General features: G+C 42.5%; 1 protein-coding gene across 1 annotated transcript; it reads right to left on the bottom strand.

Moving 5' to 3' along the window:
• Window positions 1-24868: 24868 nt before the first annotated feature.
• ESRP1 (epithelial splicing regulatory protein 1) lies at window positions 24869-56034 on the bottom strand (the record flags this gene model as incomplete). Its single annotated transcript, XM_009704789.1, has 14 exons — window positions 24869-24943; window positions 28101-28184; window positions 33872-33926; window positions 35183-35351; window positions 36908-37094; window positions 39039-39261; window positions 41379-41676; window positions 43152-43194; window positions 43275-43407; window positions 43498-43608; window positions 45424-45478; window positions 45580-45678; window positions 53250-53364; window positions 55921-56034. Coding segments are annotated over 14 exons (1761 nt in total), but the record flags the coding sequence as incomplete, so codon positions are not given.
• Between the last annotated feature and the right edge of the window lie 764 nt (window positions 56035-56798).

Below are 56798 nucleotides of genomic sequence, written 5' to 3'. Positions count from 1 at the left end.
TGCTTTGGGTTTTTTGTTTCTGTTTTTTTTTTTTATTATTATTATTATTACTTTAACGTTTATTAAATTTTTTCCCGTTGTGACTGTATGAAGCAGTTTAAAAAAATGTGAATATCAAAGCTGGAAGGCAGCTGGACTTGCAATTGTAAAGCCTGATGAGTGAATGGAGCCTGAGATGCATTGTTCACATAAGGTAGCCGAAACAAGTTTTTTTTCTACCAAAAAGAAAAAAAAAAAAACTGAATCCACCCTTCCCCGGCAAACTCAATGGCTCGAATACAAGATGCAGCTGTTGATTTTAAATATATGCACTTCGTACCGGAGTGTTTGAAATGCGTTCCTGATTTGCAGGACTTACTGTCTTAATTAACCTGTCTGTATTGAATAAACGTGGTCTTGTTTTTATTTTGGGGTCTGTGTCTCATTGTTAAAGAGAATTGAATTTCGGTTCATGAGAACAAAACTATGTGGATGATGCTCCAGTAGGCACGTTCCACTTGATCTTTCAGTTGCGAGATCTCCATTTTGCAGACACACACACAAAAAAAAATAATCCCCACAACAATCCGCATAGTCTGATGCAGTGGGACACCAGTTATTAATGCACGGAGATGCAACTGAGCCCCTTTGTTTGCCAGCAGCGTTCATTCGTAAGCTGTGAGACGCCCCTTCGAGCAGCCGAGAATGTGGCTGTTGGAATTTATACGTCAAATCATACTGAAACCAAAATTAGGTATCTCGTATTGGGGAAGGAACAGAGCTTGTGTTGGTTACTTGTTTGGGTTTTTTTCTTTCTCCAGCGAGAGGGGATAATAAAAGACTCTAGAAAGGAGGGGAGAGAGGTCCAGGCAGCAGGGTTTTTTTTAAAAAAAAACCTTTAAAACACAAAATTTGATGCTGCTGCTATTTGAGTTCCCATACCAATTCTGAATAGCTCTTGGTAAAATCCTTCATTGGGTTTTTAGGAGTCAGAGAATGAGCTTCAAGATCAGAGCTGAACATATCAGCCAGACTGGAGCATTACAGTCTCCCAACCCCCACTCAATTTGAGGTAAAAGCTTCTGCTTTGAAGAAGGTAGCAATCCCACATGAAAGAAAATGGAAGATGTTTGCCTTTGTCCAAGAGAGCAATTTGAGCAGCTATGTTTGCTTCTGTGATTAGTTCCTTCAAGAATACATTAAATCCACAAAATATTTTAGATTTCTTTCTCTGCTACCAGCTACTGATATAAGTGGATGCTGAAGGTTTTTTATAATGTTTCACTGCGTTCCTCATGCACGAGGAACAGTATGTGATGTTATTATTAGCTTTATCTTGATTAATTTATAAGTAGAATGAGATTTTTCCATATCAAAGCATGTAAAATGCAAAGGAAGAAGTTCAATGCATTTTAGAACCTCCTTAATTACTAACATCTGAACTCCCTTTTTCTCATAACTTATGCTGCTTTTGTGGCATTTTGCGCAACTTGGAAAGGATTCGGATATGCCATTAGTTCTTATCCTCTAATACAATAATGTAATGTGTAGGTTGCCCTCACTTCACAGGATTTTTTATTTGAAATTTTCTAGTTTCTTAATGCAGGAAAAAAAGTTCAATAGAATGTAAAAAGAAACCTTAGCTTCAAATATAACCACTAGCCAACAACTGAAGAACTAGTTGTTCTTGTATTTGTCCTTTAGATGCTCGGGTAGATAGGTATTTGCTGTGCTGATGCTGAATTTGAACCCTAGGATGAGTAGTTTAATTATCTTTACTAAAAGAGCTGGAGGAAATAAGCTAAAACCCAAGCATAGCCGGTGGAGCCCGAGTCGGTACACAACTACGGTTAAAAGTATATGTGTGGCTGTCAGCTGAAATTCCGAAAGCTGGCATGGTTGACTTGAATTTTTTTGCCACTGATAATTATGCATCGATTCAGCATCCCCCTTCCTCCCCCCCTTCCTTCCCCTCTCCCCAAATCCTAGCCTCTGTATACTAATGAGAACAGCTAACTTTACAAGTGTCCTTTGTAGTCATTGAAAGCCTCGAGACATTCCTTTTGAGGATTTTACTAGAATAACACTTTTCAATAAACTGGCGGTTGAAGTGAGGCTTAGAAAAGATGCTAATAAATTTCACAGTGACTGGCTGGTTTTTAAGCTTCCTAAATTACTTCTAAAATAGCTTTTACTTTCTCCTTTGTGCGAGGCTGGGAGATGTGTATGTGAAAAGGGTTATAGTAAGCTAAGTGTTACGTAGTGTGTGTGATGATTTGGTAAAAGAAATTTTGGCACTTGTTTCAGATAACTTGCATAACTCACCGATGCGTCTTCATCACTCGTAATGTGAATGTCCTAAGCTCATGCCAGCAGCCTTTATCATCACATCTTCCTTAGAAGTCTTTAAAATTACCGTCTTCAAAATCGAGCACGTCACTTCTTCATAAGGGAATGGATCGAACGTGGCTTATTTTGGTTTTGGAAGCAAAGTTTTACAAGATGTTGGACCAACTGAAATATTGCCAGGTTTCCACTGATTGGTTGCAAATTCTCTTTTTCAAATATGCCTTGTGCTGTGCTGTGCGGGCATACAAACAGAAAGGAACTTTGATATAAATAGTCACCATCTACTTTGTTTCCCAAATGGGATAAAAAATGCTGAACAGTGAAGTAAATGTTTTTGTAAGATTTACATATCTCTGTTTTAGAGGTAGGGTTTCTTTAATACATTTAGCCGGTGCTGGTCCTCGGATACAAGTTGTTGGTTTCTAGAGAAGCAAAAAGCAAATTTGGGTACATGCTACATTCACGGAATGCTTAGATTATCTTCATTTGTAAGTGAAAATATAGTTTACTTCAACTTTAAATTTGGAATAAAATTGTATTTTCATAATAGGCAATTAGCTATTTTGTCTTTCTTTTTCCATCTTGTGAAGAAAAAAAATGAAATTTGGGTACATGCTACATTCACGGAATGCTTAGATTATCTTCATTTGTAAGTGAAAATATAGTTTACTTCAACTTTAAATTTGGAATAAAATTGTATTTTCATAATAGGCATTTAGCTATTTTGTCTTTTTCCATCTTGTGAGGGAAAAAAATGTTCAAAACACAAGATTTGGCAGTGGGTCACATAAGCTGTAGGATCAAAAATAAGCCATTTAGATATTTGTAACAAGTGATATAGCAGTGCATTGGGGAAGAAGTTTATTTTCATTGTGTTTATGGGGGGCTATATTTTGGGGGTAAATTGATTTTAAATAATTTTGTCAAGAAATGCAGGAAAGCCTGGCAATCTCATCTTTCAATGCGTTTCTCTGTGGTGTTGCATTAGCATGGCACAAGGCTGCCACAGCTTTTTCATTTGTAGCCTACATTGCAGCTTAACTCCTCCTGAGTTTTCTCTGTATGACTGAAGAAGTGTTTTCCTGACCCCATGCCCAAAACTCAGCTTCGCACCCTTGTTATATCTTGCTCTTTATACTTTCACGTTCCCTGAGCTCCTTAAAGTAACTCAGTTTAGCCAGAGGTCTGGCAGGTAGAATGATTTTTGTCAGCAATTCCCCTCCTGTCTCCCCTTGAGCTTACTATTGTATATTGCACCAGCACTTAGAGACTCCTGTAAAAATGATGTTGGTATAGTACTCGGCATAATAAAAATGGTAGGAAAGTAGGGACTTTGCCCTAAGTCCTTAAAATTAGGTTTTAAAGAAAGTTTTAAAGGAAATAGCAAGTGCATCTCATGGAAGGTGTGAGGGAGAAGAAGGACGTAGGCTGGTTAACGCACAACTTAAGTACTGGCCAGCCAGGGCCAGTCCCAGTGTCGGCAGCTTCTCCATCTCCATCTAAAGAGCATCCGTCATTCCCTCCTAGTCCCTGGCCCCACAATTTTCCTCTTCTCACCCACCGTTCCCCCCTTACCCAGGCCATTATTTTCAGCTTGTGGTTATAAACTTCCACTTTTATGTGTCTTTTGTCCACATTGTATTGCTCTTCCCAAATATTAAGTAGCTTTATTCTCCTCAGTTGCTTTTTGGTAGGTACTTTTGACTTGCTTGTTCATTTGGCTTCCAATATTGTAGCTCAGTCATTTCTTGGTAGCCAAGATCTGGTTTACGTCTTATCAGCCTTGCAGTGTATGAGCTGGAGGGCAAGTTACAACTGTCTCATCTTCAGTTTGTACAGCATAGGGCAGAAATCAGAGGTGAAATTCTAGCCGCAATGAAATGAACAGATGAAGTTAACAGAAAAATTCCTCTCAACTTCTATGGGAATTCCCTCCTGTAGTGTTTCTTCCAGAAGTAGCTGGGAAAAAACCACTTAAAGTGTAACTTTAAGTAACTTTAAGTAGCTACATAAATGCCTTTGCAGCCAGACAAACATGACATCAGCACACGCATTTCCTGAATCAATGAGGTTGGGTTGCTTTTTCTCTTCCAAAAAGGATGCTTTAGCTGTGTGACTAACCTCGGCCACCTTTGTCAAAGAACTGCCATTCTGCAATTTCCACGGCCAAAGGCAGCCGCTGGAGGAGAAGGAGTTGGTGCCCTCAGAGAGCGGAAGGCTGCCGTGTGCCCGCGCTGCACCCGTGGACGTTGTACACTCCACAACAGAGGAAGCTACAGGAAATCAGGCACCGAAAATTCAGAGGCCCGCAGCGTTAGCTGTTGCTTATGCAATATCCTGTATCTAAATTGTATTATTTTTGCTTCCCATGATCTACTCTGGTGGTGTCTGGTAGAGTAATACACCCAGCTAAGGGTGCTCTTCATCGCTGTAGGCACTAGCACACCAGCAATCAAAAGAAATTGTAAAAACACCTTGTCTCTGTGTCCTCCTGGTAATCACTGACTTGGCAGGACTTGCATAAAAAGGTGCTAAAGAAAGGTTGTAAGCTCCTGAGCTGTACGAAAAAGTTTAATACATTCAGTTCCAACTCCCAAGTACAGGTTTTATAGCAGCAACAATTGTAAAGCTAGGGAAAAAAAAATCCTGCTGGAGCTTTTACACTTGGAAGCCGAGTGGTAAGTTGGAGAATAAATAGAGCTGCTTTCATTTTCCTCCCATGTCGGTATTGTCGGTCCTCACCTGAGGAGCTTCGGCACGCTGTGGGGCTTGTGCCCCTCAGAAGGTGGTCTCCAGTTGATTTTACAGTCCAGAGAGGTTGTAGTCTTCCAGCTCAATGGGATCACTTTTAGGAGCAGCACTGAATTAAAGAAATACATTTTTCACCTGGTGCTATGTGATGAAACGGCACCAGGATGAAAATGTTTTAATTAGAGGAAATGGATCCTGGCTGGCTTCATACTAAATATTTGCTGCTCTAAGCATTTTACTACAAGAGGTTGGGGCTTACTCTACCTGTATCACAACAATTGCCCTAGTTTCAAGGCTTAAATCTACAGAAGCACGGGCTCTAAGTTCAGGTGAAAATTTGAATTATTAGTGTTCTTAAATCCACGTTGCGATGCCTTTTCATTTTCACAAGACTAGCAGTTTTCCACAGGAAACCAAGCGGTGCTGAAGCAGGTGACTGAATGTGTGTACGTGCATGCCCAACTTCTCCTGAAAGACGGAAAATGAGGGGGATATCTAATCCTCTCCTGTTGTTCGCAGGCAGCATCGGCAGGTGCTATTCTGGCAATACCTAGCTGTCAGTCAGTGCACAGGTATGCCCCACCAGTGCGGTATCTCATCTGGACATTGTTTTGGAAGGTAAAAAAGCAGACATTTGTATTTTTCATCTTGCCGCTCTTCTCTTCTGTTAGTTTTCACCAGGCTGCTTTGACAGCTGCTTTCCTCCAAGGTCTCCGACGCAAACTTCCTTGGCTGCTTTCAGCTCTCTCCTGAACAGGCTGGATCCTGGGTCACAGGACACGGAAATCTTATTCCCACAAAAAAAGGAGTATGTCAGCTGGGAGTGTGCCGGACTGGTAACAGACTGGAAACAGAAATTCCCACCTCTGAACCTGTATAGATCTCTTCTTCTCCCCCTTTTTTCCCCTTTTAAGAGAGGCTACGGATGTCAAACGCCTCTGAAAGTCAAATTGCCTACCTGGGTAAGGATTTGGAAGTGATCCACAGCCCGATTTTTCATTTTTCCCATTATTTTGCAGGAGGCCCTTTCACAGCGCATTTGGTTTGTGTTGGTCCTGTTCTCCAGCCTGCGGTAAGACAGAGATGCTCTGGGGCTAAAGAGCAAACATGCAGAGCGTGGGTGCTGTGTATGGGCACACACAGGCTTGGGGTCAAATGCCAGTTGCTGAAACAGTACTTGTGCACAGGGTCAAATATGCAAATATTTTGTTGACACTAAGAATAAAAGATAGTCCTACACAAAGGACATGTGCTATTAATTAGCTTAAAATTTTTAGGAAAAGTTTTAGTATGCAGCAAAAATTATGGAAGAATACCATTGTGCTTTTTGTCTCATCAAAGTTAAGGCAAATGTATTTTTAGTGCAATACTGCATATGTCCTGTGCGTGCATTGCCTTGATAGCTGCTCCTGAACAGGTCTTATCTTAGGAAAAGCAGATCAGACCCTATCAGAACTAGCAAATTATTGTAAGAAATAGAATTTCAAATGGGTTTTGGTTCACCTGCTTCTTCCTAAACAGAACAAAAATCCTTATTGTCAGGTGTATATTGATGCTGAGTAACTCTTTCAAGGATGTCTTCATGCAGGGGTGACTTGAAGTTTGCAGCCAGCACGATACAGATCTGCCTTATGATTGCAATGGCTTTAACTTATCTATTATTAAAAGTCTCAGCTCTTTTGGCTTCAGTATTTTAAAATGTGGTCGCAATGTTTTTTCTCATTCACAGGAGTGGAGATTTTTCTCATATTTTCTGGAGGCAGAAAAGCTTTCCTTCGGCGGGGGGGGGGGGAAGAAAAGAAAAATTCAGTTCAAAATCTAATTGTGAAAAACATTTCATGGTTTCAGATTGTGTCTGCTTGGGGAAATTATATTACAGACTGATCTTCACCTTTAAGTACAACAAGCACAGACACCTGGAAGTTGAAATTGTGTTATCCGTGAGGCACTACTTTTAAGTCCATAAACTTTGGAAAGTTTTAAAATGGGGAGGGGAAGTTAACTTGAATATTAAAACTAAATAGAAAGAGCAAAAATTTTCAGTAGGTGACGTCAACTTTGCAAGTAATCCACTCCAATTTACTTGAACTCCTGTGATTCAGCAGAGGAGATTAATGGATTGACACCAAAGGTGATCTTTCATAAGTGAGAGTCCCACATAATTAAATCTTTAACACTCTAGGGATTGTCATATTGGGTAAGACCTGGGCTCTAGGTAGCTCAATATCTTGGATGCTGGTCAGCTGCTTCGTACCAGGTGCTACACAGTGGAAGAGCCCCAGCAGTTCTCGTCCTCATGTCTGGGCAGTCTGGCTCCCTCTTGGTTATGTAGCTTACTATCCCTTCCATCCTGTTGGGTTTTGGAGATTTAGTCATGGTTACAGTTGATTTTCTTGATAGCTGTGCATGATGGTATGGGTGGTCCAGTGCTTTCAGCACCAGGAGACCTGACGTGATGTGGTCAGTTGGCCCCTGTATGCTTGGATGCAAAGCTGGCTTCTGTGGAGGGTGGTAGTCGGGGTGGTCAGGGGAGCAAGGTTGCCTCTGTGAGAAACAGAGAATCTGGCCAGCCCGTCAGACATGCCTGGCTTCTGGGTGTAACGCTGAGGGCTGATGATGAAACAGCAGGCATGGATGTTGCCTGTGGAAGCTGCCTCTGGAAAGGGATATGGGACTGGAAGTCAGGCTCCATAAGAAGAGACTCTTCAGGAAACGTTGGAGCTAACCAGGAAGAGAAACAGAAGATGAGCAAGAGAAAATACTCCCCAAAGGGGTGAGATTTGAACTAATAGAAGGACATGAGGAACTCTGGGGAAAAAGTGGTTTCAGACACTCTAGACCAAAGGACCTAGACTGAAACCCAGAAGTGTGCATAAGCCCCAGTTCCCCTTACTAACTCCTAGGGAAGGCGATTACTAAAGCTTTGACACCAGATTGTGGAGCCCCATCATGAGAGGGAAGACTGTTAGAAGCCCATCTGGAGAACTGTGGGTAGAACCAAGCTTCCTGATGAGGAGAAACAGTAGCATGGCAGAGGAAACTAAGACAGGCTCCAGCAGTTTCCCCTGTCTACCAAAGAGTGCTGGCGTACGGACACGGAGCCAGCTCTTCCTTCTGTTCTGGTGCGCTCTTGGCTTCGGCACCTCCCTGGGTCTCGCTGGGATTTTTCCCTTTTCCTGTCACCGACTGCCTCCAGGACTGTGGGTCTGCACTGGCAGGACAGACACAATTTGGGGCCTTGACTGTATTTATTTCTGCATCGGTAGTCCTTGACACTCCAGCACTTGAGATCTGAATCTTTTGTCTAATGCTGCACCCAGAAGCCTCAGCCTCCTCCATCTGCCCTAGAGAGAAGCAGAAACACAGCACTGCCCAAGTCTGATTTCCATAGTTGTGGCTATAAAACAGAACCTGCCTGGTTATTGACTCCTTGGTTATTGAAAAGCTCATGATTTTGAAAGCAGTGAAGTTGTAGCAGATGCACCTTCCTCTTCAAGTAACGTTTTTTGTTTGTTTGTTTCAGTAAGTTAGTTGCTGCTGCGCTTTGGCACATATCACAGTGAGCAAAATGCGGTACAAATGGTATCTACTGTTGTCTTGCCCTTCTTCTGACTGTATCTTCAGCAATGATGACAAAACTTTTGGTCAATACCAAAGACCTCAGCGCTTATGTTGTCAGCATGGACTACCTTCACAGTCCTACATGTGGTACTGAGAGTCTCTCAGCTGAGATTCATGGCCCTGGGGGATCCTGGAATCAACAGCTTCCCGTGAATAGCTGCTGTTACGCAGTTGTTAACACTCTCGCCGTGTTTGATGATGTTGCTGAAGCACAGAGAAGCTGATTAAATAATTAACCACGTCCTGGATATAAGGACAAATCTCTTCCCCATGAGGACAGTCAGGCATTGGAACAGGTTCCCCAGAGGTTGCAGTCTCCGTCCTTGGTGGTTTTTAAGATCAGATTGGATAAAATGCTGAGCAACATGGTCTGACCACAGGGCTGTCCCTGCTTTGGGCAGGCAGTTGGACCAGAGACCTCTTGAGATCCTTCTGACCTGAATCCTACACAGTCGGCATATCCACTTGCAACAAATTCCACTTGCAACTATGCCATTCTAATGCAGTGCATGGAATTCACACAGTATTTCCCTAAATCTTAGCTAGCAATAAGGAATCCAGGGTTCATGAATGTAGCCGCTTAGCAAGCATGTAATTTCAAGACTTTTTCCTGCTGTAGCTTCATTCACCCTGATTCACCTTGAGTACTACTCTCATTTAGGGTCCTATGGCTGACAAGATCGTTCTCCTTGGTTTCTTCTACATCTGGATTCTGCCCTTTCTCACTGAGACCTGTGAGGGCTCAAAAGCAGTAACAACAGCCTTTCCTCAGCCACCAATTCCTCATCTACAACCAGGTGGATGTCCGCTGCTCAGCTGGTACCGCTCAGGTGGGCACGTGCACCTTTTCCACCAGCACTGGAAAAGGCAGACAGAAAGGACCAGATGTCATCCTGGTGGTTCAGGCTTTCTTGCTTTCCCCCCACGGCTCACATCTGGGTCATCTGTTGTTACCGTTGGAACAAACCAGCGCGATGTATATGTGTGCACAAGGGTATGGGTTATTCCTAAGAGAGCAAGAAAAAAGCCCTTTCCCAGATTTGAAGGACCCCATCCCTTGTGCTCTTAGGATTGTGTTCATAATGGCAGCTCTTGTCTCGGTAAACCTCATGCCTTGGAGCTCGACAAGAGCTGCCAACACCCTCCGTATCAGGAAGCAGTTTGCTGGGAACCAGTGACTTCTCAGAAAATGTTCTTGTCCAGTGCCTATGTTGGAGGTTTCAGGTCACTGTGCCCGGACGACAAAAAACCTCCAATTTTGATTGTTCAAACTGAAAATTGAATGTGAGGTCAAGTTTCTGTTTGCTACAGAATTAAATTCACATCCTTTGCTTCAGAGAAGCCACAAGCCTGAGACCCCCTCTCAGCCCTGTCTGTGTGCTCTGTGTGCCTCTGGGCTACAGTGCATACCCTCCTATTCCTCTTGTAACAAGAGCATTAGGAAATTGAGGTGAGAACCCACATGTATGATCTTAACAGGGCAGGGCCAGCCCAGGCAGTTCAGCTCTCCAGACCTCCTGCAGATCTTGGTTCAGTCTTCAGTAGCGCGGCCAAGTTGGTCAGACAGTCTTTCTGAACGAGAGCATCTCTAAACCTCACCCGGAATATCGGTTGGCTGGCTTCCACAGGGACCTCTTCTTCAAAGTCAAACAAAAGTCCCACAAGCCCCAAATTATACAAGATCAATTATTTAAAAAGAAAAGGGGGAGTGTTTTCTACAGTGGCAGAACACTACGGTATTTCTTAGCCGAGTCAGACATCTGTAACAGAGGCACGTACGCTCTGAGAGCAGAGCATATATGGCCAACACATCTCAAAGAGCCAACTCTGAGGAACTAACCGTTGTTTCCTAATTAAATATCAAAAATGGGAAACGATGGCTGATTTAATCAGGCTCCTTTACATAATTTACCCTGCGATAGAAGATCATTCACAGTTCTTTTTCAAATGTGCCTCTGCAGAAGGGCTTTTCTTGATCCTTAATTCCCTCTCTTATCTGAAATGCCATTATTTTCCCCTTGCTCTCCGTGGGCAGCAGGACCGGTGCCTGGCGCGGCAGTGCAGGCGGGGAGCACTACTGCCTGCTATGAACCGCTGCAGGCCTCCCTGCTGTCTCCATCCCTGCCCTTTGGAAACTTGAAGAGCTTGTTTGGTTTTTGAACAAAACTGCTGAACTGTCTCCTGTAATGCCCTATTATCCTACCCAGCTGTAATGTACTGCTTTTGATTTTTGCTTGGCTGGTTTGCTAGGAAACTCCGTTTGCATGTATATGTACTGCTCTGGCATGCCAAGAGGTGAGCAGAGATACGTCTATCCGGCTACGTGTTTGGCAAAACCAAACCAATCCTTTTATCACCAAATGAGATGTCATTACAGCCACCCTCTGGCCTCTCCCTCAGCATAAATAGGCTATAAAAAAAGGCAGGTCTCCAGCCTGTCCTATTAGAGTTAATGAGAAAAACCCAGTCAAAGTCAGCGGTGCCGGGGCCTTAACCTTTCTTAAATTGGCGGCACAATTTGCATTGCTGACGGTGTGATGAGTCAGCATGGATGGGATGAGTTGGTCGGTGGTTAGCAAGCATCCACGACTTGGCACCGTTATGTCATTGCTGGGGATGTATTAACACCTTGCCTAATCTGTGTGCTTTCTTGAGGGGGGTTATCCTTGCACCTCCCTCAAGTGTGAAACAGAGGGAGAGCGCTGACAAACTCAAGTCTTTGAGTGCAGAGATTCAGGGTCTGTGCCAGCAGCTCGCGTCAGCTTTGAGCCTCTGTTTTCCCGTGTCGTGGGGCTGTGACAGCGCAGACGGGCGCTTCCCATTAGATACTCACAGACACCGAAAATAGGCACTCCATTACTGTAGCACATTAGCTGACGGTAATGATAGGGCTCTGCTTACTAGTTCAGTTACAGACTGGCAATCTGGCCACTTTGCATGCTTTATTTATCAGGTATTAATTGCAACTTCCACTTATCACCTCCAGCCTGAATCGCTGCATTGTCCGTTGCAGCGATCAGACATTCACTTATTTCTGCTTTTGTTATTAGCATCAGAAAACTCAATTACAGGCGAGCAGGCATGCATACACAAACACACAGTAGTAGGTTTGTGCTGATGTTTTTAAAGATACACATCTGCTGATACTAAAAATAGGTCCTTGTCAGCAGCTTGGTAATTTTAGGCTCAATGAGAATTCATCCCCATGGTAACTGTACAGTTGTTGAATCATTTATTATTTGAGCTTCAAAATCACAACAGTGCTGGCAATTTTCATCCTCTGAACATTTTTAAGGACCTTTTGCAGTGTTGCAGTACTCCTTGCTCCGCACCATCAATATTTATCAAGCAAATGGAACTAGCCCTTGAACTGACTACCTGCTTCTCCTCGGCCGTGTCGGGACTGGGACACTCGATAGCGGGATGGCAGTTTAAGTAGGTTTCACTTTTGTGATAAAGGCAGTCCCGCTGCCGTGGCTGTTTGGCTGGGGATGGTAGGCACCAAGCCCTGCAAACTCCTGATTGGCAAAATGAAACTTTAAAGTGCAGACCTAAGCCTCGGTCTTTGTCTTGAGAGCCAGAAAACAAGATATCTCAGGTCTCTCTGTTGCAAGAGGTTTTGCAGATAAGAGGCTGGTAGTTTTTAACCACGTAGATAGATGCGGTTCACTCCAAGCCGGTGGGGAGGACACACTGCCTGGCTTCGTGGAGATAAAAGCTGTTTGTACTTTCCCTCGCATTCCCAGATAATGCTTATTAGCCATCTTGTGCTAAACCCAAGAGAAGTCAGGCGACTTGGCTGGCAAAGCAGAAGGTGAACCTCGGGTCCCCTGAGCCCAGGGGTTGCTCAGACTCCGCTCTCATGGAGCCTCCAGAGAGTGGGACCGGGGGAGGCTCTGCAGGATGGGGCGGGGGGGGCTGTGACCATGGGGGTGCTGTGACCACCGTCAGGCTTGAAACAACAGAAATAGCTCAGCAGCAGAAACCCTTCCATAGCACACAAATTGCATTGAAATGGGGTGCCTGAGACTGATTTCGGGATGGATTAAATTACAGGCATCAACTCCCTCACCAGCTGCTCGCATGATTTTTGTTGCACCATTGCTGGCCGTTAGATTTACTAGAGTGTGCAATACGGAGGGCTGTTATGTTTTAGATAGATGGAAGAGGTTCAGTCCATTTTAGTCTGACAAACTGGGATCTGAGAGACTGACCCAGAAACACAGACGCTATTCCTGGTGCCAGCAGTTGTAAAGTGATACGCTTAACAGAGCTGACTCCTCCGAGGTTAAACATTATCGCTATTATATACTGTCACGACTGATGCTGTATTTTTAGCTCAAATGCACTTTCATTGTGTGAGCTTTTAAGAAGCTCTTGGACAAGGTAATCTGCAAGGAGCTTTTAAATTGCCTTTCGTCTTATTAGTTCAGTTGAGTTGAACACAGCAAAATAAAGATGTGCAAGTGCCTCGTACAGCGGCCGTGCAGCTGCCTTCCACCTTAAGCAGCTTTCTGTAAATCTGTCAGTACCCAAAGCGTGTTGTGCATCACCCGTACAGGATTTGTCAGGTGATCCTGGTGTGCACTGTGGGGAGAGCCAGCATCTGCTGTCAAGGGGAGCTCGGTTTCCCCTCCCGCGCAAGTGTATGATCACCACTGATGTCAGTCCAAGTCACCTGCGTGCCGAGGGACAATACAGTGCTTTCCCCAAGGGCAGGAGTAGGAGAAAGTGGTCCATCCACAAACCAGCCCCCAGCACCGAAGTTCTCTCCCGGACAAGCGGCAGCTCTTCTTTATTCAAGCATCTGGTTGCTCAGTCTGTTCATTTAATTAAACCAGAAATTTCCTTCCAATCAGTTGGTTCAGCTGCTATAGGTTTATCCCAGAGCACATACAGAGACAGATTTGGAAGGCCCTGCCTTTTTTTATTTCCACCTATCAGCCTCCATCTTCCCAAGCTGGAAAGCGTGCTCTGTGGCTGCGGCCTCAGCTGGCGGAGGCAATGCCAGGTTTTGCCACGCTGCCGCCAGAACATTTTAATAGGAGAATTACTTGCCTGTAGCAGCCAAAACGCTGGTCACAGCTCACAGGTTTTATAACGAGTTGGGAGGGGGACAAAAATCACCTGCACAATAGACCAGAAGTGGTATTTATTTCCAAACCAGTTGTGGCCAAGAGCTTGTTTCCAAGTAGTTTTTTCCACTTGCCAAGCAGTGCTGGGCGGGTGGCTTGGCTCTGCCCCGCAGGCTGCTGCCCATGGAGATGGGGTGGCCGTGCCAGAGCCCCCCAGCTCTTCCCAAACAATGTTCTTCCCTTGTCACAAAGAACAAAAATCTGAGTAATGACCTCAAATACGCTGTTACTGCTCTGCAGCGTACAGCTAACCACAGCACCCAGTTTTACGTCGTCATTATTGATTCATTTTTACCTTGTTATACTTTTTTGATCCTGCTTGGGGCAGGAGGGGACAAGAATGATACAAAAAACACAGAGCGACATCGTGTGAGGCCACAGCAGTATTGCTGACCACGGGCCCCTGCAGCCAACAAGTTCCCGGGGCAGCCAAAACCCAGGTACCCACACAGCCATATCCCAGGTACCCACACAGCCATATCCCAGGTACCCACAAAGCCATATCCCAGGGAACCCACACAGCTATAAACAGGGTACCCACACAGCCGTAACTCAGCTACCCACAGAGCCGTGACCCAGGTACCCACGCAACCGTAACCCAGTGTACACACAAATCTGTAACCCAGGTACCTACACATCCGTAACCCAGGTACCCACGCAACCGTAACCCAGTGTACACACAAATCTGTAACCCAGGTACCTACACATCCGTAACCCAGGGTACCCGCACAACCGTAACCCAGGTAGCCACACACCCGTAACCGAGGTAGCCAAACGCCTAACCCAGGTATCCGCACAGCCGTGACTCAGGTACCCAAACAGCCGTAACCCAGGGTACCACACATACATAACCCAGGTATGCACACAGCCATAACCCAGGGTACCCACGGAGGCGTAACCCAGGTACCCACACATACGTACCCCACGTACACACACAGCCATAACCTAGGTTACTGACACAGCCGTAACCAGGTACCCACAGAGCTGTAACCCAGGGTACCCACACAGCCATAACTCAGGTCCCCACACAGTCGGAAGCCTTCACCAGTCACTGGCGTGGGCGTTACTGAACCTGCAGAGCAGCCACAATTGGTGACCAGGCATGGAAAGATGACCCACCCTGCCTGAGATTTGGAGACCAGGCTGGGTTTGAAACTTTGGATGCAGTCTCCTCCAACACAGGATGCTTTTTAATCTGAAGTCAGAAATAAATAATGAACATGTGATTCCATCATACTATTTTTGCAGCTGCTGAAAGAAAAAGAACCAAGTCTTAAAGCCCATCTATCAGCTCTATCTTACTAGCTTTTTCTATCTGATTGTAACCATATTTTCCATCTGAGATGTTAGTTGGTAAAAATAGCTCATTTATGATTTGTATTAGAGTAGTGACAAGGGTCTTTTAACCAGGAATGGCTCTTGAGCAGCGGGGTGCTCTAGAAATGTTGTCACTCCATAACTTTCTGCTTACATATGATCTCTTATGAGACATTTATTCCATCTAACATCCCTTCCCTCTCCTCCCTGCAGGCAGATTTGCACAGGCTGGAACTTTTTAATAAATGGGCTGCTTTGTTCTTCATTTGGTGTGTATTTGCACCCCGAGTTACACACCAGTCTCCTAAGAAATGCAGGCAAAGTGCTGCTGTGCCATTTCAGGCAGCGTGCATGGGCCAGCCGCTGCTGCTGCCTGCCGAAAGCTGGGACTGCTGGGGAGCTCGCATCGCAGGCACCTTGTTCTATAACCTCACACTAGCTTTGATGTAGGGGCTGAGGCTGGGAGCAAAGCAGGGCCAGGGGTGATCCCTTGGTTCCTGGCAGCCAGAGGAGCAGGAGGAAGGACACACAGATGGCATGGATGGAGCCAGCAGCCCCCAGAATGCAGCAGCCCGTGCAACTGCCTGCCTGCATGGATGGACACGGGACATGGGGTTTGATGTTAGACATCTCAGAGCAAACACTCACAAAATCCCATTTTTGCTGCTGATGCTTCATTATACGATGATGGATAGATTCTCTCTACAGGCACAAATGTGTAACAGCTCTCTAAAAAACAAATCAGACTTGTTGATTAATCTAGGCCATCTTTAATTTTCTCTGCACTCATTTCTGTGCATTCTTATTTCATTCCCATGCTATCACGGAGGGCTCTCACTGCTAAGAGCACCTACATGTGACTGCAGCCATGTGAGAGAGGACCCCTCTCCCTCCCCATCGGGGATCCAGCTGCAGCAGGGCTGGCATAGCCTCAGCCCCTGCCCAAACCCCAGCAGTAATTCACAGCAGGGCCTCAGTACTCCCACCCCAGGCTCTGTGAGTGTGGTGAGCCCGGGGACTTCTCTTTTATCACCAGTCAGGCTCAAAAATCAGTATGAGATGAGTTGCCAATTGCTGGGGTAGACAAGGATCATAGTCTTTGTGGTCCAAACCACTCCTGCTTTTGTTTTATCTTCTGTGGTGCAATGAGACTGGGTGGGATAAGCTTCTGCCACTTGTTCGCCTGTTGCGGGAAGCCTTGGTTGGGTGTTGGGCGATGCGATGTGAGTGCTATCATCAGGGTGAGAGCAGAGCGCTGTGCCTCCAGCTGGCCTTCACTAAATTTTGCCTGCATCTTTCCAGGCTGTTTCATTGCCTGGGATCCTGTGATGCTCTAGTGACTGCCCAGTATTGGTGGTGGTGCTACTTCAGCTCCCCGCTCATTCCCGACTCTGCACTGGGGCTCCCCTTGGCTGTGCAGCCACTGCTGCTGATCCAGTTCCAAATGGTGATCAGTAGTAGGGAACTATTCCAGTGGCTAAAGATCTCCGTTGCTTCTCTATGCCCAAGGGTTTCCTTGGACCCTCAGAGCCATGCCCAGGACCCAAGGTAGTGTGTGGTGGCACAAGCATGGCCAGAGAGGAGGAAGGCATTTTTGGATCAGGTTGCTCTCATACTATGAAGTCAGGGCCTCGGGGTATGAACGAGGGCATACCTTGTAGCCAGAGGTCATACATTTCATTAACTGGAGTGATAAAGTTGAAAAAAAAGGCCAAAGTTTGTGTTTCCCGGCCCTTCTTTGGGTATGAGATTTCTGTTTCAGACATCTCATAGGCCATTAGAGCCAGTCAGGGGATGGTTTACCCGAGTTCCTGTGGGCTCCTTGCTCCTTGAGTTACGGCCACTCAACCGGTCCTGTCCCTCGAGCCCAGCCAGGCTGACGTGTGCAGCAGGAAATGCAGCAGTCGGGTTGGTATTTAATAACTTTTCTCAGCGTGGCCATGGTGCTTTTTCAGCTGTTTTCCAACTCGGTTCTGTAGCCAGTGCTTTGTCTGCATGTCCTTTCAGCAGGGTTTGCTCTGGCTCTGTTACTGAAGTGTCTCATCGCAGGAGCTCCGACAGCAGACCAGGATTTCACATCCCCTGGGGAGATGCAGGTACTAAGCCAAGTAACTGCCACGCGACACACACAAGCCACAGGAGAACATTTTCATCACCATGCTCCATTTACACCATGAAAACAAGTTGTTGTTTTTTTCTTTGTTTCCAGTTTAGCACAGCATGACCTTCCTTCGGCTTCTCAAACCAAGCAGGGCAGAGGCAGCAAAGGTGGATGAAAGCAAGCTCATCTTGCTTATGCTCGCTCTGACTGCCGGGGCTTGTTTGCCAAGTAGCCCATCTTTGACCTGCGGTGTGCGAAAGGATCGCTTGGCTCTGTTTGCGGGCGAGGATGCAGGCAAGAGTGGCTGTTTACATCTCCGTTCAAGTGATTCATGATTAAACAACAACAAAAAGAGTCCATGTGGATCCACGAGCCTCATGTGCCCGTCTGAGCACACACTGAAATAACCGGTTGCTTTGAGGTGGCAGCAAGACTGGCAAACACAGGGGGTCCTTCCCCAAGGCGTGGGACTGGAGAGGGACAGGGGCTGGATGGGGGATGCTGGGGAGCGGGCCGTGCCTGCCCCTCACCGCCTGCTCTCCTGGGGTGGGATGCCCGGTGCTTTGGGTCTCCATACCGTGCCTTGTGCCTCCTTCCCCCCCGTCCAGCACTGCCCACTGCCAGCCCTTCTGCCCCCGTGAGGGGCACAGCCCGGCTCTACCCACTCCCCAGCTCCAAGAGGCCAAGGAGGTGACCTTGGAGAAAGAGCAGGACAGGATAGGGAGAGGTGGGAGCATGAAAAAAGGCAGAAAGTCCATATTCAGGAATGTAGGTGGCAGAGGGGGAGAAGGCATCTTCACCCTCAGTCTCCTCTGGAATGCTTCGTTATGGGGCAGGGTTTGAGTCTTTTCTCCCATTATTTTGGCCCGTTCCTACCAGCTCTGCATTTTAACAAGGCCCCTTGCTGAAAGTGGTAAACTGTTAAAAAAAAAAAAAAAGAAAAAGCAGTGCAGGCGTTGCATTTTTTATTGCAATGTGCTGCTTTCTGGCAGCACTGCTTTTAGGAGCTCACCACTTGTAAGATCCCGAAGTACAGCAGTCAGCGTTCGAGGCTGTCGGCAGTGATAAAAGCACGCTGAAAAATGATGTCCCCTTAGAGAATGGCACTGCTGCAATTCAGACACCAGAACATACACAGCTTTGCTTGGCAAGTTAGTAATTACAAGTTAAAACCGTTTCGTACTCACAGACTTGGGGTATTCCTTTGCGAGTTTAATCAATGTGTATTTATTTTCAGCTTGCAGTCTTTGAAAAGAAAACCATCAAAACCCACAGACTAAAATATAATTAAAGTATTTGATAGTTTAAAAATTGGTTGGTTTTGATGGCTCTGGATGCACGGTAGGAAATTTGGGATGAGAAATTTCAGGCTTGGCAAAATAAGAGAGCACTGATCTCTCTATAGCTGCCCACAGGGAGTGCAGAAATTAACTTTTCCCAACGCTCGCTTACAGCTTTTGCCATTGCAAGATATTACAGGGAGATCATCCCTTGTCTTGCAGAAGTGCAAACAGAAAAATAAAGATTCGAGGGAGGAATTTTTAGGAACTCCTTTAGGCTTAAAAAAATCGTACCCTAAATATGGAGCATTATTTTCATAGTAAACAACTTGTGATAGAATTCTTATTATTTATTTAAATGGCTTTAAACCAAGAAAAAGATTGTAATGTTCCTAGTTAAACAGTGTAACCATCATGCCGTGCAGGCTGGGATACTGACCACAGAAAGCACGTAAGTGTTAGACAAAAGTTTATTTAAAAAAAATCCTGAACATTAAGGTCTTATAAAAACTACATAAAGTACATAAATACTCAGTTTTTAATTTGGGAATTTTAAAATACAAGACAACATGCTGCTGAGACTCAGATGAAAAAAAGAAACAGGATGAAGATGTAGCAGCCTGAACACTGGACATACTTTTATCATCAGGGTAAACAGCGTTGTCATTCCTTAGGTTATCCAGGCTAGTGGAAGGTATAATATGCTTCCATAGTTTAGATTTTTTTTAAAAAACCTATAAAAGTATTAGATTTAAAACCAGGTTTTACTAAGACTGTGGTTCAGAAGGTGAATCTCCTCTATGTAACACAATAATTTTAAATATAGTCTTTATGAAAGTATAACATATATATTCATAATATTTTTTCAGATTAATTCCAGTTATTACCTTCCTATTACATATTATTTACACATCTGAATACTTGAGTGATAGATTTACATCTCAAGTTCAATCAGTAATCTTAACCTCAGAAAAAGTTACATGGTGGAACTGGACTTTCACCTTTACTGATGGAGTCTCAGGCTTTCCTGCTTAAATAAATAAAATTGCCTCCAGCTGAGGCCCTGCCTAACTGAGGTAACTAAGATATTCAGAGATACCAAAGCTGTGAGATTTCCCAATTAATCTTGGAAAAAGAAAACCAAATATACACACATTTTCCCCTTTTGTAGGAATCGCCTCATTTGTAGTTTGTTTGATTTCTAAAACATACAACCATTATAATGGAGGAATGGTATACTACTCAGCTTTAGGTTAAATGAAATTTAATGTTGCAATCAGTTAACACAGACAGACTTATTAAAAAAGACTACAAAGGATTCAGTTCTGAACTTAATAAATAGAACCCAAAGAATCCTAAACATGAGAGAGCTTGTGAAAAATAGCACAAAACACAGCTCAGATCACATATATTAGGATGTGCATCTAACTTTCTAAAATCCGAGGCCAGGGTCCTAAGAAGAAAGTGGTATCATCATAGCAAACAAGGGACCTGAAGAGGACATCTCATCCACGTCTGCGCCTGACAGTGGGATCAGCTATAGCAGTGCCACCTCTGACGGGTGCTTGGCCAACCAGCCCCCAAAGGTTACTGGGGTGGAGACTGAGCAGCCTCCCCAGGCAGTCCAGGTCAGTACTTAACTACTGCTGGTATGAGAAGGCTTGTTCTGATGCCTGCCTTAATCCCTGGCTGTAATTCCATCCCTCTCTCCTGGTCTCATCCACAATGGGAAGAATTTATTCCTTCTCTCTTCATAGCTGTATTTTTAAATACACTGTTCTCATTCCTCTCCTCAGCCTGCTCTTCACCAAACTATGCAATCCCAATACCTTCAGCAGGCCCTTAGGAGCTGTTTTCACATCTCATCTGTTCTCTCTGCAGTTGGTCCACATCTTTCTGCAATTTTTTTTGCCAATTGTTCACCGTAACTTTTTGCTAAGGTTTTACCAGCACCGTGTAAAAGATTTGGAAAACTTAAAGGGCATCCCAAACAACAGGCGCATTTGCACATCCCAATGTGAGGTTTGCCTTTGTTTTTCAAAAGCATTTAATTGTTGTTGCATTCAGTTTGTGATTTATTTTTCCAAACCTTTTCTGTCCTACTGCTTCCCATCCACTCATTCCCTATCTGTATTTGCACAGTTGGGATACTCCTGTGCAGTTAATATGCAAAAACTCTATTCCACCATCACTCCCCAAGTAGCTTATATAGGTTAATTTTCGCTCTGCATAACTATTAATTTATTATTATGCTCCAAAATTAAAGGCATAATCATCTTCTCAGAAAGAAATGTTAGAAATACCATTTAAAAATATTTTGCATCAATGAATCATGTTCAATGCACTCATATTTACAGAACAGTGATTTAAAAGAATGCCCTGTCAAATACTTCAAAGTGTAACAGTGTGAAGTTTGCCAGAAGAAAATATAAATCTAGATTACTATGGCTGTAGCAATTGCGGGAGGGTGGCACACAGGAAAGAGAAGAGCAAAGAAATAGCAAATAAATGAAAGGGGGGAAAATTGATTATTTTTTTTTTTATTAGGTAGCCTCATTTTCATTATCACTTGCCTTGTCTGGAAGAGTTTTTCTACTTTGCTGCTACCCTGCCTTGTCTCCCCCCCCCGCCCCCCTTGTGCTTACTTTCAGAGATACCAAGGCACTGCTGTGGATTTGGTCTCACAGTAACTAAATACTGCTGTAGGAGGAACATAAGCACCCCGTATCCAAAGTGCTTTACAGGAACTCTGTCTTAACTGTTGAGCTTTCCCAAGGGCCTCCCAGGAACCACAGCATGAGTTAGGTCCTAAAATTTTGCTACTCTTTCTGCTGAGTTTGGGGAAAAGTCAGGGAAGAAATCAAAATCGTCTCCAAAGCTGCTGGGGTCCCAAACTAGGCAGCCTCTGTGCAGCCCCCCACCATGCCCACCCACAGCAGAGGTGACAGATTTCCCTCAGACAACCGTTAGGCACAAGGCAGACTGAGGCCCTTCTCAGGCTGCAATGTTGCAAAAGCCTGTTTTCTTCTTGAGAGAATACACAAATGTGAAGAGATGTGTCCGGGATGTGTCACTGGCCACAGTGAAGAGATGTGTCCGGGAGAACATTGGGAGCTGCCGCTGAGCTCAGGCTCTGCAGCAGAGGCAGGTCCCAGCTCCTGGGCTCTCCACCCCAGACCACCCATGTGTTTTAGAGAGTCTTAGACTAAAGCACATACACAGCTCTGGGAGGGGAATTACCTTTGGGATGGTAGCTGCCCAGCTGTGCTTTCCAGGAGAAGCTGGACCAGCAAGGAAGAGTCCATAGGATAAATGCTTTCCCACATCAGCCTCCAGAAGTATAACCAAGTGCATTTTTGTGGATTTTTGTGTTTTTAAATAATGAGACAGGTAATTTTTGCCAAATACTTTATCTTGTTCAGCAGTAGGCTTTCTCACTTGGAAGATAGTTTCTAACCTGCAGCAAAGAAAGGTTGCTTGTGGCCAATTTCAAGAACAGATCAGCTTCCAATCCTGAGTTCTGTGATATTTATTTTGAACATGCCAGAGAACCTATCCCCTTTGCAACTTTTAGCCTCACAAATCTCTTTATTTCAGGGTTTCTTTTCCTCGACCCCCCTTTCTTCGGAACAAATAACAAGTAGAATTGCCATGGAAAGATGCTGTGCTCTAACCCCTAACTGAAGTCCAGTCGCAGGGCAAGCAGGGAGAGCACAGACTGCTAAGAGACATCAGTTATTTAAGCAAGACCATGTACATCATCCAATTTATTTGGTAAGAGTGACTCTTGTGGTGCTGGGCTACAGGGAAAGTACACTCGCTCTAGTTCAGAGAGACCAAACTCAAACTGCTGTCCCTGCCTGACCCTCCCTTAAAGCAGACAAGGTGCTGGGTCTTACAACAGATCACAACTCCTTCTCTTTAACAATCTCATATTCAACACCAAGCAGGGTGGGTAAAGCAGGAAGTGGAAAAATAAAAAATAGTATCACGGGAGAGGGGTTAACTGCATTTCTCATTTTCTCACTAAGCAGTGTGATCAAAGTTTAAAAATGCCTACTCCTGTAAGCCATTTAAAATTTAAATACCTGAGTACATATGGAGACCATGCAAGATAAGAATCGGAGACAAAGCATTTAACATCCCAGAGTTATATTTTTACAAAGGTACAGCACTTTTTCCTCAGATAATCCATTTTACATTCCTAATTATTTCTGCACTGTATAAAATATACCTGTATATAAAGTTTACAGAGGCTTCTTTTGCACAGATTAGACAAATATGTACAAGACAAGAAAACAAGGTTTTTTATAAAAATGTCTTAAAATACTTTAAAAAGAACAACTCTAAACTGTGTGCAAAATTAGGCAAAAAAGACTTTTTTGCTATTTCAAAGAATGTAGTAGATCAGACTTTGTAGGTTCCGGCTAAACTAGTCTGTGCTAAGAGCAGCTTAACACTTTCTTTATCAAGAAGAAACCCCTGAGGACTTGCGTGATTTCAGCACCTGTGCTCTTAGTGAAAGGCTTAGTGGTCTATGTGTCTGAAAACTGTGCGTTAACTTTAAAACAGTTAGAGGTCCATCTGCTGATTTCCAGGGTTCTGATGATTTTTCTTGAGCACTACTGGCTTGAGCAGTGGTAAAACTGGGAACATAATCAAACTCTCCATCTACGCTCACTGCGCTTGTTCAAAACATCAGAAAGAGTGGAGGAATCTGCATGAAAGAGTTGTGCAGGTCACTGAACACCACAATAAAAGCAAATCTTAATTTCTTGATTTCCAAAGTATCAAATCTTTACTGAAGGATTAAAAGCTGTAGTTTTCACTTTATACACACAGGATTTCAATGACATTTACTGTTAGAGAGAAGAGTGTTTCGCTACGAGTATGCCAGAATTTATTCAATATTACATGACCTTTTAGCTTTCAAGGTGAAGTTTTACAATCAACTCCAACACAGCAATGCCATTACTATCCCTCAGTGCCTGCTTTGCTCATTTCTACTTTCCCATCTCTGAGCTGACACAGGTACTCGCATAGTCAAGCTGTAAACTGGATTGGGTAAAAACAGACTGAAAGACAAACCCCATGGGTTCTTCCCTGACCTAGGTCACTGCATGGCAATGCTCACCATAGACAAGCAGCTATGGGTAGATGGGAAGTGATGTAGCATAGTTTAAGCCAGGATGCTACTAAGCACCTAACTATGGCCTCAGACTGTTAGTTATAGGGATGGGGTTTAGCTTTATCAACCCAGCCAAAAGTCAGCCTGTTGGCCAACTAGCTGAGGTGGTCACTTTTTGGTTTTACACATGCTGTACTTCACTTAGCAGGACTCTTAGAGCAGATGACAGCAAGGTGATGCTGCAGGTGAAGGTTTTGCCCAAAGTGGATTACACCCTGGGCTAAGCCGCCTTTATGTCAGAGAAGAAGAATGAAAAAGAGGGCATTTTTTTGTTGTTGTTATTTTTCAGAGGAGAAGGTGAAGAAAGGAATAGAGAAAAGAAAAGGGCATAAAAGAAATCTTATCACTTCTTTGACTATGTATTTTTAAAAGACTAGAGATTACAGAAGCATTTTTCTTAAATATATTTCTCTATCTTCCTCTCAGGCTACTGCACACGATAAAGCACATGGTGCAGCCATCAATACACCGCTTTTCAGTTCAACTTGCATTTTTCTGCACAAGTGCTTTCTGGGTGACTTCACCCTTTGACTGTTCCTATACAGAAGATCAAATAAACAAAGCTTAAAAGGCTGAAGTGGCCTGATCGGAAAGCTCAGGAAAGCAAGACAGTAGTTGCCAGTTACACAAACACAGTCTACTTAATTGCTGCAATTTTACATCAGCACGAGGTTTAGAAATCAGATTTCTAGAAATCTGTAGTTACCAAAGTAGCTCATTCTGCCTAACCGACACTATATCCTAGTGCATTGCTAGGAGAGTAACATCATCTCTGCACTTCGCTCCTCAGAGAAAACTGACTCTGAGGAGCTGTCTGGAGGTTCTCAATATTGATATTAAAGCTTGAAGTAGCATGCATTTGGAGCCCTGGTAAGTATGCAAAGCAGCAGCCCACAAGAAGACTGGAGCAGTCAAAATCCTTTAGAGTAGTTAAAATCCTTTAAATGATGGCTTTAGTAACCAAGGTCTTATATATTGGAGGTGATATTCTGGACATAGCAAAGAGTAGCCATGTTCCCAGGGCAGTAAATGAAAAATTATGTTGAGTATGGTGGTTATCTGAAACAAACACTACGAGACCCCCAAACCCATCTCCTAGGGTTCATTAAACCTTACCTTCTCTAAGGAAGTCTAACTGCTCGGGCCTTTAAATGCAAATCCATTCTTTGGACACTGTCCTGGCCGGATCATTTGTGTGTACAAGTCCATCCTCTGCTGCATACTACAAACACAAGTTAAGATAGAAGCAATCAGAAGCCAAACTAGTGCAGAAGAGAGCCAGCAGCTGGCTATGTGACCTTAACCTTTCTTAAAGCCCTGGGCAGATATCAAAGTTCTGGCCACATCTGTAATGCTCCCATCATCATGGCATCAAGAGCAATTCAACAACAGAAACTACACTGGGGTCATCAGCCTCCCCTAAGAGGGCAACACATGGGCACACACAGTATCTTGTGAAAACAACTCTCTCCAGACTCTGGAGTCACAACTGACTGGTCTCAAGAGTGTCCCTGGAGGTGAGGGACAAAGACACCTCCCGTACAGCCAAAGACACCTCCCGTACAGCCAAAGACACACGTAGTTTCAAAGTCTCTAAAGGAAAAGTTAGGGTTCACTACTAGGTAGATCTGCATAGGTCATTTACCCCTCGAAGTTGTCCCAGTACTGTGAGATGCAACTGGCTTCTCCTACTTACTATACAATTTTAAGGTTAAAGTAAAAAAAGCAAGTAACCCCCCCAAAAAGCCCATACTTCTTGCCTAAAGCCACCTTGATCATTTTGCTTTGTCTCCTGAGCATGGCTTCAACAGCCTACCATTTCCATCACCATTTTCATGCTACCCCTTAGACCTAGGATAGCCCCACAAACTACACTAGAAAGGTAGTTTCCAGACCACCTCCACTTCTGTTCTCCAAATTCATGGCTATACAAATTCCATGGGAAAGTTTCTGCTGGGGACTATCAGTCTTTCCTTTGCTTGCTTGCATCTGTGTTTGAATTCTTAACTAAAAGGATATTCATGAAGGCTAAGTTTAGCCCAATGGCCACTGTCCCAAGATGCCTTGTGGAAGAGTCGTTCCTGCCCACAAGTCCTACAGTGTTAGCCTATATTCAGTTTTTCTAAATTAAAGCTCATCTTCTTGAGTTCCTCTCCAACTTTTAAGTCTAGTAGGTGCATTTGCCTCCAAGTATGTGTCCTCATCAGTTTTCAGTCTTGTCTTTCCCCAGTTCCCACTATTTGTAAAGCCCTGGGTCATCTTCATACAGCACAGTATGGAAGGGGATAGCTCGCTCACAGCAGGCAACAAGCAAATCCAGCAGACAAGCCATTCCTGGACACAGCATACAGATGTCTATGGTTTTCTTTCAGACAAAAGTCTTCAAGGGGTTTCACTAAGCAAAGGCAATTGACTCAGGTCTAACACTACTTCTACAGTGAAGAGCTATGCATGTCTAGAACTGTTTTTCCATAGGAACTGCTTATAGTGCTTGTTTATCCCCACAATATTGTGTTCCTGGGTACCTTTGTGAATAATTCTTCACTGGTGGCTCCACTAGATAGCAGAGATGGTCTAATGCCAAAGATGACACTCGCAATCATCTGTATAAATTTTGAGCCTATTGTTAGAAAAACAGCTACGGAAAGTTCAAAGTTTTATGCTGTAGAGTAGCATCTTCATACAAATTTATCATAATACAACGCTTCCTACTAAGGGTTTCCCTGCATGCCTTTTCCATAATATGAACAATCTCACTAATCTCTAACAAAATAGTACCACAGTCAATATACCTATGTACTACTCAGCTTCTCAAACACAAGATCCAGGGGTCACCTTAAGACATTAAGGAGGCTGAAAATAAGTCTTCCCTCCCAGTGCACCAATCAGCTTTGGAGCTTGTTGCCATCACACGCTATCTACAACCCCAAAGTTTTAAACGCAGCTAAAGAGTAAGGAGATGAATCCATGGCAAATATGCCCATCCACGGTTTGGATGCAAGCTCCAGGTCAGTGCTCTCCATTAGCCGCCTGCCAAATACAACTGAGGAAGGAGATCACCACCACTGCCAGCAATGCTAGCAAGGCAGCATTTGCTTTTATTTACTTATATTTCATAGACTCTTTAGACACAGCATCTTTTGTGGTCAATGGTAACTGCCACAGGTTAAAGGTTAGTGCCACAGAAGGACATGCTTGTCTTGCTTTAAAGCAGTATTAATTATTGTGACATTAATATAACTTATTCAGCAGTAATAAAAAAATACACTTCTGTAACATCCAAAATACTTATAATTTGTAGATGTTAAAAGCTTTGATATTCTTTGTCAGGTCTTCCATAGCCTTATTCAAATTGCCACAAAACTGTAGCTAGTTAACAGACCCTTGCTTTGTTTTGATTTGGCAGTTCCAGCAAATATCCTCTTTTTGCTAAAGTGTCAAGTAATCCATGTGAATTTCCAGCTACTGCTAGACACACATATATATGTATAACATTTAATAAAAAAAAAATATTTTACTCTGTTTCATTGAACAAAATGCATCCCCCAGACTATTTGCACTGCATAGCTTTGTAGAAAAAGTCATTAAGATAAACATAAGAGAACTTAAGCTATAGAATAGTTTAAATTTTTCTAGAATCCTTACAAAAGAACCCCATTAATTCCAAAACTCATATGAAGAGCAAGGAAAGAGATATTTTCCAGTTTTCTTTGCAGATTGATTCTTATTAGGGGGGATAAAAAGCCCAACCCCCAAACCAGACCATGATGCAGATTTCTGAGGTAAACTAATTTAGTGAGGCAAGACAGAGTTATCTTGCATCACTGCTAAAAAAACCAAGCACCAAAACCAAACAAGAAACCATCAAGAAACAGACACACAATGAGACAGACACCTTGGGCAATCTAGCCTTTCTTTTGAAGCAAGGCTACAGCCCTTGTCTTTGGAAGGTACCAAACTGAAGTTCCTCTGCCTCCCTTGCCCTTGCTGAGAGATGGGCCACAAGAACGTGCAGCGGTGGGCCACCAGAGCTTTAGCTGGGTGTCCCAGAGAACAGCTTTCCCACCGTCCTGGCCACTTGGCCCTGCTGCTGGGCCTCCATGTGCTTTCCCCTCAGCTTTTGTAAGACAGCGTTCAGTGGGGCAAAAGTGCTTCCCCTTCAGCCATCTTCCCCCTGCACCCCTCTATTTTTATTATTAGTACTTCTACTGGGTCCTTATCTGTTTTAAGGAAGTCAGACATCTCTGTTTAAAACTCCAGCTATTCAGGCTAACCCTGCTGGCATTGCATCGAGATGCTACAAGCACTTGCTAATTCATAACACCACCCTGGAGATAAAGGTAGACAGCTTCAGCAACAGGTTAGGCTAAGGGTGCTACCTGCTCTAATTCCTCGATACAAGATAACACATTGGCTGCCCCCAGCCATTTCTGTGTTCCTCCAAACTGAGGGGTGACAACCTCCTAGAGGAACAGGAGAGAGTGACTTAGATGAGTCATGTCTCCAGATAAAAAAGCAGTACATAGAGGACACTAGTAATGAAAAGTGTCCAGGGAGGGATACAAGACAAATAGCTATTCCAGCCTATCTTCTCTAGTTAAACCCCAGGAGCAAATACTTGCATGTTTTACACGGGGTCAGAGAGGATTTCTACAGCCATTCTTAGTCGCTGCATATCAGTATACAATGATGCAGTGCAAGACCTTAACTCTTTTTATATCAATCTAGTTCTTTAAATCAAACATGATATGAAGCGTTTCCCAATGCAAACCTTTTTTCCTTATGAATTGATCCTCCTTCTTAGATCTAATCAAGAGCCAGATTGGATTTCTTTTCCAATCAATATTTCTGAGATTGTGGTATTCTCCAAAGACTCTCAAAATAAAACATAATTAAGTTTCAGAAATCAGTTTTAGATGCAAGAACAAGTTTTCACATGATCTAAAGGCTGATGTTTGCATTCAAACAGCATTTATGCACCTCAAGGGATCCCAAACATTCATCACTAAAATATGATGTAAAAACATGGAGGATCACCATCTCTCCTGTTTGATTTCTTAATATTTTTTTTCCATTATACATTTGCTTAACAGATACCAATATCCAGAAGGAAGCTGTGGTTTATATTAAGAGTGGGTGTGAGTTGGGTGCGAGTTGGGTGCAGTCAGCATACAAAACCAAGCAGGTTTTCAGATCCCTGCCAAGTATCCTGCAAGTCAGTCAATGGAGCCACAGACATACCCAGCACTATTTGCACATAGGAATAGATACGTGCATAGACACCGCCTACAGGTTTCAGGTCTCTCCCTGCAGATTTTCCATCCCTATTTTTCCTATGACTTTGTTCTCTGTGATCCTGAAAAAGTTTTTTGTTTGTTAAGTATTTTCTGCTCTGTGGCAACAGATACTGAAGATATCCTTTCATCAGGCTACTGATTGACAACTTCTATTAATTTCTGGACTGTAACACAGGTCCTGTATTGCAAGTTAGCCTTAGTACTTATCCCTCACTGTACTACTTGGAGGAACATTTTTTTGGAAAGTCACGGGAGAGAAAAGAAAGGGGAGAGGGCAGGGAAGAACAACTTGTCAGACTCACCCACTAGTGTTTTAAGATTACGTTAGCCTCCCCCTTTGCTAGCTCTAGGCAACCCAGCAGACCCCGAGGAGCTCTGCAGCACCCCAAAGCCAGCTCCTCTGACTGAAGCCAGCAGAAGGACAGCAAAAAGCCGAAGGTGTACGTCACCAAGCAGCTATCAGAAAACCTCAAGGAATTATGAGAGATCACCCCAGCATCTGATGAAGAGCAGATTTTTTTTTTTTTTTTGCCCAGGGACCAATATGGATTTTCAACCACTCCTGGGGTTGTCACAGATCACGGGTATCGTATACATGTATACAGAAGCTTGCAGTATAACACCTATAATGTTAATTGCTGGAAAGCAGCCCAACAGCAGGAAGAAATGCAGCTTCAGTATAAAGCTTTTTTAGAAGTGGTTCATACAAAGTTTGAGAGGCAAAGCTAGTACATTTTGTGGTATAATTACCAAAGTTGAAAGTTTTAACATGGTACTTTGTTCACAAAAGCTAACAAGACATGCTATTAGCAAAAGTATTTACATAACCAGAATAATTTTCCTTTTCTAAGACTGGAATGTTTACCCATATCTGAAGAAAGGTCAGATAATTTGACAAATAGCAGAAATATGAGTACTAAATCATCAGATCATCTGTTAATCAAATAGAAACATTTAAATCCCCTATGATTGCTGTTTAATCATGGACATATATCACAGACCATGTTCTCACCATGGAAGGCGCTTTTTTTTTTTAGAACTGAAAACTTTTTTTTTAAATTTAAGGAACCTTATTACAAGATCAACCCAACTCTACCCCTGAAAACACCAAAATCTCCTTCAGTACAAATGCCATCCCCACGTTTAACCAGATAACCTGCTGCCCACTCGATGCATATCTAACCAGTCTGCCTACTGCAATCACCTTCCCAGCTGATTAAGTTAATGGTAGTACAACAACAACAAGCAATGGGAACAGAGCCAGAAGTGCTTGTGCCACGGAAGACTGCAATGGTCTGCCCTAAGTAGTGCTGGGACTTTCAATACACCTCTACAGAGGGCTGCTGCTGAGTAGAGAAGCATCCAGCAACATATCTTTGCACCCTGAATACCCTGAGATCACTTGGCCATCATCGCAAATGTTTAACAAAGTCACTTCCATGGATGACACACATGCCTTGAGGTGCAACAGGAGGTAAATAAGCAAAAGGAAAAACTATACTCAAACTGATCTCTGCAGCTAGCTTGCACGATCACACTAATTCAAATGTTTCACTAGACAGCAGAGGAAAAGTCAGAAGGTGACAGAAAGAGCTGCTAACTGAACATCAAATCATTCAGTAAGTTAAGCGAACAAAAGGAACTGGGATCTGTAAGCAGAACCACCTCCACCAGCATCCCTGGTGGCATTTTGTATGGTGGGTTGAGTAAATCTTGGACACTGCTACCAGTGACATTTTTACAGGCTTATCAACTTTGAAGAAAGGTGTGCTTTTTTGTTTTTGTTTTTTAAAATTCAAACAACTTTACTATCCCAATACCCAGATACCTATTGATCAGAGCATTATCATTCTGCTGCTTTTCAGATACCATGGCAGTTTACTAATTAAAACCTACAAATTAAGAGATAATGACAGCTTACAGAGGCATGCAACAATTCGTCTTCCCAGCTAACACACTCCTCCTCCAATGAAATACAGGAGTAGTTAAGACATCCCTGCTGTTCTAATCCTTGGCAAGCTACCTTCACTTACAAAAGTGAATCATTAAGTCTTTCCCCCAAAACAATCATTCTGGTGACAAGTTTGTACCATTAACTAAAGAACTGAGGTTATTTTGACATATCCATGACTGAGAGCCAGCTCACCATGAGCAAGGAGTCCCAGATTTTGCCACTTCATGTAGACATGTGAACTGCTGGACAGCAACTAAAAGCCACCACTAGGCTTTTATGCTCAGTGTGCTCATTCACTGTAGATGTGATTTCATAGAATCCAAGCTGACATACTTATTATAAAAAATAAAAACAAATAAATAATTAAAAAAAGAGTACTACAGTCTAAGAGCTGTGGGCCAGAGTGTTGCTATGATGCTATGAGTACAACTAACCTGATAAAGAGGTTTTGTTTCTGGCTGCTGCTGTTCTCCATCTGTGACAGATCTCCCAGGCTAAATACACATATGGTTGTTTCCTAACCCAGTTCTGTCAAGTGAAGCTGGTTAGCCAGACACACAGACATGCAAATAAAGCTGCTGGCAGCAGCTCCAAATGGTATCACTCCTAATCCAGCCCACTTGTTCCTAGTTTTGCCAGTTTAAACTCGTCACTTAACTGTGCTTCAATATGGTTGGATATTAGGAAGAACTTCTTCACTGTCAGAGTCGTTAGGCATTGGAACGGGCTCCCCAGGGAGGTGGTGGACTCGCCATCCCTGGAGGTGTTCAAAAAACATTTAGATGTGGCGCTTCGAGACATGGTTTAGTGGGTTTAGCGGGCATGGTGGCATCAGGTATACGGTTGGACTTGATGATCTTTGAAGTCTCTTCCAACCCTAATGATTCTATGGATCTGAGCAATGATCAAGGTTAGAAAAAAGCCTCACTTGTTCTCCACGATGGTCATTATGCAGGATCTGATCCATCACAGAGAACAAGTGAGGCATTTTCTGACCTTGGGCATTTTATTTTATATACACACACACTTTTAAAGTATGTATGCATACATATATATTCATGCTATATGTATGTTGCATATGTATATAAGATAAATATAAATAGTTTTACAAGTTGATTAGTGTATAATGAGAAAAAAACATACCTAAACCATAGCAGGAAGAGGCAGAAGCAGACAGATGAGGACACTAACAAGTTACGCTGTATTTCCTTGTGCAACAAGCGTCAGATTCATGCCCTTAGCTACCACAAACAGACCTTTTAATTCAAATCACTCCAATGGAGAGAGCTGTACATACACTGACACAACAGGGAGATAACCCAAACTTAGCCACTATTAGACTAGCACAGTGGACTACAACTACAAACACACTAGAAAAGACCCATGCTCACAAGTGATACCTATATCTCTCAAGGCAAGTACTGCTTCAAAGATGTAAACAAACCAGTTCACCTACCCACCTTGGTTCAATAGCACCAGAGTTTACCATAGGATACAGAACATAAGAACACTCTTCCAGTTATTTTGAGTTCAAGGACTTCCTGAGCCAGATATGATTTCTGTGTATTCACTAACTCACAATGAATTTCCTGCCCTTGAATTTATCCAGTTTGTTTGAACCCACATCAGTTGTCAGCTTCCACATAATTTTTCAGCTACAAGTCCCGCCAGCATACTACCCACTGAGTAAGAAGCTCCTCTTTCCACTTCACTATTTAAAATATTGTTGAAAAAAAGAACAAACTTTAAGTATGTTCCTACAATTAAGGATTTTGACAGAAACTTTTGAGGTTTTAAAAGGCACTGCTTAAGAGTGATCAAAATGGCATTAGAACTGAATAAATAGAATAAGATTAACTTTGGTTTAAAACTACATATCCCATAGCAATAACTTTCAAGTTTGTGTATGGTAAAAATTTCTGTAGAACATGCTAGCAGTTGCCAAGTAGTGCAGTTATTCATTACTTTCAACGTACATACATACAACAACTAGTACATCTATTTATCCAGGATTAGATAAGGAAAGAAACTCCTCTCTCCCATGAATCCCATTGTTCTTTTTCTCAAAAGCCTGGGACTAGGCAGACTGAGACCACTGATTTGCTGTCAGAACATGTTGCCAGATATAATTACAAGCTGAACAGAGATATCAAAGACTGACAGATCCCGAATAACTTGCTCTCCCTCCTTTTCATTAGGAGTTCACTAAAGCTATTTTAATAGCATAGAAAGCATCCATTTCTTTACACCATTAGGTTTCATCACCAAAGCTGTAAGAGCATTAAGACAAGTCTGAGAGTTTCAGAAATTTCTGATAGATACTGAAGACCAAAGCAATGCCTCCCTCCCCCCCACCATCTAGGTTGATTACTGTGTGGAGAATGGAATTGGCTATTACAAAGCAACTTGACCTTGCAAAACACAAGTGGTAGAAACTTTTGGCAGCAGGTCAAAGAAACCTTCCTTATTTCCATAAGTATTCACCAGTTAGATTTATGAACCATTGTCTGATCATTAGCCACCAGCTCTGTATTGCTTTTCCATGTACATGCATTTAAATGCACCACTTAGTACAGATCTTTCCTGCTGCACATACTTAACATTTTTTTGGATTAAATTTCAGAACCAGAAAACTCCATTTAAGAGTTCTGATTGCTATGTGAAAGGGATCCAATTACTTATTGCATCCTTTACAAAGCATGGGAACTTGCCTGAAAAGCAATAAAGCTTAATTTTTTAGAAAAAAAAAAACATCATCTACAAAGGATCACTACTTCTACTGGACTACATACAATTTGTCTGTAAATCAAACATTTACTCTGGATAGAAAAGCAATATCCAAACACTAGATCTCACAACACAGAAGGCAGCCAAGTTGACTGCAGAAATGTTACCTTACTTTGTTAAAAGGGAGGTACTTGTAGTTGGCACAGAAGCCATGTAGGAAAGGTTTCCTAAGAGTAGTATACAACTGTCAGTTAGACAAGAACATAGAAAGGATATTTTAGGACTTGAGATTGATCTGTCCATAACCAACATATATGCCAGCCGCCCAAGCGGCCAGTGATGGGACTCATGTGAGATCCCATTCAGCAAGAGATCTCTGTAGGGCCTGACACTTCACCTGCAGTGGCCAGTCTGTCATTACTTTAAGTACAACATGTCAAAGCCACTACAAACTATTACTGCTACTGTGTTCTCATGACATATAGAACTGTTATTGAGAAACTTGTTTTATATTGCCAGTGCAAGTTTGGAATTTTATTTTTCTTGATCTTACATTAAAGAGGCTGAGTTTGGTAACATTATCATAAGACAGACATTGAAGGCATTATAGAAATTAACTCATGAGTGAAGAAAACATTTTAATAAAAAACCCACAACAGACAGCTCACAGACACATTGGTTTAGTGTAAAGTAACAAGAAAACCTTTGTTATCTCCCAGGTACTACAGAGTCCATATTGCTCAACAACTGCATAAGTAGCTATGTGGACCCTTCTCCAGAGATAAAAAGCACCGGTCAGAATATAATAGAAGACTTGAGTTCCTTAGCAGGTTTCCTGACAGATGAGGAATGGTTTATGGCTTACAGGGAATATGGCTGTTTCCAAGGCCTCATGACTGCAGAGGGCAAATAGTATCAAGAGTTTTTGTTCTGTAGAAGATAACTAATACATCCAGAAGAGCCAAAAGCCCTTTGTGAGAGGTGTTTAAGGTCAGGAAGAATATATGCCTCTATATGCTTTACATATATGCCTTCAATGCAGTACTTTTATAAATAAGTCAACTGAGTTCTTACCATAAAGGTCAAAAGTTACTTTATTACAAAAACAAAAAGGCAGAATTTCAGAAGTTGTTAGGGCAGACCCCATTCTAAAGAGGGGCTGAGGGCTTCTTTATGGACATGGGAAGCAGTACTGCACACAACAGTTCCCACTAAGGGTACAACAATGCAAACTAACAAGTTTAGAGGCATATTAGGTGAAAAAAAAAAAAAAAAAAACCACAAAAACAAAATCACTACCTGAAATACTCTAAAACTTGGGAAATCCCTAGATATCCTGAAATTTTTTCCCTGAACAAGATACCAAACAAGCTGTTCTTGGTAGCACAAGCCTTTAGCACGGCAGACAATGTTCTTTTGTGAGCTTTGTGCATTTGCTGCAAAAAGACTTCTTTGTTCCTGCTTGGTTTGTCCTCTGCTTTACCTGGGGTAGTACGCTGTGTAGTTCATGAAGAGCTGAGCCCCAGCAGGGTAGTACGCCGCGGAGGGCTGGAGCGTTCGTGGGTTCAGGAGCACAGATGGCTGATACAGAGCAGCTTCTGTTGGCACAACTGCAGCAGGAGCTGGAAAGGAGTAGGAAGGGGGTGAAAGGCCTAAAGGGAACAAATGGAAAATAGATTAGGACCTTTTAAATTCCAGCATATATATGGTCTTCATTAGCTGAAGAACTCTGCAGTAAGTAAAGAGCCTTCACAAGCTTCTCGTTCTCTTGCTCATCACAGAAAATAAATCTGAGCCACCAACGTGAGCTTGACTACAAGTGTTGTACCTACTCTCCCAGTCAAAAGCAAAGTCAGTACTACACAAAAAGCCACCTCTTGCTCTGAGAATAGGGTCTCTTTCTGAAGAAGAGGCCAGTTTTTCTTGTCTAGACTCTGATTTTAATGAAGTCTCCAATCAAGAAGTGTGAGACTTCTCCACTGTAAGAAGGAAACTTCTGTACTCAAGATCTGCCTAACGTTCCCCAGACCAGAGGACACCTTTTCATCATAAGCCAAAAGGGCTTGTCTGAGGAGTACATCACTGGCATTTGTAGCTGGAAATGGGAACGCTGCCACCTGAGAGTTCCCAAAGCCTGGGACTCTACTCAAGAACCTGTCCTAGGAGCTCTCAGGAGAAGCTTCCAAGCCCTGCCTGGAATAGCTGTCACACATAGGACTACACACTGCAGATCTCTGCTTAGAAGGAAAGTTTTCCAGGTGACTAGCTTATCTCCTAAGGATTAGCTGAAGGTCTACTCACACTCAAAAGGAACCACATCCAAAAAGTTTGCTGCCATATTGGCAGCTGTGACTAGGATTTAGAGGACACTTCTTAAAAAAGCCACCACCAACAATAATACATTTGCATAGAGAGAGAGGGAGAAAGCTCCTACTTGACTACCTTGCCATTTATGATCTTGGAAGCAAAGTATTATTTTTCCCATAGGCTCAGATTTATACGGCACATATGCTTAGTAAGTTAGCCCTTAAGCTCTTACAGCATTCCCCCTAAATGTTTGTCTAGAAGTCCATGTTCATCCTAGTAGCTCTGAGGAGCATAATTTTACAAGAAATAAATTTTCTGCAACTCTGAAGCCAAAGCTACGTGTATTTTACTCCCACACAGGCAACCTCAATTCTGTATGAACAACAAAAAGCAAAGGAAGAGTTCACTCAGTAGTGCTTCAATAGGCAGAACGCTTGTGGTTAAGTCCCAAAAGGAGAGCATTACCAATGGTTTCATAAATTTTTGGAAGTGAAAGGGGAAGGGCTTTTACTTGGCATGTTCACCATGATGAAAAATGTAGATACAAATCAGTTTAAATGGGAAACAGTGCTTTAAGGTGTAGTCAGGGCTTACAAATTACTTTCCAGAGTCATGGCTCACCCTGGACAAGTTAAGTCTCAGAGAGAAGAGGGGAAGTTTGCCACTGGGAAAGCAAGAGTAATTTCAAAGTAGTTCTTCAGTCATAGTAATTCACAACCAGAGGGAAAAATAATGATTGCAAGCTGCTGCTGATTTAAGACGAAAAGACCTTATTTTAATACCCCCATCTGACATTGCTTTCCAAGAACCAGAATCAGAGTCAACAAAGCAGCTCCAACACCTACCCGCACATAGCGTAGAGTATTGGCAAGACCCATGCAAAACTTACATGGTAACTTACATGGTGGTGGGGACAAGCCATTTCGATTTAAAGTGCCCCCCATTAATACAAAGTTCATCTCCTCAGCAGAACATTGAAAGACTTCAACATATCTGTCCTTCATTGTCTTCTTATGACACTTCTGTGCAGCCAGAAAAGCTCGGTCTGCAGATTTCATCTGAATAAAAGCATCTCCTGATGGACGTCCCTACAAACAAGGCAGGCAAAAAGAAATGTTTCTGGAGGTCCCATGAAGTAGCAGCATAGCAATAATTTGTGCTGTTAAAACCAGCCTCTTCAGCCACAAATATATTCATCTCCAAAGTCAAGTACATCAGTCAACCCAAGCACCCATCCACACCTTTAAGCTCCCCTCCCCGAAGTTCTTCCCACTTGTGCCAACTTGATTGTATTTATTTACCTGTTTCAATTAAGCTACGTTGTAACTTGAGCCATGTTACTTCTATTTTTTAAAAAAAACATAAGGACACCTATGGGAGAGACTACAATTCAGGCTTACTTAGGTGCTTTGAGACCTGCTCTTACCAATTTAGTAAGAACGCAGAACTGGAAGAGCTAATCCACATTTCTTATCTGCGATTTTTAAAATTCAAGCATAATTACAGTCAAATGCCAAATGTTCAATGATTTTTTTTTAATTTTATTTTGTTAGGACCAATATAGGCTAGGATGTTTTAGACGGGTATAACCTAAGGCTTGCTATGAACTAGTGGAGAAAAAGAAAAGTGACAACCTTATATACAGCCGTAAATGAGCAGGACACACAACTAGGAGGAGTCATTTTAGTCACATGCAGCTGCTGACTTAAAGTAGCCAAAACTAGAGGTAGAGATCTGAAGCCAGCTCTAACTTAAGTTCTGACACTAGAAGATCTGGCCCAGAGGAAAGAACAACTTTATCACTGTCCTTTACAGTTGTTTGTGATTCAAGGGTTGAAACTAGGAATGGTGGGAGCATGCAGAAAGCATAAAGATCTAGTAGTCAGGCAAAAGCAGTATCTTGGGGAAAAAAATAAATGACAGCTTTGGGCAGGGGTGGTAGACAGCCATAAGGACTACATACACACCCCAACTTCCTCCTCCAGGTTCTTTTGTTACAGCTGGCAAGGGCTGATACTACTGTAAACTACTACTTATGCTTTAACATCTGCATCTTTTCTTAGCCTCTCCCAGCTCCGCACATTCCTTACAGTTTTTCATCATTGGCTAGGTCAAGTCCTCACAGACACAGGAATCTCTTTAGAGAGAAAGGTATTGGAATAACTATAGTCCCTTCTCCCTCTCCAGGCCCCCGAAACACAGAAGCCCTACTCCAGGGCAAGGAAGTATTTTGTAGTTTCAGCTTACGTTTAGTGCCAACCAAAACAATTTTAGAAGAACCATTTTTGTACCACAATAATCAGTGTAATCAGTGCAACCACTCAGGGCCTCTCCTCCCCCTAAAGACTACGCAGATCACAACAGCGCACAATGCTTTGTCTGAAAAGTTTCAGTAGAAACTGCTTCCAGAAAACAATGGCAAAGATGTGACCGTTTATACATGCCAATGAGCTGTTAATGTTGGTGCTTAGCTGTGACTGTTTAAAGAAAGCAACCACGTAGTTCAGGAAATCCAAAGCTTCAGCCGCTGACATGCCATAGGAAATCCTGTCTCTGTAAGGCTGTAGTCACATTTGTCCTCAAATATACCTGAGGCACATTGTTCAGCAAGGCAGAGGTAAACCACTCCTTTGAGAGCTAGCATTGCCCACACTTCTGCTTTGAAGATACCCTTGCCTGGTACAAGAGGAATTATGCATGCTGTTGAGCAGGACTCTTCAGTTCCAGCCTCCTACAGTGCAGGACCACAGCTGCTGCTCTCAGAGCACCAACACCTCGAAGACTGCAGCTTAGCTTTAGGCACATGTATCTCAGTAACAGAAACCACGCTACAGCAAATGCAGCAGCTGGCATAGCAGGGTTCAAATAAGCCAACACACCTATTGCCAGTACACTTTTAGAGGAGAGCTGGAGGCCAATTAATGCCATTAGTGTCAATCCAAAGGTGCTTCCCTATTGATATCATCAGAAGGGCTGCATTCGCATATACAGGCAATTAGCACAGAGTGGCTAGAAACGTGGTGCCTACCAACCTGGTGATTTAGTACCATGTGAACTCCATGGGTCCGAATATCTGTAGAAAACTCCCCCAAGAACTCCAGGATGTCCTCTATAGTAGCAGCATAGGGAAGGCCGCGCAAACGTATGCAGTCTCTGACGTTAGTGGGAGGTACAAATTGTTGAGGTAATACCGGAAGAATAGGAGGTGTTGGGAGAGGAATGAGAGGTGTGGAAGAGTATCTGTTCAGCACCTGTGCAAAACAGAAACTGAGAAGTTACACAAAGCCTCCTAACTCATTCTTCAACTCAGAGGAACTGAACTCTTTTTGCTCTGGGCAGTATTTTAAGAAACAAGTGAGCTAGATTCTGGGCTTAAACCAAACAGCAGTGCTTAGAATTCAGATGTTTTAAGTAAATCTTTGGATCATTTTTTCTTGAAAAACATCATTTTGTTTTGGAGAATTTACTTGAACTGTTACACAAATCTCAGAAGAGGTCCTAGAACATGAAACCTGTAATTCTACAGTATTTTTATTTGGAAAATATCCCAAAGCATTCTACCACCTACAGAGTCATGGTGACACTTCTACCCAAAATATCTCCTCTGCAAAACTTTAGAGGACTCTGGGAACTAGAAGCATACTTCACTACCAACCAACCTTGACTTGAGATGCAATAGTTCATTGAGTAACATAGGTGGTGTTACTGAGTCACGGTATCTGTATCTGTAACAGTCACACTTTAAGATTTCTTGTTACTAATTTTAACAGTAAAAACCCTGCCTGGTCAAGAGTTAACTGAATATTCAATCACTACCTTTTACATTTCTCTGAACAAGATTAAGATTCATTTACATTTATACAGCTATCAGAAGGTTTTGCTAAACAAAGAAACATGAGAGCACTTGAGAAAAATACAATTACAAGAATGAGTGTTGCAGCTATGCCTTCTCACCATTCATCCTTCAAACAAGGCACTGAAGTCTCTACATATTTGGGGAAGAGAGCTACACCATTGCTTGGTTACAACGACACTGCCATTGGTTGACCATAATTTGCATCATAGACGAGACCTTTTAGAATCATGTTTAGAAGTTAGTGACCTCAACTGAAGCTCTACAAATCTTTGGAGACATACATAAACAATCCTCTCAGCCCTACTTCCTTTCCCTGACAGCATAAACACAGTTAATGGTTCATCAAGCCATGTTAATGCAAGAAACAGCACTTCTCAGACCCAGTTTGACAAAGTCCTGCCACCCTCTGCTAGGTAGCCAGTTGTGCTGGTTTTGGCTGGGGTAGAGTTAATTTTCTTCACAGTAGCTGGTATGGGGCTATGTTTCGGATATGCACTGGAAACAGCCTTGATAATTCAGAGATGTTTTAGTTACTGTGGAGCAATGCTTACACAGTGTCAAGGCCTTCTCTGCTCCTCACCCCACCCGCGAGGAGGCTAGGGGTGCACAAGGAGTTGGGAGGGGACACAGCTGGGACAGCTGACCCCAACTGAACCAAGGAATATTCCATACCATAAGGCGTCATGCTCAGCATGTAAAGCTGGGGGAAGAAGGAAGCAGGGGACATTCAGAGTTACCGTGTTTGTCTTCCCATGTAATATGATGGAGCCCTGCTTTCCTGGAGATGGCTGAACACCTGCCTGCCGATGGGAAGCGGTGAACAAATCCCTTGTTCTGCTTTGCTTGTGCAAGGCTTTTGCTTAACAGGTAGGTTAAGCTGTCTTTATCTCAACCCATGAGTTTTCTCACTTTTACTCTTCCAATTCTCTCCCCCATCCCACTAGAGGGGGGAGTAAACAAGCGGCTGTGTGGGGCTTAGTAGTTGCTGGCTGGGGTTAAGCCACAACAGCAGTGTTGGCAGAAGATGGCTGAGGCCTGCCCTTACAGACAGTTCGTAAGACTCTTTGGATACACTGTTCTGAAGACAACTACATCAAAAGGCTCTGTTTTTCTGGGCCAGTGACTAGAGATAAGTCTTTTAGATGAAGATTTGTTGCTAATGCTCCTCCTCAACAGACTATCATTGGATTTAGACAAATTCAGTATCTGTAGAGTAAAGCACTAGACTCACATAAACTTTCTGCTATAACTGCTGTTCGCAAGGCTACTGGAAGCCAAAACCCCAAAAGGTTTGTATATATATGATTGAGAACATACATATACCATAAGATCTTACATTTAGAGGGAGTAAAGCTTCACAGAAATTCAGACACTACTCTTTCCGTCAAGAGTCAAGAGTGAGAGAAGAAAAAAGAAGCTTTCAAGTCATGGCCAAGCAGTATCTGTTTCCACTACTGTATGCCAGTGTAGGAATTTGTATTACAAGAAGCCAATGTTTGTAAGGTTTTTCCCCTGCTTAACTTCTGCTGCAGTGCTCCTGAAGAGTTCAATGTACCTTTTCCCCAGCAAGTCTTTATGCTTTTTCAGTGCATTTTGTGCATATTCCTCACAAGCAAACAACACAAAGGCATCCCCTGTTGGCCGGCTGTCAGGGTACGTGACAAACAGGACTCCCTCCTTTCCTCCTGTTACAGGGCAGTGCTGGCCAAAGAATGTCAGCACTTCTTCTGTTGTCACGTTGAAAGGAAGACCTCGCATCCTGACAATCACTTGGTTTTCTTTCGACAAGAACTGTGCAACCTCATTAGAAGTACCTTTAACAAAAAGATGTACGAAAGCACTTAAGTCTAGGCAGCCACATAAAATCATGAGCAAGTCTGGCATAGCTACCTCCTCCCCACAGACAGTTTTTGAGCAGGTAGAACAATATTTGCCCCCAAAGTCAGGAAAGATGTCCCTCTGATAAACTAGAAATATTGTATAGGACACTTCCCATTAAAGTCTAATAACGTTACTCCATGATTAGGAAAAGATTCATTCTTATTCAAAGGGAAAACAGAAAGTTCTTACAATGATCAGAGCCCAAGGAAGCACAGTCTGTGAATCTCATGCGTGAACAGTACCTGTGCTACCGTGCACCTCACCTTTCTAACTTATGAATACCTTCGGCATACTCTGAAGCCATAATATGTAGTAACCAAGTACCCAGACCATTGTGCTGGGAAAGAAAGTTGGAAGGGCATGCTGAAAACAGCTCAGGAATTTCATCCTATCCTGATAAAACTGTCAAAGTCTGCCAATTCTACTTTCAGTATCTCTAGGAGAAGGCAACAGATGCTCATACTTAGAAGACTACCCTAACCAAAGCTAGCTGCTAACCAACTTCACATTTTAACACAGTCCTTTCACTTACAGCTAGCTCATTCTGCAAAGAAGTTTGGTTGTGGCAGACACACACCATTTTTCCCCAATGTCAGTGTACAATGTCTTTACTTTGAATGCTGTAACTATTACCAAGCTTATCAATTAGCTATTTTATTTGACAGTTTAATAGCCTCTCTGACTCTAAAACCTCAACCTCAGACATCCAGTTAGTCATTTACAAACCCTGAAACAAATCTGTTGGGAATCAACATGGACCTTAAGGTAGTATTGTAGATACAGAATTTGAGTTAAGATCACTGTTATGTATGCTTGCAGTCATAGAGGGGAGGAAAAGAGACCACAGGAAAGTTTGTAGAGCAAGTTTCGCAGCCTTTCAATTCAAGGCTGCAAATATTTCAATATTCCCCTTAAATAAGCATTCTCCCTAAATTCCCCCTTTAGTTTGAGGCAAAGATTTGATTTGAAGAAAATCAGTTCCATAAATCCCTTGTTATTTACACTGTGATATCTGTTTGATTTTATGTGCAAGTCTCCACAGCAACAGCAGTCATATTGTTTTGAAAAACTACTCTGGTTTTGTTTTTCAGCAATCAATAACATTTAGGTCTCTCCAGTTAAGAAGATGACCTAACAAATGAAGTTCATATGCAAGATCACCTTGCTTGATCAAATCCTTATTTGATAGGCTGCTTGAAAATGGCAAGAATGCAGAAAAAGATGGACAGATAAATCATGGAACGCCTTGGACTGCTGCTAGCCGAGTACACAGTAATCAACACACCAGCCAACTACTCACACAAAGCAAGAAAATGAAAGACCACATCCAACAGGAGCAGTTTACAACCAGAAGTTAGATACAGATGCTGATGGAACAAACCCTCCCTTCTCACCCCCTAAAAATTACCTCCTGCAATTTTAAGGAAGTCTTCACCTGTTGCCTTGTATACCTAAGGAAAGAAAAGACATGTGATGGGCATGCTATTTGCACTCCTGTTGAGAAGAGAATTTCAAAGCCAGTGTCACACACCTCAATGTATCGATTCCCCATGTGATGCTTGTGCCTTTGTAGCGCGAGGTCTCTATGCTCTTCACTCACAAACCTCACAAGAGCCTCCCCATTCCTCCTGCCTTGGGCATTGAGACAGAGTGCAGCACCTCCCCTGCAAGATTTAAATCAAAAGAGAGATAAAACTCCATGACCGATGCAGATGAAGCACTACAAATGTAGAGGTAAATCGTTAGCTACTAACTTGGCAATATTTAGGCCTTTGAAGAATCTTGCTATGTCCTGGTCAGATGACTGCCATGGCAATCCTCTTGCTCGGATAACAGCGTTGTCATCCACAAGTTCCATCTTGCTGCTGCAGGCACAGAAAGAGGGAGTAATGCAGAGACATCTGCCTGTAGCATCTGCCACACATCACCCTCCCTGCTTGTCACCTGTACTCCAGGGACAGGCTTCTGTCACTGCTCCGCATCTGCTGGATGGCACTGCCAGGGCAGTGAGGGCTAAGTGCCTCCACCATCCAAAACCACTGCATGTATCCATCCTCAGGGAATGTCTGCTCTGTTAAGCTGCCCCTTTCCTGTTTCACCACATTTGCTCTGTGAGCTCTCATCTCTTCAATCATGTTTCCAATTTACTCTCTGCTCCCAACGCAGCAATGTTTGTGTTTCTCCGTTGTCTGAACAGGTTTACTGGTATAAAATGAAGCACTTGCTATTCTAATCTTAGCTAGGTGGAAATTGAAGCAGAGCAGTTAAGACATAACTGAGGTTAGTGCTTATTATTTGTACTGTGACAGTGTGTAAGAGCCAGGCACAAGCCAAGACCAAATCTGTTCAGGGTTACACTCAGCACACAGAGGACTCCTGCTCAAAGAGTTGAGCCTTAACATTGCTTGTTCAGGCCATGACTGTGCTACTAGAGACTAATATAGCTACAGGCTACATTGGCTGCTTAGCATAGGAATAGCTAAGCCACAGAAAGCCAGGTTTAATTGGTCATTACTGCAGTCTCTTCTGTTCTCTTACTTGTTAAAAGTGCCATGTACAACAAAACGCTCACAGCTACCCAAGGCTGCCTTTCTGGCTATTGCAAGGACAGGTTTTTGCACAGAAGAGATTATGTGATTGATTAAGCAGATGAAGTGTTGTTCAGCAGCAGAGGACTGTGGTATGTCTTGTTATAGGAGGGTCATGTTTCTCACTCGTATTTTAATTTCTCAGGTGGCCCTTCTGTAGCTGTTTGTCCCAAATCGTTCCCCCTCGCCTCCTAATTCTGTACTTCTCATTATCACAAATAAGATGGGAATCATCCACCTCATCCCAAGATTTTGTTAGTGAAAGGTAAAAAGCTTAGAACAATACTAAAACATAACCCCTGAGCTAATATCACTGGATACTTTCTGCCAATACAGTTGCATTCTTTTCTTGCTTCTTTTGGCTCAGAAGTGCCAGCATCATCTACCATTATGACAGTTCCTTAATCTGGAAGAGGGAAGTAAGTATTCATGCAAGATGGGGATATAAATAAGGTCAGTTTAACACCAGTGTCTTGTGATACTGCAGAGGGAGTATCCAGCAAACCACTGAGAAAAATCAGTATTCATACATACAAAAGCATGATTGCATTTTAAAAAAAACCAACCAAACAACAAAACAGTCATCAAAAGTAGACAAAGCTTTATGTTTAAAACATATTTGGGAAGAAGACAACTATCATAGCTTAAGCAATTTACTGGTGGCACAGTGTCTTTGTGGAAATGTTTCTTCCCTATTAAAAAAAATCATGATGCGTATTCAGTAACTGTGAAGCAAATTGCAGGAAGAGTTAGTAGCAACAGGGTTACTTCTACAAAAATACTTATGTTCTTTGTTAATAGCACAGCACACTTAACACCCATTATAAGCACTTATTAGCAAAACCCAGAACTACCAGCAGTAAACAGGCAACATTGAAGCCTAGCATGAAAACTGGCTTGCATCTGATCATAGAATATCTGTTCCCTTTGCCACTTAAAGGATCTAATTGATTCCCACAGCAGTGGCAAGATAAAAATAATGGTAACAGCTATTTGTAAATCAGGAATACAAAGAAGTACAGTTTGTCTAAGCAGTATCTTAAAAAAAACAAGGGGGAGGGTACACAGCAAGAAGAAGGAGAAGGTACTTACCAAGGCCCGCTTTCAAATTTGTAGTTCACTCTTTCTGGATCTGAAAATCTGTGATCTATCAAACACAGCATAAGTTATTTTCTTTTTCCTCAGCATACAGGACAGGCAGCAAAAACAATGAGCAACAGAGAAAACTCATTCATCACAATCACTTACTGTATGGTTCAGATATTAGTGTTAAAATAATATTCCCCATATCTTCAACTTGAGAGGCTCCATAGGGAAATGCTGGACTGTTCTTGTCAAGATTTAAATCTTTATGCTGGAGTTAAGTCAATCATCACCAAATAGATTTCTAATTGCCTTCCTGCTAGAGCAACAAGCTTTCATGTTATCCTTGATGGCAAGTCGTTTCTCAGGGGAAGAGTTAATCCATTTTCCCGCTGGGATACATTAGCTGTTCTGCCTTGGCCTCTAACTACCGGCACCCGCAGGAGTCTGAGGTCACTCCAGAAAGCGTCTGGGGACATGAGACCCCATAATAAGGACATATATATTTAATATATTCATGAATTATGTATGTTTGACAGACAGAAACGCTTTTGCATGCGGAAGAGACTGGAGTCCTGTCCTCTTTAATTAAGATCTCCTTTAATCTCTAGGGGAAGATTTGGGGAAGGAGGAGAAGCAAACCATCAACTGGAAGCTCCAGAAATAGGAGGATATACCACATGCTTTCTGAACAAGTAAATCCCAAAGTAGATTAAACATCTTACTCGCCACTTTAACAAAATTCACAAGTGGCACCTCATCTAAACCTTTCCTATTAGAAATTACAACCTCAATTTCATGCTGTTATGCAGAAGCATTTTGAGAATCTGGTAAGAGTGCACAACTGTAGATAACCAAGAGACAAAACAGAGTCCCACAACCCATATCTTCTTCCATCTGAATGATTTTGGAAGATGATAGCAAGGATAAGCTCTCCTACCAATAGAAAGCAGGAAGTGTTCTGTCCTAGACAGGCAGGCTGTAGAATGACCAGCTAAAACACCCACTTTCATAAAGGGAGTTGGATTTAAGTTGCATACACCATCTTTTTTCACACAACTTTAAACAGAGTTCACTATAGTATCTCTCTCCCTTCCCGTCATATTTGCCCCTCTCTAACACCAAGCTACAGGACTGTAAGATTACTTGCAACCCTACTCCTTCATTTCTAAAGCAAATTTTTTGAAAACATCTTTTCCACTCACATCTTCTTTGATGAGTGTAGAGTAAAAAAAAAAACCAAGAACAAAACAAGAAGTGAAATATAAAGCCATCTGGGAATAGGACTTGCTTTTTTGACTTCTTATCACTTTGCATCAAGACTTTAGAGCAAAAGTGAAAGAGTTTCCTAAACAAGACCCTTCTTGGCATGGCAGTACAGTAATGCCAAGACATTACAAAGTCAAATGCACCAATTATTTGCTCACATCCCCCAAAAAGCTACTTTAGACACATTTCAAATGCTCAAAAGAGTCTGCATTTTGGTGCTTAAAAGTTGTTTCTCAGTTGAAAATAGCAAAGTTCCTCTTAAAATAAAAAAGCTTACTCCACTTAGAGCTGAGCACATTTTGAGTTGGCAGATTACGACACAAAGGGCAGAGAACAGAAGAACAGCTTCTGTTAGAAACAGACATCACATACCAGCTTTGTCGTGTCATCTCATCAACAGGGGAGGCAGGACAAATTTCATTGTGAAATAAAGTCCTCCCTATTATTTGTGGGATGACTGCAAGTCAGTCCTACAAAACATTTTTTTTTTTTTTAAATTGTTATGAGATGAAAAATAACATCAACTGAATTAATGAACACCTCTTCCACAGCAAGGAAAGGAAAGCTGCTGTGCCAATACAATACACCTTTGAGGGCAATTCGATTTTGAGGCTTTGTTGGTTTTAAGTGTGCACTGGAGTATGGAAGGACAGGATGATGCTTAGTCTTACAAGAACATTTGATGTTTAAGTGAATTATCATAGTTTAAAAAACAGAAAACTTAAACCAGTGATGCCTCCCCTCCAACTGCTTGACTAAACAGTTTGCTAGCCATTGACATTACCCTCCCACCTGGAATCTTCTTTAGAGTAGAGCAGTGAGAACATTAAATGGTTTTCTTAAAAAAAGCAAGCAAAAATCCTGAACAAACCACATGCAACAACCCCAAGGCACAGTTTAAGAGACTATCAGTATTTACGACAACAAGAAACTTCTTCATTGCAGTATCTCTTCCTAAGCTGTACACTCAAGCTCATCTCCTCCCCTGTCCCCTGGGGAAGAGGGGTTGAAAGGAAAAATAATCACACAAACAGACTCCCTCGAAGAGAGGGTGCCTAATCAGCACCACACAGATGTTTGTGGGCACCTTGTGTACCACAGCAGAGGACTGCTTCTCCTCCTTTTCCTGATACTCTCCCCCCTGCAGCATCTAACAGCTCTGGTCTTCCCATCCAGGGAACCAGAAGCTGCTGAAGACGCAGGTATTGGAACCCTGGTCTTGCCTGACCATTTTTATGAAGATTTTGGAAACGTTATCTTTCCTCTGTCAAAGTCAAGAGAAATTGGGCAGGAGTTTCAATAGCTATTATGGCAGGGGACATGCATATACGTGTGTACACACATGCGCTTGGCTGTTAGACTGTACTGTCAAAAGTGAAGAGACATTTCAATATTTCCTTTTTGCAGAGCCAAAGATCCCTACAAGCGATCAGCCGCTGGAGAGGGGAATGCGGCAGTGTGAAGGTGTTGGGAATTTGAAGCAAGGCTATTGCACAAAGAAAACAAACAACTCTCCCACTCCATACTCATTTTCTTCAGAAAACATTTTCATTGAAAACGTTGATCAACAGAAGATATAGTTCCTAAAAATGTTATAGTGCCAACAGAAGTCAGTACCAGGTGTTGAGACACAGGGAGTGAACTGTGCCAAGGAACTCTATATTAATATAAACGCAGTGGGAGGGGAGGAAGAAAGTGATCAACATTAGCAGGAGTGAGAAATCACTCATACCTTCACCTCTGATTAGCTAGAAGCAAGGCTTTTAGGCAAGAGTGGAGAAGAAAACTGATAGTTTTCTGCACGTGTAAGGAGTATGTCAATAATAACATTAATTAAGTGAAAACCTGAATTCTAATGAACCAGACTGACTAGGTACAGATGGACTCCCATGAACAGAGGCACTAGAAGTTATGGATTCTTTAGAAAAAGCCATAATGGAATGGTCTTTATAAAAGCCACCCCTTGTTCTGTGAAGGGATAAGAGACCACATGTGTGTTTGTGTACAGTGATATTTAAAGGTTGTCTCTCCTGGGCAATTGGAAAGAGTTGATTGCAGTGGATAAATCCAAGTTCACATTTAAAGAAGTGTTAGAAAACAGACCTGACTGTCTAAAGCAATATGCAATAGCATGCACACGTATATTCCAAATGAAGCAACGGGCAAAAGACACTCCCAAATAACAAGGCAGGATGGGAAACAAGCAACTTCTGAATCTTGCTGTGCAGCTGCAGTACCACCTCCTGCAACACTCAGGAAGCTAGTAAAGAGGGTGGGGGGGAGCCATATTCTGCATCAGGGCTGCTTTTAAAATATGGAAGAAATTTCTAAATCCTTTCCTCAGACTCATCACTGCAGCTTTACCCACTGCCAGTGCCCTTCAAGAGTTCTTCCCTCCCACTGTCTCTTCCATTTCTCAGCCTCTCAACTCCTTTCTTAACTATGGCAAAAGAAATACTCAACACCTAACTTAGCTCTGAGATGACATGAACTAGTTTTGCAGTTGTGCTCTGCACTGATCCCCTTCCCCCTTTGTTCTGTTTTTAAGTCTCTTCAGGCAGAAGATTACGTCTTTTTAATTACTACTTTGCATAAAGGCAATCTGGTATTACCCAGTTCCTGGGTACTACCACAGGAAATACAAATAGCAACATGCGAGAATCTCTGGTAATACCCAATAACGGGCTTTTTATTGCCAGAGTTAAGTACTGTTGGCTATAACTGTGTTCCACATCATTGTTTTCAAGACAATCAGGTTTAAAAAAAAAAAGGCAAAAAACCCCAAAACCGACGGTTCTCTATGGCAGTATCCAGATCATATCCAGCACATGAAGCAGACTGTTCCAAAGTACACCTGTGCTTCTACTGACAACTTCTAGTAAAGAGTTATCCTCACAAAACCAGTTCAGAAGTGAGTAGAGCAAACTATGCACTGGAGGAAGCAAGAGCTATTTGCCATTTAATGGCTTCTGCACACCCAATCTTGAGGCAAAGGATGAGTCTTCTGCAGACCGAATAGAAATAATCATGCAAGCTTTGTTCACTCCACCCTGAAGGCACTCACAGCGGTAAAAACTGGCTCAGCAAGCTTTGCAAATCAAGAAGCGCAGCAAGTATGGGAGGTACAGAGGGTGCAAGAACAACCCTGCTCCTTTTGTATACTTACACATGTTTTAAAAAAGGATTACGACAGACCCAAGTTCCTTTCTCTGCTGGAACATGATTGTGTCTCTCAAGTTCTTTTTGTTACTTGAAATTTCTCATAATTGTCCTCCTGTTTCTACTCTTACACAACACTGACTAAAGAAATTCTGCCAGAAGACCATCTCCTACACCAAAAACTGTTCTGAGACCTTAAGTTAGGCAGCAGTAGCACTCAGATAACAGTTACAACTAGTCTCAGTTCTTCCTTGGTCCCTCAAATTTCATGGCATTTTAAACATTTCCTTACCTTGAATGAAAGGAAATCAGTGGCTGTTTGTACATGAAATTTATAATTTCTTGGGAGGGGATGTAAAGCTTTCACCTGAGCTCTTGGATTTGGAATGGTTTCTTTCATTGCTGTACACAATTTCAAGTAGTTTGCTGAAAGAATAAGTCCCCAAAGTACTTTCTAAAGGAAGAATAACCCAGCCAATTATTTGGTTTAATATCTCTATGCTCTTTTTCAAGATTGTGCTTGCCTTGTCTGTAAGAAATATATAGCCAAGCACCATCTATCCAGTGTGTTATACACTGGAATTATCTCTGGAATGACTGTGCAGGAGGAAGTTATCCCCCCGACTGTTGGGAGCAATAGAGTACATTCTCCATTTGCCTGTAATTTGTTGTCTAATCAAATGTTACCCATCAAAATAAAAGCTTTTGGAAGACTCCTAGTAATTTCAATGACTGTACAAGAATACCCGGCTTTCCTCTAACTCTTTCATATCACACAAACTTCCTCTCACTGATCACAACCACCTTACACACAGGTAAATGGAGATGGAAGTACATGAAGTGATCTACACCCCCCCCCAAAACGTTCTGCACCTACCAGTTTGTAAACGCAGGTTTTCTGTATCTCTAGTCAGCACTCTATTCCTAACCCAAAACCTTCTGTCCCCACCAAATGTTAACAAAGCTGGCCCAGTTTGTGTGCCACAATCACAGAAGATTCCCCTCATGCAGCCCCTTTAGCTGTGAGGTGGAACATGTGCACTTTCTACAAGAATAACAAGAGCTTGGTCAGATTCTATGCACTAATCTGCAACTTCATTTCAACCTCCTCTATTTGGTTTTAATTTGTTTTTGTGTCCCCTGCCTCAGCATAGCCATTTCAAATCCAAGTCACTTTTCATTTAGTCATTTTCTTTTCTTTGCTACATAACCATCTCAGGAGGAAAGTAGCTGTCCCGCTTACATGAAGAAGGAAAAAAAAAATCTCTGCACAAAACTGTTTGAACTAGTCTTTAGACTTAGCACCTGCTTCAACAATTTATTTATTTTTTTTTTTTTAAATCCCAAGCATTACATGCATGTCCGGACTCTCCAAGTGCAATTAACTTACACACTTTCAGACACCAAGGAGATTAAGTTGGCACATTTCAGCCTCCTCAGGTGAGGAGAAAGAAAATCATCATATTTGTCAATAAAAGAAAAATAAAAATTATTTTACCTTTTTGGTCTCTGCATCTTCCACCCCAACTCTCAAGCAATATAGGGCAGATACAGTTAATTTCAGCCATGTTGCATAAACATAGCAAGTTTACAAATAAGAGCATAAGCAGTTACAAAACAAGACAAACCACAAAGATTAAACCAGACTGAAGTTATTTAGGTTTATATACCTTAAGCAGCATATTGGATCCAAAATTCAGACTCAAGCTGAGAACATTTGGATAGGCTGACCGAGGCTCTAGGAACTTGGAGGAAATACAATTGGCAGCTGCCAAAACAACTCTCAGGTGGTACTGACTCTTTAGGGGCTTCCTGACAGAAGTCGGGTAACACAGGGTGGGGTCTGCTACCCTCTCCCAGCAGGAAGAGGGTGCAGAGTCTGTCACTGTGCCTTAGCTGATCAGTGATGCTCCCGTGATGTTGTACAACTCTTTCCACAGCAGCAAGACGTACACCAGACATTCACATGAGGAGAAAACAAAGGCATCTCTCGAAAACAGCCAAAGTAGCTCATTGTCTTTAACTTCTCCAGCTCATGTCAAAGCATCCCTAAACAACACATTAAGTTTTTGACCATAACTTTAGGAAGTCACCACCATCCAGCTTCTAGACTATGCAACACAAGCATTTATTTTGCTTTTCTACATAAAAATTCACTCCCCTACACTAAGTGTACCACTTTGCTTCAGAGTAGGGGGAGAACCGATTTCTGTCCTTTTACTAGGGTAGATGAATCTTAATTTGCAGATGACAAAGCAGAGCAGACAGCCTCCACTATTCAACCTTATGGTTAAACACACAAAAAAATTCACAAATACATAGATATTTTATTCCCCCTCGACACAGGTACAAAGCCCAGGTGACACTAGTTCTGCAGTGAAAGGCCAAAGTAATTCAGAAGCCACAGACTTTGGAGTCTGAGAAATACCAGCTCTTAATGGTAACCACTCTACAAACACAATAAGGTAGTCAGAGGAAAAAAGTTATTAAAAGCAACAGAACACAATAAAAAAAAATTTAAAAATACTCTCAAATTCCTTTATCTCTCCTCGCTAGCTAGCTTTTGCGGTCACTGCTTCAATAGGTCAATAAGGAGGTCAAGTATTTTCCATGTCCATTTGAGATGAGGACTGGAGCCTGCAGCAAGAGGGGAGACTGCCAGGGGAGCAAACAGGCAGGCATAGCCAAATCATTCACAGCCCCAGTTTCGGCTCTGGCAATTGTACAGGGCACACAAACAAAACCGAGCCTAGACTAGTAAAGTGCCAGACAGGAGTAGGTTACAGACCACTTAAGACTATTCAGAAAGTAATTTTAGGCATCCCTATCACTGGAAATGGAAACATGTTACTGACTGCATCTTATTGCCAGCCCAGCCTCACCTTGTGAAGTGTAACATGTGTAACTTCCATGAGACTGAATACCACATGTGCCAACAGTATCCCTGCCTTAGGTTCACTCCTGAATCAAAGATTCACTGCAGGTTCACACCAAGAATAACCACTCCCCCTCCTAAGATAGACTCCCAACAATCACTCTTAGCTAGAAAAAATAAAAATCTAACAGATGCAACAAGCAACCTCACAACTTTAATATTAGGATTCATATCAGCGATTTGAACAAATGTGCCAGTTACACTAAACTGTGAAGTTTAAAGAGACAAAACTATAAAGGTAGTAAAGAAAATGTACAGAAATCAGGAAGAAATACAGGATTTTCCCCATGGGAGCATGCATCCTCACACATTTTTATCTTTATCTTTGTGAGAAAGCTCAGTGCAGCTCCGAGTCACTCATTAAAGTTATACCACCCCTAAACATGTGTTGCAAGCATTACTCACGCATCTCTGTCTTAAAATTCAGCCAAAGCTCTAACAGCAGTAGACATCATCACTGTTAAAAGGATACATTCTGTCATGGCCGCAACATCGAGTTTGCTAACATCAGGTGAGCCAGGGCAACACTTCTTGAACTCTTTCCGCAAGTCAAAAAAGGAATAGAAGCATTCAGGCAGTAAGATATTCTGTAAAAGGACAAAGTAACTACTGTCAGCTAAGGCGAGTTTAATCTACTTTGTCTTTAGATATCAAACTTTCTAACAATTTCCTTATAATGGATAGGAAACACAAACAGCCTTTGCTACAGAGAAACTCACATAGCTCTTCTTAGCCACATAAGTACGTTTATACACTTTTTTCTTCAGCAGTTTCCTCTCTGCATGGTTTAAAAAGAGAAATGTGCTTTTTCACTGCCAAAGAAACATTTGCTATTATTACTAGTGCTTCAAATCAAATATATAAGTAGCAGAGCAAATGCCTGCTATTGCAACATTTATCATCAATTCTTGATTCCAGTTTTAACTGTAAAAAGCCAGAGGGCACTCAGTCAGTTTATAGAGCCAAGCAAATTTTGCAAGACTAACAGAAGATGTTTTGGTTTATAGACAAGGCTGAGTTTTCAGAGAACAGTCACACTTCAAATATTTATTCCCTAAAAAAAAAAAAAAAAAAACACCACCAAACCAAAAACACCACCAAAAAATCCCAGCTGTGAGCAAATGAGGGTTTGGTATGGTGCAGAAGTTGTCAGTCTATGTGTGGTAACTGCTTTAATTGCAGCATATGAAGCCAGGAGCAAGCTATGCAGCCCACTGGAAGTCAACAGAAACCTTTTCACCCCACCACTACATCTACCATATGCTTTTAACTTTTTTGGTGATGGGAAGAAGACATGGAGAAGACTTGGGGGAAGCTGTTTAAACCAACAGAAACCCCTACTCCTTCAGTTAGTTCTTCATCCCAGAGCTTCCCGACAGACACGATACTTAGTATTCCATTTGGATGTTTGCTGCTTGCAATGCCTCTCTAGACCAAAAGTAAAGGCTTTCTGCGATTTAACGACAGTTAGCGTCGTGGCATTACAACAGAACGGCAGAATACATGAAAGCACATTTAGAGAGCCCAAAGAAAGAAGTCTAGGCTCTAAAACAAGTTCTGCTTTGAGAACATTAGAGCTTATCTTAGCATATGGACAAGTGCATTACGCAAACGATACTCTTTAAAGACAAACTTATGAAAATGCAGGTATGCTTGCCAAGATTTCCTGCTCTAGTTTTAGCATGGCTATTTTTCTTCCTTGATGAGAGATCAAGTTCTGTACTTCACTGCCTTTCAGTTGGAATAGTTGATGCCAATTCATTCTCTGAATACTGTGAGCTGCTAAATTGATTCAGACTAGGCATCTTAAAAAAAATAGATATATTCTCAAGAGCGTAGCGATTTCTGCCTATCTGGATTTTAGTGATCCCCCACCCCAACTTCAGGATTAGGGTATTCACCAAAGAACTATTACAGGTCTCATAAGCATCTGGTTTACTTAATCTGTAGGCAGCACATAGCAGATTTCAAATTAATAGTCCTTAACAAAACAGCAACAGAAGATTTTGATGAAGATTTGATTCCTATCAGTGACCCTGTGATGATATAGAAAAAGGATGCCTATCCCCAACACCAAACAAACTTAAATAGTCGTAGGAGTTGTCTCTTCTTTTATCGACATAATTTAACTGCATTGAAAGATTAACTGCATAAAACACACACCCAATACAAGTGAGAAGAAAGTCTGTTAAAAAGCTGTTTCTGCATTTTCTCACATTATACCCTAAGACAAGTTACATATATAAGGACTGTCCCTTCACTATGAATCACGCTCATTGTTTCTCTTCTAAACCTTCAAAGGTATAAATACTTAGAGCACCAACAAGCATTAAAACCAAACTCATCCAATCTCAGTTTTGTAAGAGCACAGACCTGCAGCAGTGCCCCTTCAAAGCTGAAGCAGCAAACTGATGGGCACAGAGATCAGTTGCAACGAGAGGAGCAGGACAACTCAGAGCAATGCATGTTCACAGCAAACCACAAAATGAGGTGTTATTAATATTGAAGCACTTATTTAAGGACTAGAGTTTCAGCATATTGCTGCAACCCTATCACTAATGAAAAGTAGGCAGGACCTCATAACACTGTTAGTGATTTGGCAACTCTGAAGTTACAGAAAACTCTAGACTATGGGACTAGTCATCACTCATAGCCTGCCTCAAACTACTGTTCAGCTCCTTTCAAATGTGAGCACCGCTCTCGGAGTGTCAACTGACTGCACAAAGACCGACAGTTGCTGAAGCTAAAGGCGAATGTAAAATTTCAAAAGACAGTTTTTGATTAAGGTGGTTAACTAGTTGGCAACTAGTTTCCAAATTCCCACTTGTTAACCCATTGTAGCTCCTACAGCTATAGGAGCTAGGAGTACTTTGTCAATGCATTGCTCCTTTCTCAAACATTTAACTCAAGAAAGTCTTTCTTCCGATATAACTTAAAAAGGCATCTCAGGGCTACATAAGCACAGAGCATTGTCTATGCCTTTCACATGGACAGGCTCTTTAGTCTGGTAAGCATATTAATATACAAGCAATGTTTGTATTAGGGTTGTGTGGAGGCACCCTCATGCAAAAGAGAAGTTGATCAGTTTTGTAAGAAATCGTATAAAGCACACTAAGAGTCAAACTTAAGCTACAACTACATACCTTTTTGGAAGCTTCAGGGTGCAGAACCTGCCTAATGTGCAACTGTCCATCAGTACAGAAACAGAAGGAAGTACCTACACCAATGTTCAGCTCATTGCTCACGGACTGATTAAACTGAAAGCAGGAACAACAAAAGACATACATGTAAAAGAGATCAGAGTGGGTGCACTAGGCAGTGTCATCAGTTGGTAACATGTTATTCATGGGCAGCAGGAACATGGAGCTGTAATTCTTTTTTGAATGAGCCTAGTCCATCACTTCTATAGAATTGTTTCTTACTAGCTAAGTACATGATAACTTTCATGATAATTATCTTCACAAGAAAATTCCTCCTTTTCCCTCCTTCTAATGAGATGTGGCCACACAGACAGTCCACGTCACAGAAAAAAATCCTTTTCTAGGAGCATTTGCAAGAGCACTGCAAGGAGACATAAAGCTGGTTGCAGATAGCTGAGGGAGTTCTGGGGCAGAAGAGCCTTTCAGACAGGGCACTCAAGCATGTTGGAAAGGAGACAGGCTTTCAGCCCTACCCTCAATTAGAATCACACACACCTCCCTGTTTATCTAGAGGCTTCAGTACTGCCTCCTTCCCAGGACTGATGAGCCACCACAAGCCTTAACAGGGCCTGCCACCACCCAGCCTTTTCAGGGGGCACCTAAACTCAGCCTCTTCCAACACTGACTGGGGGTCACCCTCAGCTGAGACTCAGGGTCCAGCATGGCAGGAGACCAGGGTAGGGGGATGCCTGACCCTGACCTTCCTCTTCTGGGGTTCAGTCCCTCCCAAGGTGAATGAGCAAAAAGCAAGGGAGGAATCCCCACAAAGGCCACCACATACCAGGCTGCCTGGCCCACACCTGTCTGTGGTGCCCCTGTGC

Source organism: Cariama cristata, unplaced genomic scaffold (assembly GCF_000690535.1).
Source record: "Cariama cristata isolate BGI_N322 unplaced genomic scaffold, ASM69053v1 scaffold10227, whole genome shotgun sequence".
Lineage (NCBI taxonomy): Eukaryota > Metazoa > Chordata > Aves > Cariamiformes > Cariamidae > Cariama > Cariama cristata.
This window is presented reverse-complemented; position numbering and strand designations above follow the sequence as displayed.